The following is a 72,089-nucleotide window of genomic DNA, read 5'->3' as shown; positions in this document are numbered from 1 at the left end:
TAGATTACTATGAGATGAAAGGCTCATCAGTGTGGAATTATGTTTTCTCAACAAGGTCTTGGGTCTGCTGCTGTGCCTCTGGTGATGACAGAATTTGAACATTCTCAGCATTATGGAGTTCTCACTGCTTCAGTGGCTGTACCAACAGAGGGCAGTGGAAGCCAGGTGGAAGCCGATAGAAGCTTCTCTGACAAAACACTTGAGCTGGGTCCTGCAGGGTGAGCAGGAGCCTGGCAAGCCAAGAGGAGGGAGAGAGACTCGCGTTTTAGCATGAATGGCATATGGAACATGCCGTACGGCCCGGCAAGCCCCGTTTAGAAAATGGTGATCCGTTTGCTGCGCTACAGCAGTCGCCTTTGTCGTCTTACTCTATCTAGCTGGGGCTCTTTGTTTCTGGAGTTATGTGGAATTTGATGTGTCGCTTAATGATGATAGTTCTACAGTACTTATGGGAAGGTGCATATGGGACCGAGAGAGCCTGAGGCTTACAAAGAGCAAGAAGCGACTCCCATGTGAGGTTTGAGGTTGGGCATGAATTCTCTTCTTGCTCTGGGACTCCTTTTCCCCACTAATAACCCAAAAGCAACAACCGCCCTCTGTCGGAGGGTAATCACTGAGTGAAATGTGATGGACCCACAGTCGGTAGACTAACCCTCCTACCTGGCAGCTTGCCAGTGTTTCCGGGGGAAGAGGAGGCGGAGAGGTGACTGGGAGTCCTAGCTGCCGTGTCTCTGAGATGTACACACGATCTATGCGCGCTGGAGTGTACATTCACAGAAGAACCTCAAGGCTCTGGGAAAACAGACTGTACTTTTCCCCACAGTGTAGGGAACCCATGCATATGGGAAGTGCTTGGAAGCCCTTGAAAGTCTAGGGTGTCTATATTATCCTTCCACATGCAGTCACAGGAGATTTGGTGTCACTAATTTTAGGAAAGAAAACCATCAGGAAAAGACACCCACATGTCTTCCCAGTGTCTTACAAACAGATAATCTACGAGTTAGATGGAGTGAATTTTATGTTAAAGAATAAGTGATTCTCTTGAGGGGAGAGAAGAAGAAAAAGAACAAGAAAAGGAAGCTAGAGACCAAGTGAAATCATGAGCCCTTTCCAAGGCTTCTTTCTGCATTTTCTGGGACTCTGGCTAGAGGCTGATGTATTGCACCGTGGTTTTCTTGCTGTAAGTAACTGAGGTATTCCCAAAGGTCTGACAAAGTAACTCACGGAAGAATCCAAGGGTCCTATTCAACAACCGCCGGTGACAGGGGCTGGAAGGGAGCAGAGAGCCGGGCCCCTTCAGTCCGCGCGGCAGGCAGGATGCCATAGCCCTTCCTTCCTGCCGGCTTCCTTCACATCTCACAGTGCCCAGCTCTGCATTTCACACAGCAGAGGACCTTAGACTCAGCCCTCAGACAGAAGGTCCATTTCTCCCTCTGGCCATCCTGTGTATAGCCTTCAACCTGGAAGGAGAGACCCTGGAGTTTAGCACAGAACCAGCTCCTGGGTGAGGCCAGCCCCTTGGTTTCCACCAGCCTTTTCCATGCACAGAGAAGGCTGGGCCCCTTGAATGAGAGGCAACATAAATTGATCAGAAAATCATCGAAGAAGAAAAATTGTAAGAAAAAAAATAACTAATTTACCTGATTTATGAAGGTCATTATCAACCTACTAGAATGTTCTGATTCACTTGAGACAGTAAATTTTATGTGACAAAGATGACAATTGGGAAAAACTAAGTGGGAGAATGCAAAGGAACAAATGTTTTGTTTTCTCCTTGTCCTCACATTACACCTTCCCTGCTTCTTATGGTGGAAACGCCTACCCTTTTCTATGATGTATGCCTTGACTCTTTTCCAGGTTGAAATTGAGTCATACTGTCTTGCCCTTCATTTGGACTGAGGGGTGTGATTCAGTTCTCTTGATAGTCTTACAGTTTCAATTTTCTTGCTGTAGCTATTAATAATAGTTTCTATTATATGCTGGTCAAAGAACTGACTTTGATATTAGAGGAAACCTTCCATACTGGGAGATTAAAATTTATGTGGTTCTGGCTCCTCTAACAGAAAAGGAAGTCAGGAAGGGATTATACAGCTAAAGAGTCCTTATTTCATACTGTCTTTTGTTTATTTCTTTTTTTTCAGACATAGCTGAAATCTGTGAATTATAAGAAACCTCAGTGGTCACTGGGCTTCCCCAGTGGCTCAGACAGTAAAGAATCTGCCTGCAATGCAGGAGACCCTTGTTCGATCCCTGGGTCCGGAAGATCCCCTGGAGAAGGGAATGGCTACCCACTCTGGTATTCTTCCCTGGAGAATCCCATGGACAGAGGAGACTGGCGGGCTATATATAGTCCATGAGGTCACAGAGTCAGACATGACTCAGTGACTAACTCAGTGGTCATTTAGTCTACTGTTTCCCAAAGAGTACGCAGTATGATCCCAGCTTGTACAAGAAGGAATTGTTTTTAAATTGTTCACAAATTTTATTTTAATATGCACTAATAAAGTTTTAAATATGCACTAATAAAGTGCAAGGAAACCATGATTTCAAGGATACCTTTGTATAGAATGAATATGTATATGGATATATCAATAATTGTAAGGTTCTTGTGGATGACTAAAGTTTGGGAAACACTGACATGTCTATTCTTTCTTTCAATGGCTGGGGAAACTGAGACATTGAAGACAAGTGACTAGTCTAAGGTTGCACAGCTAATTCCTAGTAGACTCGGGCTTTTTTAAAATTAATTTTTGTTGAAGTATAGTTGCTTTACAATGTTGTAGTAGTTTCTGCTGTAGAAAAAAGTAACTCAGCTATACTTATGCATATATGCCCTGTTTTTTGGATATCCTCCCCATCTGGGCCACCACCGAGCACTGAGTTGAGTTCCCTGAGGTATACACTAGGTTTTCACTACCTGTCTGCTTTATGCCTAGTATCAATAGGGCATTCATGTCGGTCACAGTCTCCGAGTTCATCCTACCTGCTTATCCCTCTTGGTGTCCATACACTCATTCTCTATGTCTGTTAGACCTGGGGGTTAAACCCAGGATGTGAAACTCTTCATCTTTCACCGTTTTCTTCATTTTTATAAATGTGGTTATGTGTTCTTTGCTGTAACCACAAATTCAGTTTTTTTTTGTTTGTTTTACTAAAACATGTATCTAATTTCAATGCATCAGACGTAAAAATATAATCTGCAAAAATGTTCATCATAGTATCTAATGAATATTGAAAAGTGATTTTAACAATGTGGCTGTGAAGTCCAAGGGTCTTTGCTCCCTTCATGTCTTGTAGCACGTATAACCCTCTCTAGCATGCTTGTCAGTCTCTGGCTTTTAGTTCACAGTTAACTGAGGACAGAGAACTGTTATCAACTAATTTGGATACCACCATTTTCTATGAGACCATACCTGCCATCCCCTATTCTGATTATTCTGTCTTTTTCTTCCATAATTTTGAACCCCATGTCTCTGTTGCCGTGGACTATGAACAACAGTAATCACAGCTCATTAAGCCCTCACTCTGCACCAGGTAGTCTTGTAAGTGTTTTCTACTCAGGAGTAAAACATTTTTACTCAATGCAGACACACAAAGATCAAGCAACCTGCCCAGTATTAGAACGTGAGTAAAGATTGAAGGCAGGAGGAGACAGGGGTGACAGGGGATGAGATGGTTGGATGGCATCACTGATTCAATGGGCATGAGTTTGAGCAAACGCAGGGAGATAGTGAAGGATTGGGAAGACTGAAAGAGTGCAAGAGAAAGTTGCTCAGTTGTGTCCGACTCTTTGTGACCCCATAGACTATACAGTCCATGGAATTCTCCAGGCCAGAATACTGGAGTCGGTAGCCTTTCCCTTCTCCAGGGGATCTTCCCTACCCAGGGATTGAATCCAGGTCTCCTGTATTTCAGGCAGATTCTTTACCACCTGAGCCACAAGGGAAGCCCAAGAATACTGGAGTGGGTAGCCTATCCCTTCTCCAGCAGATAGATCTTCCTGACCCAGAAATCAAACCAGGGTCTCCTGTATTGCAGGTGGATTTTTTACCAACTGAGCTATCAGGGAAGCCCATAGGGTGCTGCATTCCATGGGGTTGCAAACAGTCAGATATGACTTACAGACTGAACAACCAAAGAGGTTTTGTCCCAGGTCACCTGTTCCAGTGTCCCCACTCTTGGTCTTGTATTCACAGCAAACCCAGTAATCTTGCCCCAAATCTTTAAATTTTCATTAGCTTTTAAACCATATGACAGTGAAAAACTCAGTATAGTCTGTGTATAATTGAATGGTAAAAGATTTTAAAAACAGCTTTGTTTCCAAACTGTCATGTTGTTTATAAAAATGGTATCACACATGATTTAACAAAATCCCTCAAAGAAGAGTATAGGGGGCTGGAAATTGTTAGGATAATTAAAATGTACTTTATGCAAACTAATTTCAAAATTATACAAAGCAGGATGGAAGAAGTGAGGAAGTGCAATGAGAAGGATGATTCAGAATGAAAACCACAATAACAATGGTGATAGTAATTATTGCATCTAAAATGTGCTGAGAACTTAATATGGCCTAGCATTATGTTGAATACTTATTTATATATTTAAATGCTCACAACAGTCTCTGAGGTATTTGTCATCATTCTAGTTTTACATAACTAGTTTTACATTCTAATTTTACAAAACAACAGCCTCCGGGAGGTTGTCCCTGTGACCGGCAGGTGGTAGCAGAGTTTGAACCCAGGTCCAATTGCCACATTTCCCCTCGTTTTATTCCCAGGAGCTCAAAAAACATCTTTGGTAGGAGACTCCATATTCTTTTGTTCTGTCTTGGTTTGAGTCATGAAAGAGGAACATACTGATTTGTTTTTTCTTCTGAGTAATAGCTGACCCACTATTCCCCAAGTTAGTCAGCAGGATTGGAGACCTTTGGGGGCCTCAGCAAGAATTCATTTTAGAAATATCCGACATGCCTCCATCTCAAATGTTAAAGTACCATTTTGATTTTGAAATTCCGATTCCTCAAAAGTCTCATCACCTGCATTGTTCACTTCATTTGTGGGAGAGATAAGGGTCAGAATACCTTTTGACCAATTCAGGAATCAACAGTGGTGGATTGGCCATCGCAAAGATGTTTCAGGAGAAAATGGTCCACAGTTCAAAGAGGTGTTCTGATCTCTTCCTGGTCAAGGGCAGCCTCTCTGGAATAACTTTGTAAATTTCCAATGTGGCCATTTTAAAAGCAACTTATTCAGGTGAATGCTTGATTTATTTGGTAAAAAAAGCCTCCAAATCTACAAAGTCAATGCTATAAAACTTTGTATATAACCAGTAAGAAAAATTCAACTTTCAAAGAACAGATTCCTCTTTTTTAAATTCCACTTTAGATTGGATTGAGACTTGTCTTCTTGTAATTCTGAGATTCTGACCTATGTTTTCGAACCTGATCTTTCAGAGCAAAAGTCAAGTTTGTTCCCTCTTCTAAATGACTGTCTTCACATATTCAGAAATAGCTCTCTTGTTCTCTCTGAATTGTCTCTTCTTCAGGTTAATCAAAGTTTCTTTAGAGCGTCTGTCCTCTGTGAAAGGCTAATAAGAAGATATTTCCTCCATAATGGTTTAGTGTCCTAGATAAAAACAGCCTAGTTCATTTTTGGTGTAAAAAAAATAAGAGATGCACAATGATAGAATGCCACTTGGCCTGTTTCCTCTTTGCAAGGCAGGCTTTAGGACGATGATAAATATTTGTCTAAACTGTGCAGCTGAGCCATATGTAAATTTGCATAATGGCACTCTAGGTGATGTGCTGCATGGTAATTACTTGTTCCTTGTAACTTGATAAAGCTGGATTTTAGCAACACAGTCCTGACTGAATGCTCTGTCAGCAAATCAGGAGCCCTCCTCATGTCTCCTTGTCACCTTAGATGACATTCAGGAAGAAGGGAGATGTGGCAAGAGACAGTGGGAGACTCATCCAAGGCCGTCAATATGCGTGATTTCAAGCTATTTGTTTATAGTGCAAATGTTTTGATGCAATCAGTCCAAAATTTCAGAATCTTTGCCAACACTGATTCAGCTGGCCAGCTGGGTGAAGAGGAATGTGTATCAGACACATGTTACAGGTCACGTCCTGCAGTGTTGCATGAAGTAGACATCCAGGCTCTGGAAACATGCTTCCTGCTCTTGTGAAGTGCATCAGTCTCTCTGGAAAAATACTTCCTGTTAGGCAAGGATTCTGTATTTTGCTGCAGACATCTAAGGAAGTCGATCAAATCAAATCAACAGATTCAACAATTCCAGGAAAAAGCATCACGTTAGGTTTTGGGAGAAGGAAATGAATAAGACATTCCCTATTACTGCTCCTTTTGAATACTCATTTGGGTTTTGAAATGGTTTATATTGTTATAAGTAAAAACTCCTTCTTTAAGGATAATGATACGGCAATGTTGATGATGTCAGGCATCATAGGAGCAGATTACAAAGATTTGAGAGGCTGTGTAGATCAGTGGATGAGAAAACACTGCTTTGGATTCTGAATTCTTACCCCACCACTTATCTTGGCACATTATATAACTTACCTGAACTTCAGTTCTCTTTTTTTTCAATGAGAAAAAGAATATAAAGTGCTTCAGAGAACACCTGGCCCATAGTTCAACATATATCAACTATTAGTGTGGTATCTGTACAGTAGACAATACATAACATTGTAAAGTTAGTAAAAAACTTGGAATGAAGCCAAAAAATCCAATGGAAAATAAGTAGCTGTTTAATTAATATGAAAGGATTGGAAGGGATCTTTCAATTTATCTTGAAGGAATGTGATAAGTATAGATTATAAAGTAAAAAAATAAAATTACTAAATAAAAATAATTTGAAACACAAACCAAAGACACAGTCTCCACCCTCAGGGACCTTATGACCTGGTGGAAGAGACATCATTATGGGAACAAAATGTAAGTGTAGTTAGCAAAACCCAGAACCAAGGATGGAAGGATGAATCCTGTTGGAGTAGGAAGGAAATGCCCTGAAATAGTCCCTAGACTCCATAATGTCTGAGATGTAGTCAGAGGAGCAATAACGGTTGTGGGGTTGCAGCTCAGGGAAGGAAGTCTCCACATAACTATGTAGTGAAACCCCTGTGCACAGGGCTACGAGGTATGTGTGTGACATTCAGCGTGACATGTGTTGGCACTGGATTGTGGAGCATCTTAAATATCGTATCACAAGTGAGGGCTTTGCTATTTAGTCTGTGAATTCATTCCTCCAAACACTACTTGGAAAATGTATATGTTGTGAGGATGTATTAGGTATCTTGACATTTTTCTCCAATGATTAGATTCTCAGTATATTTTTAAAAATGAGAATGGTAATGTTTTAAATAAGATGACTGTTGAGATAAAATAACAAACAAAAATATGCTAATCAGGAATGGTGGTGTTTGAGTCACTAAAAACATGTCTCTTTACCCATTTTAGAAGGACCTGTGACCTTCTGCATCATATGGCCAATAGCAGCCTCACATGGAAATTAGCATGACCAGTCAGTTTTCAAATTTCTGGGTAAAGCTGAAAAAAATGAATGACATTTTAAGGCACAGTAAAGTTTATCTTGACCTTGTGCAGGAGGCAGTAATCAAGACCATCTCCAAGAAAAAGAAAGGCAAAATGGTTGTCTGAGGAGGCCTTTACAAATAGCTATGAAAAGAAGAGAAGTGAAAGGCAAAGGAGAAAAGGAAAGATATTCCCATTTGAATGCAAAGTTCCAAAGAACAGCAAAGAGAGATAAGAAAGCCTTCCTCAATGATCAATGCAAAGAAATAGATGAAAACAATAGAATGGAAAGACTCTATGGGAAAGCAATAGAATGGGAAAGATCTCTTTAAAAAAAAAAAAAAAAAAACAGAGCTGCCAAGGGAACATTTTGTGCAAAGATGGACACAATAAAGGACAGAAATGGTATGGACCTAACAGACGCAGAAGATATTAAGAAGGGGTGGCAAGAATACATAGAACTATACAAAAAAGATTTGATGACCCAGATAACCACCAAGGTGTGATTATCGTGGAACCAGACATCTTGGAGTGTGAAGTCAAGTGGGTCTTAGAAAGCATCACTATGAACAAGGCTAGTGGAGGTGATGGAATTCCAGTTGAGCTGTTTCAAATCCTAAAAGATGATGCTGTGAAAGTGCTGCACTCAATATGCCAGCAAATTTGGAAAACTCAGCAGTGGCCACAGGACTGGAAAAGGTCAGTTTTCATTTCAATCCTAAAGAAACGCAATGCCAAAGAATGCTCAAACTACCACACAATTGCACTCATCTCACACGCTAGCAAAATAACACTCAAAATTCTCCAAGCAAGGCTTCAACAGTATGTGAACTGAGAACTTCCATATGTTCAAGCTGGATTTAGAAAAGGAAGAGGAACCAGAGATCAAATTGCCAGCATCTGTTGGATCATACAAAAAACAAGAGAGTTCCAGAAAAACAACTATTTCTGCTTTATTGACCATGCCAAAGACTTTGACTGTGTGAATCACAACAAACTGTGGACAATTCTTAAAGAGATGGGAATACCTGACTACCTTACCTGCCTTCTGGGAAATCTGTATGCAAGTCAAGAAGCAACAGTTAGAACCAGACATGGAACAAGAGACTGGTTCCAAATTGGGAAAGGAGTATGCCAAGGCTGTATATTGTCACCTGCTTATTTAACTTATATGCAGAGTACATCATGGGAAATGCTAGGCTAGATGAAGCACAAGCTTGAATAAAGATTGCCGGGAGAAATATCAATAACCTCAGATATGCAGAGGACATCACCCTTACAGCAGAAAGCGAAGAGGACTTAAGAGCCTCTTGATGAAAGTGAAAGAGGAAAGTTAAAAAGCTGGCTTAAAGCTCAACATTCAAAAAATGAATATCATGGCATCATCACTTCATTGCAACTTGATGGGGAAACAATGGAAACAGTGAGAGACTTTATTTTCTTGGGCTCCAAAATGACTTCAGGTGGTGACTGCAGCATGAAATTAAAAGACACTTGCTCCTTGGAAGGAAAGTTATGACAAACCTAGACAGCATATTAAAAAGCAGAGATATTATTTTTCCAAAAAGGTCTGTCTAGTCAAAGCTATGGTTTTTCCGGTAGTCATATATGGGTGTGAGTTGGACCATAAAGAAAGCTGAGTGCTGAAGAATTGACACTTTTGAACCGTGGTGTTGGAGAAGATCCTGAGAGTCCCTTGGACTGCAAAGAGATCAAACCAGTCAATCCTAAAGGAAATCAGACCTGACTATTCTTTGGAAGGACTGATGCTGAAGCTGAAACTCCAGTACTTTGGCCACCTGATGTGAAGAACTGACTCATTGGAAGAGACCTTGATGCTGGGAAAATTTGAAGGCAGGAGGAGAAGGGGATGACAGAGGATGAGATGGTTGGGTGGCATCACTGACTCAATGGACATGGGTTTGGGTGGACTCCGGGAGTTGGTGATGGACAGGGAGGCCTGGCATGCTGCGGTTCATGGGGTTGCAAAGAGTTGGACATGACTAAGAGACTGAACTGAACTGAAGTGAAAGTTTATCCTCCCCCCACAAAAATAAATCACTTCACCTTTAATTACTGACATAAAAATGGACTCAGGAACAAATAGCTTAAGGTATCCTGGGTACTTTAAGTGAACTAGAGTACTTCAAGTACTCTAGTACTTCACTAAGTACTTCAAGTGAACTAGAGTTCCAGGGACACAGAAGTTACCAAAGTTGATTTTAATGCCTTGAATTCATTTTCTCAAACATACCATGGAGGTGGTAGGACTTGAGACTGGGAGGTTTGGTGGGAGGAACCCTGGCTTTTGGAAGGAGTGGCCAGTTATAAGTCCTGAGTCTGCCATCACAGGTCTGTGTTACATTAGGTGGAGTCCTAGGGCAATCTGACCCTCAGGCTCCACAGATGTAAAAACAGGATTCAAACAATACCTCTTCAACAGGGTTCTTTTAGAGACTGATGGGGAAACTTCCCCCTGCTCCCTGCTTTTAGAAACTAATCTGGGATCATGCAGTGACATGAGACCACTCTACCTATACCATGTTACTGGCAGTCTTTTTACGTTGAACATCACCTAGGAAGATTCCTCAGTTATCTGAAGCAATATGCACCCTTTCATTTCCCATGAAGCACCAGTTGTTCTTGGTCCGTCTTTCATTTTCTCGCTAATAATGGGAAAATGACTGTATGGTACTTATAGCCTCCATGCCCCATTGCTCAGCCGGGTCTTACTGTTTGTGACCCCATGGACTGTTGTGCTCCAGGCTCCTCTGTCTGTGGGTTTTACAGGCCAGAATACTGGAGTGGGTTGCCATTTCTTTCTCCAGGGAAATGTCTCAATCCAGAGATTGAACCTGCATCCCTGTGTCTCCTGCACTGGCAGGCAGATTTTTTCTTTTACCACTGAGCCACCAGAAAAGGCCCTGACCTAATCTTGTCAGCACAAGTTTTCTGATTTTTCCAACAAAAGCTGGAACTCAAAATTTTAAATGTATTCTATTGATTTTCAGATGCTTCAAACTAACTACAAAATTTTAAGAACTCAAAACAAGCTACCAGAGATTCACAGAACAAGTTTGTGTTGTTGGTTGAGAGGTGTTAATTGCATTGTGGTTATAAGAAGTCTCTGCAACTAGACTTGGAGTTCAAAACCCATCTCATTTCTCATGAGGGAGTAAGTCGTTCATTTGCCTCAGTTTCTTTGCTTGTAAAACCAGGCTTATGAGATAAATGAGGATATGTGCCTCAACTTGGGCTTCTGGGGAGTGCTAGTTATAAGGAACCTGACTGCCAGCGCAGGAGATGTAAGAGAAGCAGATTTGTTCCCTAGGTCAGGAAGATCCCCTGGAGGAGGGCAGGGCAACCCACTCCAGTATTCTTGCCTGGAGAATCCCACGGATAGAGGAGCCTGGCGGATTACAGTCCACAGGGTCGCAAAGAGGTGGACACAACTGAAATGACTAGTATGCATGCATGTGCCTCAAATTATTTGAATGAAGATTGAATGAGTTAATATAAATAAAGCTCCTGAACATGTGCTCCCAGGGCATGGTAAGCACTAGATAGAACTTATTTTTAGTTCTTATTATCATTCTGCCCCATGACATGAAATCAACCATCCACAATGGATAAGAAACTTGCACAGATCTGGGTGGTAAGCAAAGAAGGAAATAAGTTAACCTTCCTTGGAGAAGAATGTTCTATGTGTCCATCAAATGACTAATGTTTACAAATTACCAAATTTCATGATGTTTTTACCTCTATTTCACTCCCAATCTAGATTCTACTTCAATTTCCATCAAGGATAGTCCAGAGAAAAATAAAACGAGTAACTGATTTCTCATTTGTATTTTTTATTTCTAGTTTTATCTTCATTTTTAATTACATTTCCACTTAGTGATTTTCAGGGAATAAAATTAGTAGAAGAGGGAACAACACAACCCTTTAAAATTACATTTATTGGATTCCCACAGTGCACAGAGAGAAGTGCTTAATCCTACAGGAAATAATAACATAATTAGATGACTCTTTCTGGAAAGAAAAATAGAAAAAAAGAAAAATAAAAATAAAAGAAGGAAAAGTTAATCAATTTCTGAATATGACAGTAATTAAACTCTGCTAAATATTTACCAAGAATAGTGTTCTGTACAGATGACATTAAAATATGAATTTTCATCAGATGAGGTCCCAAAGATTTTTGCAGTGGCTCTCAGTCTTTAATGTGCTAAAGAATCATCCAAGAGCTTGTTAAAATGCAAGTTCTTAGACTTTACTTTGGAGAGTCTGCTAATTTAGGTCTGAGTGAGGCCCAGGCGTGTGTATGTATTAATCAGAACACTAGATTTCTGGACTGATCTTGAGGGACACTGTTCTAAAATAAGAGCTTAGGCTATTGGAATACGTAGTTACCTATCGAACAACTCCCAGCTGCATTTTTAACTCAAAGATTCTTCAGTATTATAGGCCCTTCCTCAGTTCAAGGGGATGAATGTTGATTTGATCAAATCAGTAACTGTAATTTCATTCACTTGACAGGCATAGACATGAGATGTCACTCTGGTCAATATGATAAAATGGTAAGCCTTTTGGGAAAGACTTTCACTTTGATTGAAGAGAGAAATACCCCAATGCTTTTATTTTCTTTGCCTGTGGGATGAAGCCATGTGGGAGATAGAACGTGGAGCCCCTAAACATATGCAGAGTAGCTAGCACAGTGAGGATGATGGAGAAGAACTATGAGCTCTTGATAACATTGCTAATGATTACAATAACCTTTGAAATATCTTGTCTCTGGGTTTGTTGAGATAATAAGTCGCATATAATTTAAACTGCTTTTAATTAGATAGCCTGTTATTTAAAGCTTGGAGCAGACATATGACACAAACTGTGTTCTGCAGTGCTATAAGGAACAGACTATAAAATATAACCTTGCAGAGTGAAGTAGACAGAACAAGGACTGTGGTGGCTGGAGCGCTCCCATTTGGGAAGTAGGTAACACCCGGTATGCAGTTACAAAATACTTGATCCAACTACCAGTTGTTTCTGTGTTTCAGACTATATTCTGATCTAATTTAGAAGAAAGAGAAGGAAATTCAGTGCATGGAGATTTATTGGCCATCTATAGACTCCTTCACTAAGGTTCTGTAAGAAAGAGACAAAGTGTCTGCATGTGGCCTCTGTGAGAACAAGGAGAAAGAAAACAGGCTTTGCTAAGAGAGGCATTTTTTGCCCATAGGCTGAAAGTTGGGTTGACTGAGAGTCTTTTAATTTGAAGTCTTGCGTGCTGGAAAAGTCAGTTTCTGCCCTCCAAGCTAAAGCTAGTTTATAAAGCAGCAGGGAAACAGGGGATTTACCAGAAGATAAAATTAATAAGCTTGGTGCCTCGGGCCACTTGCAGATATCCCCCCACTGTTAATTATTTCTAAGTGAAAGAGAGGGAAGGCTGTATGCAAAGATTGATTAGAGGTGGCAACTTCTCCAACAAAGATTATACTTTTCAAAAGTCTTAAGATAGGGACCATTAACCTAAGGGAGAGGAATAAGGTCAGAGGGCAGAGGTCAAACGACAGACCTCTGCACTTGTTAAAATGCAAGTTTTGAAAAGGTGGGGTTAAAAAATACAGAATTAAAGACCATGTTGAATCAGACATTTTACCTGTAGTTACTAAACCATGAGAATGACTGGACGGGTGTGACAAGTTGGTGCATCACTGTGTTGCCAAGGAAACTCTGATCCTGGCCAATCACAGCTTCTGGAAGACTAAACCCAAAGGGAAACTGCAGGTTTCTACACCTGGACCAACAAGAATGGGGTGGCTAAATCAGTGTGTACTTCAGAAAAGCTGTTTCACACTGTCCATCTTAGATGTAGTCGGGGAGGATGAACTACCAGAGAGCAGCACTGGTTTTGTGGAGGACAAGAGACAAGGGAGGACCTCTCTGAGGCAGAAGCAGGTCTCTGGAGAATAGGGGACAAGGGCCAGTCCTCCCAGGGGCAGAAGCAGGTCAGCCCACTGGCAGCAAGCAAGGGCATCTTCCCAGGGGTAGAACCCAGACTTCTAGCTGGCCATCCTGGGGATGACCGTGCCACTGGAGCAGAGTCTTCACCTTCTTGTCCAGCTGAGTGAGGGGGAGTTTGCTCCTCTCTGCTTTGCCTCTTTTTCCACTCTGTCCACCCACATGTTGCTGCAGCACTAACCTTTTTCCTTTTCTTCCAGTGCACGTTGTCATGGTATGGGCAGGTAAATGGTCTTTAAACCATACTTTTCAAACATGGACCCAGTGAAGAAAACTGTGCCTCACCCAAGACCTGGAGCCAGAGACTGGATGATCCTTGAGGCTTGTTTTCTTTAGGAAATGAAAGAATGAGTACCGTGTAAGTGTGAGGCTGCTATTTTAGCATAAAGATGGCACATAGGGGTATCAGGTAAAAGGAGTGGAAGGTGTGAATTATCGTTAAATACCTAGCAGCTCTCTCTGCCTACTGTCTCCCACTACACACTGCCTTCTTTAGACTTCGATTTCTGTTGAGTATTAGGAATGTGTGTGGTTCATGGGGCTTCTCTTCAGCCTTCAAGGGGACTGACAAGACAAAGCCAATCAGTCGTTATCAGCAACAGTCATCAGTTGAAGCGCGGGCTGTGCCTACACTGTAGCCAATTAAACAGCAAGGAAACTCTCCTGAGAAGATACTTGAAAGGACTTTCCTTCCTGTAAAAATGAGAGTGGATGGAGAAACCCTTCTCCCGCCTCTTTCGGTGTCTGGAAGGCTCTGTGTGAGGACAGAGTCCGTGGCAGCCATCAGCCAGCAGCCCCATTGGATGACAAAGCAGAAAGATGGAGCGGGCCCGGGCCCCAGATGGCACTGCAGGGTCAATCCCAGGGTTGGGAAGACCTCCTGGAGAAGGAAATGGCAACCCACGCTGGTATTCTTGCCTGGGAAATCCCATGGACGGAGGAGCCTGGTAGACTACAGTCCATGGGGTCGCAAAGGGTCGGACACGACTGAGCGAATTCACTTTTACTTTACAAGTCTTGAGGGCAGGTGCTCCAGGTTACAGGGGTTCATTGCCCATGAGCAAGTAGAATCCTCGTGAAGAGTGAGGAGGGGCAGAACCTACCTTTGCACTACGATGGCCTTGGTTACAGAAGACAAGGTGTGGCATTCTTTCTGTCCCTTGTGTCCGGACTGAGTTTCTCTTGGCCTGTAATTAGAAAAAAATCCACTTACTTCTTTGGCCAGATTCTGCTTATCTTTCACATCTCAGCATAGGTGACACCCTGAGAAGGTTATCTTGACCCCGCTGCCCACTCCAGTTCTGGGCTAGGTGTTTCCTATCGTGTGAGCCCAAAGCACCCTGAACGTGCCCACCACTGAGCTCTTTATGCTCTTCTGTCATTGCCTCGCTCTCATCCCCATTCCTGCACAACGGTGAGCTTGTGACGTCAAGGGCCTTGGCCGGCCTCTTCCCTAGAACAGAGCCTGACGTGCAGGATGTGTGTGTCGGCAATAAGAAGTCATGTCTGAGTGTGTACCTAATCGTTACGACACTCTGAGGTCTCATCTCTGGAAAACACATTCACTTAAAAAATTTACTGTGACTTTAGGAAAAATACACAAGGTTATAAGGAAATCTCGTATAGTCATAACACATATTTAGCAATGATCAAGATCACCATTGCTTTATGTTTCCTCTTTTTCAGTTTTGTTGCAAATCCCAGAACTTATGATATTTTACCCCTGAATGTTTTACACAGTTCTAAAATCGTTATTATTTTCCTATGTAAGCACAATGCCATGATTTCTTTTAGTGTTGATTGCTTAGCCATTATTTGGATTTCCCCGATTGTCTTTATAATCAATTTGTTCCAGTTAGGGGAAAAAACCCCATGAATCATTGGGTAGTTGTTTTTATTTTATTTATTTATTTTAAATTAATTAATTTATTTTGATTGGAGGCTAATGGCTTTATAATATTGTGGTGGTTTTTTTCCAATACATTAACATGAATCAGCCACTGGTGTACATATGACCCCCATCCTGAAACCCCCTCCCACCTCCCTCCCCATCCCATCCCTCTGGTCATCCCAGTGCACCAGCCCTGAGTACCCTGTCTCCTGCATCGAACCTGGACTGGCAATCTATTTCACATATAATAATATACATATTTCAAGCTATTCTCTCAAATCATCCCACCCTCACCTTCTCCCACAGAGTGCAAAGTCTGTTCTTTATATGTGTCTTTTTTGCTGTTTCACATATAGAGTCATTGTTACCATCTTTCTAAATTCCATATATATATGTTAATATACTGTATTGATGTTTTTCTTTCTGACTTACTTCACTCTGTATAATAGGCTCCAGTTTCATCTACCTTATTAGAACTGATGCAAATGTGTTCTTTTTAATAGCTGAGTAATATTCCATTGTGTATATGTACCATAGCTTTCTTATCCATTCGTCTGCTGATGGTTGCTTCCATGTCCTGGCAATTATAAACAGTGCTGCGATGAACATTGGGGTGCACGTGTCTCTTTCAGTTCTGGTTTCCTCGGTGTGTATGCCCAGGAGTGGGATTACTGGGTCGTATGGCAGTTCTATTTCCAGTTTTTTAAGGAATCTCCACATTGTTCTCCACAGTGGCTGTACTAGTTTGCATTCCCATGAACAGTGTAAGAGGGTTCCCTTTTCTCCACATGCTCTCCAGCATTTATTGCTTGTAGACTTTTTGATGGTCAGTGTGAGATGGTACCTCATTGTGGTTTTGATTTGCATTTCTCTGATAATGAGTGATGTTGAGCATTTTTTCACGTGTTTGTTAGCCATCTGTATGTCTTCTTTGGATAAATGTCTGTTTAGTTCTTTGGCCCATTTTTTGATCAGGTTGTTTATTTTTCTGGTATTAAGCTGCATGAGTTATTTGTATATTTTTGAGATTCTTTGTCAGTTGCTTCATTTGCTATTATTTTCTCCCACTCTGAAGTCTGTCTTTTCACCTTGCTTGTAGTTTCCTTCATTATGCAAAAGCACTGGTTTTAATTCCCACCTACCATTTTTTTCATTTCATGCCATTGCCCTGTTAAGAGCTGAATTTATTGTCCTGGAGAATGTCCCACATTCTGGATTAGTCTGTTTTCTTGAAGTGCCATTTGTTTGTTCCTGTAGCCCCATATATCCTATAAATTGGAAGTTGATTCTACAGACTCCATAAGATCGAGGGTCAACTATTTTTGGCAAGGATATCTCACAGGTTGTGCTGTATACTTTGTGTTACATAATATTGAGAAGCATTCAGTGTCTGGATGTCCCAGGGTAGTGTCTGTGCAGGCACTGTGCTTCATTCAACTAGTTCTCTGTTGATAGACATTTGCAGTTTATTCTCTATTGTTTGCTGTCATACATCATGTCACAATGAATAACTTTGTGCATAAGCTATATCTTTCATACAGTGTATCTTTAACAGGGTTTCCTAAGAATGAGCTTATTGCTACTTTGTGCTAATTTATATTTTTACCATGACTGTTTTATGAATTATGTTTCTATTTTTGAGTTTCAATGGTTTTCCCACGTTGTACCACGATGTGTTTAATCCCACTTAGGTTTATCCTGCTTGGGGTTAAAATTCTTCTTGAATCTATGATTTGATGATTTTTGTCAGTTTGGAAAACTCTCAACATCACATTAAATATTGCTATGCTTATTCTCTCCTATCTGTCTAGAACTCCAAGTACCTTTATGTTAGATTTAACTGTATCCCCTTTATGTTCTTTCTGCATTTTACTCACTGATTTCTCTATACTTCTGTACTTAATATTTGGGATATTTACATCTGACTCATGTCCCAGTTCATTAAATCTTTATTCAGCTCTGTCTAACAATGCTTTTAAACTCATCCATTGTATCTCAGTTGATAAAGAATCTGCCTGCAATGCAGTTTGATTTCTGGGTCGGGAAGATCCACAGGAGAAGGAACAGGCTACCCACTCCAGTATTCTTGGGGTCTGCTTGTGGTTTAGCTGGTAAAGAATCCACCTGCCATGTAGGAGACCTGGGCTTGATCCCTGAGTTGGGAAGATCCCCTGGAGAAGGGAACAGCTACCCACTCCAGTATTTTGGCCTGGAGAATTCCATGGATTGTATAGTCCTTGGGGTCACAAAGAGTCAGACAGCTGAGTGACTTTCATTTTCACTTTTTTTCATTGTATTCTTTGGCTTTCCAGGTGGTGCAGGAGTTAAGAATCCACCTGCAATGTAGGAAGTGCCAGAGATACGGGTTTGATCCCTGGGTCAGAAGATTCCCTGGAGGAGGGCATGGCAACCCACTCCAGTATTCTTACCTATAAAATTCCATGGACAAAGGAGCCTGGTGGGCTATAGCCCATGGGATCACAAAGAGTCTGACATGACTGAGTGAGCGCAAGCTTCCAAGAGTAAGCATTGCATTCTTAATTTTAGTTATTGCATTTTTCTAAGGTGAAAAACATCCACTTGATTTAAAAAAAAAAAAAAATTCCTGATTTATTTCCCCAATTCTCATTTTTTCTTTTTCATTTCCTTGAAGGCATACTTGTTTTAAAAGCTATACTTAGTAACCCTTCTTCAGAGTCTTCTGATGTATTTCTGTTTTTTTTTAATTATTTCTCTTGTTTTTGTTTACAATTTCTTACCTTTTTGTGTGACTTGATATTTGATAGGGTACGATTCATAATTTAAGACACAATTTAAGGTTCTGAATGATATAGTTTTTCTCTATGTAGGATTTACATTTAGTTTGGTCAGGTAAGTTGGAGTAGATGTGAACCTGAGTCACCTTAATGCACTCTCAGGAATTTGAGATGGTTCAAACTGGGCTTCAGTCATAGCAGAGACATATGACTCCCCCTTATTTCTAGGTGGTGCCCTTCTTGGTCCCAACTTAAAGCCTGAGGAATGTACCAGAGTCCTTCCTGGATAGTGGACCAAGATATCAAATTTTCCTCACGCTCTGTTTGACCATCACAGGTATTACTTAGTTTCTCATCTTCTCAGCCCTGTGTTCCAGAACTGAGTCATCTCTGTGGGGAAAGCAGTCTCCACCATAGAGTTCTCCTCTCTTAGTTTCCTTCTTCTTCTTCTTCTTTTTTTTTTTAGTTAATTAGACAATCATTGTTTTACAATATTGTGTTGGTCTCTGACACACATCAACATGAATCAGTTATCAGTCCAGCTCAGTCACTCAGTCGTGTCTGACTCTTTGTGACCCCATGGACTGCAGCACGCCAGGCTTCCCTGTCCATCGCTGACTCTCAGAACCTACTCAAACTCATGTCCATTGAGCCGGTGATGCCGTCCAACCATCTCAACCTCTGTCATCCCCTTCTCCTACAGCCTTCAATCTTTCCCAGCATCAGGGTCTTTTCTAATGAATCAGTTTTTCACATCAGGTGGCCAGAGTATTGGGGTTTCAGCTTCAGCATCAGTCCTTCCAATGGATATTCAGGACTCATTTCCTTTAGGATTGATTGGTTTGATCTCCTTGCTGTCCAAGGGACTCTCAAGAGTCTTCTCCAACACCACAGTTCAAAAGCATCAATTCTTTGGTGCTCAGCTTTCTTTATGGTCTAACTCTCACATTCATAAATGAACACTGGAAAAAATCATAGCTTTGACTAGAAGGACCTTTGTTGGTAATGTCTCTGCTTTTTAGTATACTGTCTAGGTTTGTCATAGCCTTTCTTCCAAGGAGCAAGTGTCTTTTAAATTCATAGCTACAATCACCATCTGCAGTGATTTTGGAGCCCAAGAAAATAAAGTGTCTCACTAGTTCCACTGTTTCCCCATCTATTTGCCATGAAGTTATGGGACTGGATGTCGTGATCTTAGTGTTTTGAATGTTGAGTTTCAAGCCAACCTTTTCACTGTCCTCTTTCACTTTCATCAAGATGCTCTTTAGTTCTTCTTCGCTTTCTGCCATAAGGGTGGTGTCATCTGCATATCTGAGGTTATTGATATTTTTCCTGGCAATCTTGATTCCAGCCTGTGCTTCAGCTAGCCTGGCATTTCTCATGATGTACTCTGAATAAAAGTTAAATAGTAGCGTGACAATATAGAGCCTTGATGTACTCCTTTCCAATTTGAAACCAGTCTGTTGTTCCATGTCTGGTTCTAAATATTGCTCCTTGACCTGCATACAGATTTCTCAGGCAGTAAGTAAAGTAGTCTGGTAGTCTCTTGCTTTTTCTGTGATCCAACCGATTTTGGCAATTTGATCTCTGGTTCTTCTGCCTTTTCTAAATCCAGCTTGAACATCTGGAAGTTCACGGTTCACGTACTGCTGAAGCCTCGCTTGGAGAATTTTGAGCATTACTTTACTAGCATGTGAGATGAGTGCAATTGTGTGGTAGTTTGAATATATTTGGCATTGCCTTTCTTTGGGATTGGAATGAAAACTGACCTTTTCCAGTCCTGTGGCCACTGCTGAGTCTTCCAAATTTGCTGGCATATTGAGTGCAGCACTTTCACAGCATCATCTTTTAGGACTTGAAATAGCTCAGCTGGGATTCCATCACCGTTACCAGCTTTGTTCATAGTGATGCTTCCTAAGGCCCACTTGGTTTCCATTCCAGGATGTCTGGCTCTGGGTGAGTGATCACGCCATTGTGGTTATCTGGGTTATTAACATCTTTTTGTATGGTTTTTCTGTGTATTCTTGCCACTTCTTAATATGTTTTGCTTCTGCTAGTTCCATACCATTTCTGTCCTTTATTGAGCCCATCTTTGCATGAAATATTCCCTTGGTATCTCTACTTTTCTTGAAGAGATCTCTAGCCTTTCCCTTTCTATTGTTTTCCTCTATTTCTTTGCACTGAATACTGAGGAAGGCTTCCTTATCTCTCCTGGCTATTCTTTGGAGCTCTGCATTGAGATGGGTGTGTCTTTCCTTAGGTGTACATGTCCACTTCCTCTTCAACCTCCCTACCCCTTCCCACCCTATCCCACCCTTAGAGAGTGTCACGGATGACCAGGTTTGCGCTCACTCGTCATACGGCACATTCCCACTAGCTGTCTGTTTCACACATAGTAATGTATACATTCCAATGCTGTTCTCTCAAATTGTGCCAGCCTCTCCGTCCCCACTGTGTTCACAAGTCTGTGCTACGTTTGCATCTCCACTGCTGCCCTGCAAATATATTCCTCCATGCCCTCTCTCTAGATTCTTCTTTTTCCTAATTTGTCACTGTCAGATTTGTGTGCTCTGTTAATCCCACGTGTATTAAAATATTTAAAATGTTTTCTCCATAGTTTCCAGTTGTTTTGCTGGGAAAGTTGACTTAAATAATCTAGCCTGCTATTACTGAAAGAAGAAGTACCCTCATTAATTTTTAAAAGGAAAATTGTTCTAATATTTGAGATTCTATGTAATGTATTTTTCTAAATTAAGGTACAGTTGCTGTGCAGTTTTGCTAGTTTCTGCTGTATAACGAAGTGAATCAGCTGCACGTGTACACGTCCCCTCCCTCGAGGGCTGCCCTCGTGCCCCACCATCCCGTCCCTCGAGGTCACACAGAGTGCTGGGCTGAGCTCCCTCTGCTATGCAGCAGATTGCCGCTAGCTAGCTATTGTTTTACACATGGCAGCATGTCCATACTGATTTAATACCTAGTCCTTAAATTTAAAGTTTTGATTTCCTATGTATCTGTGCCATCCTCGCAGTGGAATCACTGACTTCTCATGCATAGATCATCGGTTCTAGGTGACTACCTGAGTCAAAAGCATTGGTATGTCCCTGAGGAGATGTTGGTTAAATGTCCTTCTCAGGTCTGTATATTTGGACAACTTTAGAATCCAGTGCCAAGCTGCATAGGTAAAAATTTCTCATCAGTGTAAGTAAATCTTCTCATAATCAACTTATTGAAGTTTTTTCCTTCCTTAAAACAAATTCAGATGAATCTGTCACTGTGACATCCTACTTGATTAATAGCTTTATGAAGATTAAAAATTGTGTGTGTTAAAGTTCCCCTAAAGGACATGCTCTTTACACTACTTGTGCCTCTGAGAAGGGAACTATGCCCTTTCCGTCTTTATCAAGTATTCTGTAATTGTTTGGACAGGGAGTTTCTGTATCTACTTCTGTGTTATGCCTAAATTATTCATTGTTGCTGTGCTTGAAGATATTGTATTGGGCCATGTTTTCATGTAACACTAGACAATGCTCAGAGCGCATTGCAGAGACATGTCACATTCTTCAGATTATAACACGGTAGCAAGGCCATGCCTGGAATGTGCTTCCAAAGTAGGATTAGTAACCTAAGTATTCCCACCATCTTGCTTCCTGTGTTCTTGGTTTCCTTTAACCTCCATTAATGCCTAGTGGAAAGCTCTTGAACTGTGAAGTCAGCATGGCATGAACTCCCCTCTCTACCTCTAGCAAATTGAAGATAGCATTGACTAAATCAGTTGTAAAGATTGGCCTACGCCAGGAAGCAGATCGTGGTATCTCATCACCACGCTGACAGACACTGGTACTACTTGAACAATGGGAAGAGACTTGGAGAAGGCTGTCAGAGTATGAAGTCAGGGCCTTGGTGGGGTGGTCTGCTTACCACCTCACCACCTCGTGTGTACACAGAGCACTTGAGATTCAGCTAGACACTATGGAATGCAGCTGATGAAGAGTCATTTTGCTTTTCAAGAGAGTCAGCCTTGCGGCAAGTCTTCTTGCTCCAGTGCCAAAAGGTCAAAGATTATACTCTGGAGGGATCAGGAAAAGAAGCTTGACAGAGGTCAGGCTGGAGTCACATCATATGCTTTTCTGTGTGTGACAGGGAGTTTGCTGAGGCACTTTTTCATAGCTACCCCTTTCCCTAGCCATGCCATTTGAATGCCTGCCACCAAGACGATATCCACAGTTAGTCAGTACCACCATGGAAACCAAAGCCACTCAAAACTAACAGAGAGGACTTTTAAAATGATGGACACCTGCCCTTGTTTTTAGTCACTGTTAAAATTATTTGTGAGACCAAGCACAAGCCCTGGTATGGATATTTTTTCAAAGGTCCTTGATGGTGCTAGTGAGAAACCAGAGTTAATAACTTCCGAAGTCCTTTAGGAGGGGACACAAGAGGTGTTTCAGGAGTAGACCAAAGTCCTTCTTCTACTTCAAGACAGGAAGAATCAAAAAGCAGACCCACACCCCACTACCAGGTCATGGTCCTCAAACCACATGTCTGGACACATAGGGGAAGGTTTGAATTAGTGGAATTTTAAATTAAGCCTAAAATAGCTTGGAAGTTGATATTTTCCACATAAGACATGCGGGGAAGTTAACAAGATGGCACCAGTGAGGCTCCCTCGCCCCATGCTCTCACGTCCCATGTTCTGTAAACACTTTGCACGGTTATGTGGTGGCTGAGATCACTTACAGCGCTGTGCATGCACGTCACAAAGTACTCGCTTGGTCACAGGCTACTTTGTGTGGTATGTCTGTAAGAGCTTCACCGTGAAAGCCCTGGCTGCTGCTGCACCGGGGCTACGCTGGAGTGATATCATGGTTATGTTGTATGCGGTTACGCTATGGCTGTGTTCTGGCTACATTATGACTATGTTGTGGCTGCTGCTACAGCGGCCGCACCAGCCAGGAGAGAATGAGCGTGTCTGCAGTTCCTACGGCTCCTTGAGTCTCCTTCTAGCCTCTGAGCTAGTGCCTTGCCTACTCTGGGTTCAGTGAACAGTGTAAATAGCAAGACAGTTGACCTCACGAACAGAATCAGGGATACAAGACATTATTGGGAGGTCTACAACCGTGACAAGAAAAAAAAAAAGATCAACACAGCATTTCTTGGGATGGTCATTAGAGAAAACTAAAACTGCTTCATGTTTGTGTACCACTGATAGTATACTAGATATAATAATAATCTCGAGCAGAGAAGAAAACTCCATAATGAAATTCTGATAAATTGTAATAGTAAAACTTAAGGAACTGTATGTCATTCTCTCTGGAGTAATTTCCTCCTGAGGCCCAAATTTTGAGCCAATGAGCAATAGAAAAAATTCAGGAATAGGATTCACTTTTTGTTTTGGGGATAATCTGTGTATTCAGCTGCCTCTTAAGAATGAGGTTAACTTTGCTGTTAGCTTTTCTTCACCTCAGTGCCTCATTTTACATTTGGAAAATAATTTACACACTATTACCCTTCCTAGTTACACTTCCATTTTCCTTTTTTTTTTTTTTTTTTTGCATTTCAGGTGAAGTATTTATAATTCCCAAGTTTCTTTTTCACGTTAAGAACAAAGCATCACCCCCCCCCCCCCCCGCCTCCCCACACTTCCAGAGATTCTTCTATCAGCAGGAAAGTTGGTACCCTTTTTCTAAGGCAAACCTATATTTCTGATGAGTAATATTTAATTATCCTTGCTCTAAGTCCTTCACTCTTTTAAGATTATTTCTTAAACCTCAACTGTCTTGTCTTGCATAGCCATCCATATTCAGAATGGAACTTATAACCTCTTGTGAATTTAAATTTCCCTTGCTAAACCTCAATTTTTGAAAGCAGATCTTCAGCTTTTACATCATTGTCAGCTTCTCTATAAGGGTAATACTTCATTTTAATAAACTTTAATTGCTACATTAATTCAATTCATTATCCATGTGGATTGCCATTTACTGCTCTTTTAAAAATCTTTCCATCTGACTCTGTTTACAAACCTGTAAACAAAGGCAGCTGCTGAGTTTCTTCAGACTATTACCATTTGGGATGTGCCCTCTACCTTTTGTTCCCAAACTAATTAGGGTAGATGAAACTGCTCACTTCATAACCGACGGAGCTGGTGTCTATGTAGGAGACATCTTACAGAAAGTTTATCATTTTACTCTCAGAATGGCCCATTTAACTCAGCATCATAACTATGTTTTCCAGGTCTGGCAGTGACTAATTATTCAGAGCCTAATGTTTTCAGTTGATGATAGATCAACTCCTGATGATTTTGCTCACATTATAGATTCTCTTTCTCTTCCATGGAGTAACTTTAATCAGACACTAGGGATGCAGGATGGCAGGCAATTCTATCTGATATGAAATATCAAAACTAAAAGCAGCTACACAGATGTCTACTGAAAGGATTGCAGATGTATATATTGAAGGTCACCAAGGACAAGAAACTCTCTTCAAAGAGATTGTAAATTGAATTTTGGACATCAATCATTATGGGAATATTCTGCTTAATGAAATTCATTAAAAATAAAGACAGACCGAATGGAGAGGGGTTAAAAACTCCATATCAACATTTTTTTTTTTCTCTGCAGAGATGTTCAAGTGATACTCTCAGTCAGAAACAATTAGTATCAGGGTTCAGGTAAAGTATTCCCCCTTACAGCCCAATAAATTTCCCCAACCATCAAGGAGCGCTATTATCACCCAGAGCTTTAGTAAAATGTAAGGGGATTCTAACCACAATTTCTTAAGTTACTCCTAAAGTGTGCATGAAAATATCATTTTATTGGGTTAGAATTTAGTTAAAGAGATTAAAAGCTAATTTTTTCCCTCTTTCCTTCACATCCCTATTTCTGTGGGACCTATCTTGATGGATGCTAATAGCAGGAAGACTCTCCACTTGTGGGAGGTTGAAAAACAGTAAAAAATGAAATCGTTGTTTAGTCCATAAGTTGTGTACGATTCTTTTGTGACCCCATGGACTGTAGCCTGCAAGGCTCCTCTGTCAATGGATAAGGGTAATAAAAAGAAACCTCAATCATTTTGCTAGTTTTATTGGACTGGTTGTGCCACTCAAAAATGGAAGTTTTCTCAATGGAGAAACACTGACATGTGATGGCCTGTTAGTGGCTGCATGTTAAGCTGGCAAGAAGGCTTCTTCCCTTTTCTCTTTCTAGGCCATTGGTCATGGCTGCTTGAGTCCTCTTTTAGGAAGCATGTTTATGGAAATCAGGGCTTAGCAGAAAATTATACCATAATATTTTAGTGATGTTTGTGATTAGATCAAGGATTAAATCATGAGCTGCTGCAGCTGCTGACCTTCAGTCCTCCCTAATAGGAGTTCAGGGTGGAGATCAGGAATGAGGCCCTCTGTTTTCTGGGAAAAACTAGCAGACCAGGTCTTCAGATAGTTAGACATTTTCAAGAGAACATCTTATGAGCCTAATTCTTGCATCTCCTCATATTTAGTGTGAAATGAAACGTTTTCTGCTCTACACTCTACCAGAAAACAAGCCTTTTCCAAATGCAAATTTCTGAGCCCAGGTGAAACAAAGCCATCAGCTAAGCCCAGTAAGCGCTGAGGACTAGAGGGATGTGAGAGGTGGCCATCCACTACGCCTGCCATCTCTTACAATAAAGAAGGAAGTAGGATGTCAACAATAAAGAAAGCAGGGGGGAGGAGCCAAGATGGTGGAGGAGTAGGACGGGGAGACCACTTTCTCTCCTACAAATTCATCAAAAGAATAACTGAACGCAGAGCAAACTTCGCAAAACAACTTCTGATAGCTAGCTGAGGTCATCAGGCGCCCAGAAAAGCAGCCCATTGTCTTCAAAAGGAGGTAGGACAAAATATAAAAGATAAAAAGTGAGACAAAAGAGCTAAGAATGGAGATCCGTCCCGGGAACTCTTAGGCGGCATTGCTTGGGGTAGAGTCCGGGCCTGAGTGCCCTGAGGACAATCGGAGGGAGCTTCTGTGAGTTGCCAACTTGAACTGTGGGAGACCAAAAGAGAGAGAGTAAATTAACCGGCCCGAACACACTGCCGGCCGTTCGCAGAACAAAGAGACCGAGAGGGTCCAGAGAAGAGCTCGCAGGCTGCGAGCCCCGCCGGAGGCAGGAGGCAGGGGGGAGGGGAAGGTCGCGGCGAGACACAGGGCGCAGGCACCCGACCGGCGCGGCGGGGACTGGGGCTGGGGACGCGGAGGGCAGAAGGCGCGCGCACCCGACTGGCGCCAGCGGAAACTGAGACTGGGTCCGCGGAAGGGAGGGGGCGCGCCACACCCGGGGAGAGTGCGCCCACCAAGCCGCTGGCTGCCTGGACCGCTGTGACGGGGAAGGCACAGAGAGCAGGCGCAGCTTTTCCTTCCACGCTTTTGTGGAACACCCGAGGGCTGGAACCTCGCGCAGCGCGGGGCGCGCTCCATATAGAGTGGCTGGGAGTCTGAGCAGCGCAGACGGAGAAAGCAGCGTCAGCCCCTCCCGGCAGCGCCAGCCCGTCCCCGCGGCGCCAGCCCCTCCCTGCAGCTCCAGCCTCTCCCCGCAGCGCCGGCCCCTCCCCGCAGAGCCACGGAACCAGCTACCTGAATAAGAGTCCACCTACGCCCGCCTGTGTCAGGGTGGAAATGAGGCTCTGAAGAGACCGGTAAACAGAAGCCAAATAAACAAAGGGAACCGCTTCAGAAGGGACTGGTGCAACAGATTAAAATCCCTCTAGAAAACACCGACTACACCGGAAGGGGCCTGTAGATATCGAGAAGCGTAAGCTGGAACGAGGAGCTATCTGAAACTGAGCCGAACCCACACTGACCGCAACAGCTCCAGAGAAACTCCTAGATATAATTTTACTTTTTTCTCTCTCTTTTTTCTTTTTTTCTTTTTTATTTTTTCTCTTTTATTTTCCTTTAAAATCCCCTATTACTCCCCCATTACTCCTTAACTTTCATTTCCATAGATTTTTACGATTTTTTTAATTAGGGGAAAAAAATTTTTTTTTCTTTCTTTCTTTTTTTTTTTTCTTTTTCTTTTTTCTTCTTTTTTTTCTTTCCTTTTTCTCTTCTATTTTCTATTTTTCTTTTTCTCTTATTTCTTTTAAAGTCCTCTAGTACTCCTCTACTACTCCTTAATTTTCATTTTCAATACACTATAACCTTACAAAAAAAAAAAAAAAAGAGAGAGAAGCCCTGTTTTTAAACCGAAGATTATTCTCTCCCAATCTTGACTCTCTGTTTTCTACCTCAGGACACCTCTATTTCCTCCTTTCCCCTTCTCTTCCCAATCCAATTCTGTGAATCTTTGTAGGTGACTGGGCTACGGAGAACACTCTGGGAACAGACAGCTGCGTAGATCTGTCTCTCTCCTCTTGAGTCCCCCCTTTTCTCCTCCTGCTCATCTCTATCTCCCTCCTCCCTCTCCTCTTCTTCATGTAACTCTGTGAACCTCTTTGGGTGTCCCTAACAGGGGAGAATCTTTTAGCCATTAACCTAGAAGTTTTCTTATCAGGGCTGTATAGTTGGAGAAGTCCTGAGACTACAGGAAGAATAAAACTGAAATCCAGAGGCAGGAGACTTAAGCCCAAAACCTGAGAACACCAGAAAACTCCTGACTACATGGAACTTTAAGTAATAAGTGACTGTCCAAAAGCCTTCATACCTACACTGAAACCAACCACCACCCAAGAGCCAATAAGTTTTAGAGCAAGACATACCACGCAAATTCTCCAGCAACACAGGAACATAGCCCTGAACATCAACATACAGGCTGCCCAAGGTCACACCTAACACATAGACCCATCTCAAAACTCATTACTGGGCACTCCATTGCTCTCCAAAGAGAAGAAATCAAGTTCCACGCACCAGAACACTGACGCAAGCTTCCCTAACCAGGAAACCTTGACAAGCCAATAGTCTAACCCCACCCACTGGGTTAATCCTCCACAATAAAAAGGAACCACAGACCTCCAGAATACAGAAAGCCCACTCCAGATACAGCAATCTAAACAAGATGAAAAGGCAAAGAAATACCCAACAGGTAAAGGAACATGAAAAATGCCCACCAAGTCAAAGAAAAGAGGAGGAGATAGGGAATCTACCTGAAAAAGAATTTAGAATAATGATAATAAAAATGATCCAAAATCTTGAAAACAAAATGGAATTACAGATAAATAGCCTGGAAACAAAGATTGAAAAGATACAAGAAATGTTTAATAAAGACCTAGAAGAAATAAAAAAGAGTCAATTAAAAATGAATAATGCAATGAATGAGATCAAAAACACTTTGGAGGGAACCAAGAGTAGAATAACGGAGGCAGAAGATAGGATAAGTGAGGTAGAAGATAAAATGGTGGAAATAAATGAAGCAGAGAGGAAAAAAGAAAAAAGGATCAAAAGAAATGAGGACAACCTCAGGGACCTCTGGGACACTGTGAAACGCCCCAACATTCGAATCATAGGAGTTCCAGAAGAAGAAGACAAAAAGAAAGGCCATGAGAAAATACTCAAGGAGATAATAGCTGAAAACTTCCCTAAAATGGGAAAGGAAATAGCCACCCAAGTCCAAGAAACCCAGAGAGTCCCAAACAGGATAAACCCAAGGCGAAACACCCCAAGACACATATTAATCAAATTAACAAAGATCAAACACAAAGAACAAACATTAAAAGCAGCAAGGGAAAAACAACAAATAACACACAAAGGGATTCCCATAAGGATAACAGCTGATCTATCAATAGAAACCCTCCAGGCCAGAAGGGAATGGCAGGACGTACTGAAAGTAATGAAAGAGAATAACCTACAACCTAGATTACTGTATCCAGCAAGGATCTCATTCAAATATGAAGGAGAATTCAAAAGCTTTACAGATAAGCAAAAGCTGAAAGAATTCTGCAGCACCAAACCAGCTCTTCAACAAATGCTAAAGGATCTTCTCTAGACAGGAAATGCAGAAAGGTTGTATAAACGTGAACCCAAAACAACAAAGTAAATGGCAACGGGACCACACCTATCAATAATTACCCTAAATGTAAATGGGTTGAATGCCCCAACCAAAAGACAAAGATTGGCTGAATGGATACAAAAACAAGACCCCTATATATGCTGTCTACAAGAGACCCACCTCAAAACAAGAGACACATACAGACTAAAAGTGAAGGGCTGGAAAAAAATATTTCATGCAAATGGAGACCAAAAGAAAGCAGGAGTCGCAATACTCATATCAGATAAAATAGACTTTCAAGTAAAGGATGTGAAAAGAGACAAAGAAGGACACTACATAATGATCAAAGGATCAATCGAAGAAGAAGATATAACAATTATAAATATATATGCACCCAACATAGGAGCACCACAATATGTACGGCAAACACTAACGAGTATGAAAGAGGAAATTAATAGTAACACAATAATAGTGGGAGATTTTAATACCCCACTCACAACTATGGATAGATCAACTAAACAGAAAATTAATAAGGAAACACAAACCTTAAATGACACAATGGACCAGCTAGACCTAATTGATATCTATAGGACATTTCACCCCAAAACAATCAACTTCACCTTTTTCTCAAGTGCACACGGAATCTTCTCCAGAATAGATCACATCCTGGGCCATAAATCGGGTCTTGGAAAATTCAAAAAAATTGAAATCATGCCAGTCATCTTTTCTGACCACAGTGCAGTAAGATTAGATCTCAATTACAGGAAAAAAATTGTTAAAAATTCAAACATATGGAGGCTAAATAACACGCTTCTGAATAACCAACAAATCATAGAAGAAATAAAAAAAGAAATCAAAATATGTATAGAAATGAATGAAAATGAAAACACAACAACCCAAAACCTATGGGACACTGTAAAAGCAGTGCTAAGGGGAAGGTTCATAGCATTACAGGCTTACATCAAGAAACAAGAAAAAAACCAAATAAATAACCTAACTCTACACCTAAAGCAATTAGAGAAGGAAGAAATGAAGAACCCCAGGGTTAGCAGAAGGAAAGAAATCTTAAAAATCAGGGCAGAAATAAATGCAAAAGAAACTAAAGAGACCATAACAAAAATCAACAAAGCTAAAAGCTGGTTTTTTGAAAAAATAAACAAAATTGACAAACCATTAGCAAGACTCATTAAGAAACAAAGAGAGAAGAACCAAAGTAACAAAATTAGAAATGAAAATGGAGAGATCACAACAGACAACACTGAAATACAAAGGATCATAAGAGACTACTACCAGCAGCTCTATGCCAATAAAATGGACAACTTGGATGAAATGGACAAATTCTTAGAAAAGTATAACTGTCCAAAACTGAACCAGGAAGAAATAGAAGATCTTAACAGAGCCATCACAAGCAAGGAAATCGAAACTGTAATAAAAAATCTTCCAGCAAACAAAAGCCCAGGACCAGATGGCTTCACAGCTGAATTCTACCAAAAATTTAGAGAAGAGCTAACATCTATCTTACTCAAACTGTTCCAGAAAATTGCAGATGAAGGTAAGCTTCCAAACTCATTCTATGAGGCCACCATCACCCTAATTCCAAAACCAGAGAAAGATGCCACAAAAAAAAGAAAACTACAGGCCAATATCACTGATGAACATAGATGCAAAAATCCTTAACAAAATTCTAGCAAACAGAATCCAACAACATATTAAAAAAATCATACACCATGACCAAGTGGGCTTTATCCCAGGAATGCAAGGATTCTTTAATATCTGCAAATCAATCAATGTAATACACCACATTAACAAATTGAAAGATAAAAACCATATGATTATCTCAATAGATGCAGAGAAAGCCTTTGACAAAATTCAACACTCATTTATGATTAAAACTCTCCAAAAAGCAGGAATAGAAGGAACATACCTCAACATAATAAAAGCTATATATGACAAACCCACAGCAAGCATCACCCTCAATGGTGAAAAATTGAAAGCTTTTCCCCTGAAATCAGGAACAAGACAAGGGTGCCCACTCTCACCACTACTATTCAACATAGTGTTGGAAGTTCTGGCCACAGCAATCAGAGCAGAAAAAGAAGTAAAAGGAATCCAGATAGGAAAAGAAGAAGTGAAACTCTCACTGTTTGCAGATGACATGATCCTCTACATAGAAAACCCTAAAGACTCTACCAGAAAATTACTAGAGCTAATCAATGAATATAGTAAAGTTGCAGGATATAAAATTAACACACAGAAATCCCTTGCATTCCTATATACTAACAATGAAAAAACAGAAAGAGAAATTAAGGAAACAATACCATTCACCATTGCAACAAAAAGAATAAAATACTTAGGAGTATATCTACCTAAAGAAACAAAAGATCTATACATAGAAAACTATAAAACACTGATGAAAGAAATCAAAGAGGACACAAACAGATGGAGAAACATACCGTGTTCATGGATTGGAAGAATCAATATTGTCAAAATGGCTATTCTACCCAAAGCAATCTATAGATTCAATGCAATCCCTATCAAGCTACCAACAGTATTTTTCACAGAACTAGACCAAAGAATTTCACAATTTGTATGGAAATACAAAAAACCTCAAATAGCCAAAGTCATCTTGAGAAAGAAGAATGGAACTGGTGAAATCAACCTGCCTGACTTCAGACTCTACTACAAAGCCACAGTCATCAAGACAGTATGGTACTGGCACAAGGATAGAAATATAGATCAATGGAACAGAATAGAAAGCCCAGAGATAAATCCACGAACCTATGGACACCTTATCTTTGACAAAGGAGGCAAGGATATACAATGGAAAAAAAGACAACCTCTTTAACAAGTGGTGCTGGGAAAACTGGTCAACCACTTGTAAAAGAATGAAACTAGAACACTTTCTAACACCATACACAAAAATAAACTCAAAATGGATTAAAGATCTAAATGTAAGACCAGAAACTATAAAACTCCTAGAGGAGAACATAGGCAAAACACTCTCCGACATAAATCACAGCAAGATCCTCTATGACCCACCTCCCAGAATATTGGAAATAAAAGCAAAACTAAACAAATGGGACCTAATGAAACTTAAAAGCTTTTGCACTACAAAGGAAACTATAAGTAAGGTGAAAAGACAGCCCTCAGATTGGGAGAAAATAATAGCAAATGAAGAAACAGACAAAGGATTAATCTCAAAAATATACAAGCAACTCCTGCAGCTCAATTCCAGAAAAATAAATGACCCAATCAAAAAATGGGCCAAAGAACTAAACAGACATTTCTCCAAAGAAGACATACAGATGGCTAACAAACACATGAAAAGATGCTCAACATCACTCATCATCAGAGAAATGCAAATCAAAACCACAATGAGGTACCATTACACGCCAGTCAGGATGGCTGCTATCCAAAAGTCTACAAGCAATAAATGCTGGAGAGGGTGTGGAGAAAAGGGAACCCTCTTACATTGTTGGTGGGAATGCAAACTAGTACAGCCGCTATGGAAAACAGTGTGGAGATTTCTTAAAAAACTGGAAATAGAACTGCCATATGACCCAGCAATCCCACTTCTGGGCATACACACTGAGGAAACCAGATCTGAAAGAGACACGTGCACCCCAATGTTCATCGCAGCACTGTTTATAATAGCCAGGACATGGAAGCAACCTAGATGCCCATCAGCAGATGAATGGATAAGGAAGCTGTGGTACATATACACCATGGAATATTACTCAGCCATTAAAAAGAATTCATTTGAACCAGTCCTAATGAGATGGATGAAGCTGGAGCCCATTATACAGAGTGAAGTAAGCCAGAAAGATAAAGAACATTACAGCATACTAACACATATATATGGAATTTAGAAAGATGGTAACGATAACCCTACATGCAAAACAGAAAAAGAGACACAGAAATACAGAACAGACTTTTGAACTCTGTGGGAGAATGTGAGGGTGGGATATTTCAAAAGAACAGCGTGTATACTATCTATGGTGAAACAGATCACCAGCCCAGGTGGGATGCATGAGACAAGTGCTCGGGCCTGGTGCACTGGGAAGACCCAGAGGAATCGGGTGGAGAGGGAGGCGGGAGCAGGGATTGGGATGGGGAATACGTGTAAATCCATGGCTGATTCATATCAATATATGACAAAAGCCACTGGGGGAAAAAAAATAAAATAAACACTGAGTTTCTTAAAAAAAAAAAAAAAAAGAAAGCAGGATTGGTCCCAGATAGCTAGATGTATATGCAAGAAATGATTTCAGCAAGCCCAGATGCTTACATATTCCCATACATAGAAGATCACCACATCTTTTCATGTGAGAGATTTATTTTTCTTAATTATGAGTAATCTTTTAATATTCAGATTACCTGCCCTTGCTGCAAAGTTGTGTATAGCCTGGCTCCTCCCCCGCCTCCTTGGAGTCAGCTCTCTTGCAATCACTTGAGATACTGTCTCCCAGGCTCTAGTCCTAACATTCCCATCAAATAAAACCTAACTCTCAACTTTTGTGTTGAGCGTATGTTTTTTAGTCAACACTGGAAAAGCACTAAACTCCTTCATTGTGATGTCTGTTCCTCATCACTAGGAGAAACCGCCATGAGACTAGCAGCATGTTTCTGCAAAAAATATGTGCTTTATTGTATGTACTCCTCTTTCACCAAAATCATAAACATACTGACCTTCCCCTCAACCTGTTTGGAGTAGTATCTCAGAGCTATCTGAAATTCTGTCTCCCATACTATAGTCCTCATTTTGCCCCAAATAAAACTTAACTCACAATTTTCATGTTGTGCTCTTTTTTTTTTTTTTCCCCCGTTGACACCATTCACATAGCCTTTTCTTTTATTGTTTACCCTTTACTCTTTGGTGGCTCAGCTGGTAAAGAATCTGCCTGCAGTGCAGGAGACCTGGGTTCAATCCCTGGGTTGGGAAAATACCTAGAGAAGGGAAAGGCTACCCACTCCAGTAGTCTGGCCTGGAGAATTCCACGGACTGTATAGTCCATGGGGTCACAAAGAGTCAGACATGACTGAGCAACTTTCACTTTACCCTTTAGCCAATTTCATATTTCATAATTCCAGCTCCTAGTGAGAGCAGAATGAGTCTCTTAGAGGTCTTAAGTCTCCCTGAAACTCAACAAAGCCTAAACATTTTAAATACTGCAAAGAGGATGTTCTGGAGCATTGATAATAGGATTTGAAAGACAGACCAAGGTTAAATCTTTTGGACAGGTGTAATCAGTCCAGGGAAACTGCACAACACTTGGGAGATGAGACGAAATGCAGAAGATGGCACCAAGGGGAATGGCATGTACTAAAGTGGAGTATGGGGGTTAGAAATGGGTAAAGAATTTTACCTGGGATTAATACTGATTAAAACAAACAGGAGGGACAAATAATAAAAAAGAAAAATCTCTAGGCTAAAGTTGCTTTCTGCTGTGAGAACAAGAAAAAGAATTAAATGGAAATACTTGAAAGATGGTTGGTTTGTTGAAAATTCACAGTTGAGTGTTGGGAATAAAAGATCTTGTTAGGTAGCTGTAGAGCACATTTCTCCCTGAACTCTTCCACATCAGGGATCAGATAAGTCTTGTAGGTTATTTAGTAAATTCTCAGTGGCTTCCATGTATCCTACCATTCTTTTTTTTTTTAGAAGATGACAAAAATGCTAGGAGTCTTTAGTATTTTTAAAAACATTCAGTTTCTTCTATTTTTTTAAATTTAAATCAATTATAGAATGTATTCTCTCACAGTATTAGTTTATACTTTTTATATTCATAGCTACATGAATATCTGTATGATATCTGTATATCATATATATCATTACAGATACCTGTAATCATATAGATCATTTATCATATATATCATATATCATATATATCATTTATATTCATAGCTACATGAATATCTGTATGAAGAGTAAGATCACTGCAAAAGGAAAGAATGTGTTCTTTCAGAACCATCATTTGTCTAAGGTTTACTCAACTACTTTTGAATGAAAAATGAGTTCTATTGCCCTAAGGTATCCATTAGATGCATTTCAATACATCTTGAATGGTATTTGTTCTGGTTATCATTGTTATAGGGTAAACCACTTGACCGTTTGTTGGCTTTAAACAAGGACACGCATTTCACTCACAGATTTGCACTGAGGCAGGGCTCAGAGGGAACCGTCTGTCCTTACTCCACTCAGCCTTAGCTGGAACAGCTCAAAGTTTGGAATTTGGAACTTCCTAAGCCCTCCTGTGTCTGGGGCTCAGAGCTGACTGTTGGCCAGAGTCTCAGCTGCAAACTCAGTTGAGACTATGACCAGAACAGCTACCTGTGATCTTTCCATGGTTGCTTGGCTTCCTCACTACATGGTGACTGAGTTCCAAGGGCAAGCTTCCAAGAGGACAGGGAAGTTAGCTGAGAAGGTGAAGAATGGTTTTATGACTTAGCCATGTCACATTATCAAAAATGCATATAGGATAGGATATATTTTTCTATCCCTGGAAAATAAAATAATCTGCTATACTACTAATTATGTACCACCTTTTGGAAGGTGGAAATAATAAGGACTCCAATAGTTTCCTGCATTTTGTGGCTTAGATGAGGAATCTACAATAGGAAAGGTTAAGACAAATGCCTTAGACTTAACTAAAGTAATGACACAATGCCTAATATTCAGCAGGTACTCACTAGATTCCTCCTCTGCCAATGATTAAGTCCTGTCGTTTCTATGGTGTTATCAACGGCTTTGTTAAATTACACCGAAGAACTAAAATTAAATTTTACTTCTGTTCCAGATTTAAATTACTTAAAAATATTTTTTAAAGTACTAACCTTAATAAGTCTGAAATAATTTTATCAGTTAAAGAAACTAATTTAATGGAATATGAAGTAGCACAGAGAGATTTGTTTGTGGTTTTTAACTAACAATAAATATAATGACTGTAAAATGGTTAAAGCATATAGTATTAGTTGTGTTTCAAAATAAGATAGAGAGATGGATAGTAATTTAAGAATACTTTTCCAATTCCTCAGGGTTTATCAAGATGGTTTAATTGAGTCTATGGGGTTTATAATAAAAATTACATAGGTTCTAAATTTGACTGACATTTTGTTGTTATGACATTAAAATTAATCACAGTAATGATTGTAATAGCTACCATTTATAGAATATTTATTCTGGGCTAGATATTTTGCTAGGGAATTTGGATGCATGCTTTAGTTTTTTCCAGTGGTCTTAAGGCAGACACTCTGCTGTTGTTGTTCAGTCCCTCAGTCGTGTCTGAGTCTTTGCAACCCCATGGACTGCAGCACTCCTGGCTTCCCTGTATCTTACTATCTCCAGGAGTTTGCTCAGACTCATATTCATTGAGTTGGTGATGCCATCTAACCATCTCATCCTTTGCTGCCCTCTTCTTCTGCCCTCAACATAATAGGCATTAAATCCTAATTTCTCTTTAGGGATCAAGAGCTCAAGTCATAACCTGGATGGCCTAGGCACTAACTATTGCTGTCTGATTTAAGCAATGTCTGTATCTTCAATAGCTATTGATGGTCAGGCTTGGAAGGGGCCTTATAGCTAGTTCTCCTCTTTGTTTTGCTTCTGAACAAACCCAAGACGTAGAAGCTTCCGTGGTGGCTCAGATGGTAAAGAATCTGCCTGCAATGCAGGAGGCGTGGGTTCAGTCTCAGGTGGGAAAGATCTCCTGGAGAAGGAAATGGCAACCCACTCCAGTATTCTTGCTTAGGAAAATCCCATGGATAGAACAGCCTGATGGGCTAAAGTCCGTGGGGTCACAGAGTCAGACATGGCTGAGTGACTAACACTTAGAAAGTTAAATGACGTACCTAGTGTCATGGACACAGTAAAATGCAGAGCGAGGGGCAAACTCCAAGACCAGTGCTCTGCTAGTGTATCATGCTGCCTATCATGGTTATCATTTTTTAAAAGTTTTTAATATTTGAAGAACATGAAAAAATAAGCTAATGATTATATAAAGTTTGCTGATACATCATGGTTTATATTGATAATTTTATAATTAAATTTAGTGTTTTATTAAATAATTATTAGTAATCCACATTTATATATATTCATAAATGTTTAGAACTGAAACTCAGTGATTGCTAAGTTGCTAGTTAGTAGCTCACCCCACTAGGGTTAATTATTACACCTAATAACACTCATGCTGGAAACTTCTTCTTAGACTAATTACTCTCATAAATCTCTTTAGAGAAGTGTAAAATTCTCATTACTTAAATGATAAACCAACTAATCTTTGCACCTTGTCCCTCTGAGATAATAAGATTGCCAAGACTGCCACAGTTGAGTGATGCTTTAAGGTAATTAACAACACGACAAGAACCGAGGTCCTAAAGGACTCACAAGGATGCCTGCAAACAGACAGAGAAGGGACTGCGGAGAACCCATCCTTAACATTTTTAAAGGGTTTATTGTTCACTTTACTGTAGAGGAATATCCTTTAACTTGTTAAATCTGCTGTCACCTAAAATTGCACTGTGTTTAATTTCCATCCATTCATTTATTCAGCACTGGGGATAAAACACATGAATGGACAGACACCATGCCTGCCCTCATAAAACCTCATCCCAGAATACAGGCAACTCACTAGACGATTCAACAGCACATGGCCTGGGAAGCTTTTGCCCGACTTTTTGGCTTGACTGCATTTTACCATGAAATTCTTTAGGTACTGCACTGCTGGTGACTCACAGGCATGCATTGCCTAGTAAATCGCCACGTTTGTAGCTACAAAAAGTGTGTCAACAACTTTTGGTACATCCTATGCCTTTATTTGTGCATTGTCATAACCACTTCTTAAGTATGCCAATCAAGAGACAGAAACCAGTTATTTGAACAAGAGAGAATTTAACATAAAGAATGGTTAACTGATTTAAAGTTGTTAATGGGCAACTAAAGGAATGAAAAGAAAACTCGGGTGTCGTGGAAATGACAACTGCAAGAAGCAACCCTTAGCATTGTAGGAACAGAAAGGTTGTAATTATTAGAACTTAGAAACTTAGAAGTGCAGTTCTATGGACCTGAGTTCCAGATCTTCAGCTCAGCTAGTGTTCTTTTCTCTAGGCAGAGGGAGAGCATGGTGAAGCTGATCCTGAGAATTTGGAAAAACCCCAAACGGATTCAGTTGCTGCTAGGAACTGCTGCTATGCTGAAGAACATTCCTGAGGTGACTCTAATAGTAACAGGAAGGTCAAAGAAGCTGAAAGCAGCTGCAAGCTGCAAGCAGCATGTCTTCCCTTCCACCAGCACTTGCTGAAGCTGTCTAGCGGGCATCAGCTGGCAAAGCAGAAATATGGCTTTCTGATCTCAGCTCCAGCATCAAAACTGGAGAATTCAAACTGGACAACTACATGTAAAATGATGAAATTAGAACATTTTCTTGTGCCATGTATAAAAATAAACTCTTAATGGATTAAAGACCTAAATGCCTAAATATAAGACTGAAAACTATAAGACTCCAAGAAGAAAACATAGGCAGAACACCGTGACATAAATCGTAGCAATACTTTTTTGAATCAGTCTCCTAAGGCAAAAGTAACAAAAGCAAAAATAAACAAATAGGACCTAATTAAATTTGAAAGTTTTGCATAGCAAAGAAAACCATCAACAAAATAAAAAGACAATCTACTGAATGGGAGAAAATATTTGCAAATAATGTGACCAATAAGAGGTTAATACCCCAAATATTTAAACACTTCATGCAACTCAATGTCAAGTCTCTCCCGCAAAACAAATAAAAAAGTGGATTGGAAAAAAAAAAGTGGATAGAAAAATTGACAAACATTTTTCTAAAGAGAAAATGCAGATGGTCAAGGGGCACATGAAAAGATGCTCGATATCACTAATCATCAGAGAAATGCAAATCAAAGCCACAATGAAATATCACCTCATGCTTGTCAGAATCAGTTCAGTTCAGTCGCGTCTGACTCTTTGTGACCCCATGAACTGCAGCATGCCAGGCCTCCCTGTCCATCACCAACTCCCGGAGCTTGCTCAGACTCATGTCCTTCAAGCCAGTGATGCCATCCAACCATCTCATCCTTTGTCATCCCCATCTCCTCCTGCCTTCAATATTTCCCAGCATCAGGGTCTTTTCAAATGAGTCAGTTCTTCACATCAGGTGGCCAAAGTAATGAGTTTCAGCTTCATCATCAGTCCTTCCAATGAATATTCAGTACTGATTTTCTTTACAATAGATTGTTTTGATCTTCTTGCAGTCCAAGGGACCCTCAAGAGTCTTCTCCAACACCACAGTTCAAAAGCATCTATTCTTCAGTCCTCAGTTTTCTTTATAGTTCAACTCTCACATCCATACATGACTATTGGAAAAACCATAGCCTTGACTAGATGGACCTTTGTTGGCAAAATAATGTCTCTGCTTTTTAATATGCTATCTAGGTATCTAAGTTGGTCATAGCTTTTCTTCCAAGGGGCAAACGTCTTCTAATTTTGTGGCTGTAGTCACCATCTGCAGTGATTTTGGAGCCCAAGAAAATAGTGCCTCACTGGTTGCGTTGTGTCCCCATCTATTTGCCATAAAGGGATGGGACCAGATGCCATGCTACTTGTCAAAATGGCTATCATCAAAAAGACTACAAACAGCAGATGTTGAGGAATGTTGAGAAAGGGGAACACTAGCACACTGTGGAAAACAGTATGGTGGTTCCTCAATAAACTAAAAATAAAGCTACCATATGATGCAGCAATTCCACTTCTTGATATACATTCAAAGAAAACAAAAACACTGATTTGAAAAGATACATTAATGTTCATAACAGAATTGTTTATAATAACAAAACTATGGAAGCAACTTCAGTGTCCCTTAATGGATGAATGGATAAAGAAGATGTGATATAGCTATATAATGGAATATTACTAAGGTATAAAAAGAACGAAATTGTGCCATTTGAAACAACATGGATAGACTTAGAGGGAATTATGCTTAGTGAAATGTCAGACAGAGAAAGACAAGTATTCTATGTTATCACTTATATGTGAAATCTAAAAGTAAAGAGGCATGAATATAACAAAACAGAAATAGAGTCACAGAAATAGAGTCACAGATACGGACGACAAACTAGTGGTTAACACTGGGGAGAAGAAGGGGAGGGGTAAAAAAGGGTAGAGGTTTAAGAGGTACAAAGTACTATGTTTAAAATACATAAGCTATAGGGATATATCGGGGCTTCCCTGGTAGCTCAGCTGGTAAAGAATCCACCTGCAATGAAGGAGACCCTGGTTTGATTTCTGGGGTGGGAAGATACCCTGGAAAAGGGATAAGCTACCCACTCCCTTGGGCTTCTTGGTAGCTCAGACAGTAAAGAATCCGCCTGCAATGCGGGAGACCTGGGCTTGATCCCTAGGTTGGGGAGATCGCCTGGAGGAGGGCATGGCAACCCACTCCAGTATTCTTGCCTGGAGAATCCCCGTGGACAGAGGAGCCTGGCAGGCTACAGTCTGTGCAGTCACAGAGAGTTGGACAAGACTGAGCGACTAAACACAGCGCAGGAATATATCGTACAGCACAAGGAGTAGAGCCAATATTTTATAAAACCTTAAAGGGAGCATAATTATAGATACTGAATTATTACGCTGTATACCTGAAACTATATTATTTAAATTAATGTGTAGCTATTTCAGAAACCTCCCCAGAGTATTCAAAGGTGAGTTAGGAGTAACTAACTAGACATGAGAAGCCAGCAGAGTGTGCAGCCCTATTGTCCTGAAAACCTCTAATCCAACGCCTGATAAATATTCCTTGCATTCCTGTTGTGTAGTTCTGTGTGGACAGACTTTTCTCCTGTCTGGGAAAGCAGGTCACTGGGAGGGAGCATGCCTGGGCATGGTTATCCTGAAGGCTGGTTACTCACTGTCCTCTTACTCACTGTCCTCCTTACAGGATGATACACACAGTCATCTTAATAACCACACAGATATTTGTAATATCCTTTCTTAGTAGCTTTTTGGCCCATGTGTCTTTACAGGGAAATGGTTTTCCAGACCCACACTGGCTCATTCTGTTTTACAAACATCATGGGCTGAGTCATGATGGGAAGACAGAGTTCCTTTTCTTTCTACTCAGGGGCTTTCTACTACTCAGGGGCTTTTTCTACTCAGGGCTTTTCACTCAGGATTGACTGAGAAATTGGTTACTGGTCCAGCTGCTGGCTGCCTTGCTTTGGGAGAGAAATGAGAGGTGCAGCTCGGGGAATGACCTGGGGTGGTTGAGGACGGATTTTTCTTTAGAAGGGAGGATGAAAATAATGGATTGGTTCACAGAATGACTCTTTGGACTGAATACAGACATTATAGGGAATAATTTGATGTATTTTTTGTACACACATTAAAAAAAATTGAATATAGTTGATTTACAATACTATATTGGTTTCAGGCATACAACAAATGATTCAATATTTTTATAGGTTATACTCCATTAAAAGTTATTACAAAATAATGGCTATGTATCCTTGGGCTGTACAACATACCCTTATGACTTATTTATTTGATACACACTAGTTTGTATTTCTCAGTCTCCTCTCCCTATGATGCCCATCCCCTCTCCCTGCCGGTAACCACTAGTTGGTTCTCCACACCTGTGTACAGTTCAGCTCGGTTCAGTCCAGTCCCTCAGTCGTCTCTCACTCTTTGCGACCCCGTGAACCCCAGCACGTCAGGCCTCCCTGTCCATCACCACCTCCTGGAGTCCACCCAAACCATGTCCATTGAGTCGCTGATGCCATCCAACCATCTCATCCTCTGTCGTCCCCTTCTCCTCCTGCCCTCAATGTTTCCCAGCATCAGGGTCTTTTCAAATGAGTCAGCTCTTCACATCAGGTGGCCAAAGTATTGGAGTTTCAGCCTCAGCATCAGTCTTTCCAATGAATATTCAGGACTGATCTCCATTAGGATGGATTGAATGGATCTCGTTGCAGTTCAAGGGACTCTCAAGAGTCTTCTCCAACACCACAGTTCAAAAGCATCCATTCTTCGGCGCTCAGCTTTCTTCACAGTCCAACTCTCACATCCATACATGACCACTGGGAAAACCATAGCCTTGACTAGATGGACCTTTGTTGGCAAAGTAATGTCTGCTTTTTAATATGCTATCTAGGTTAGTCATAACTTTCCTTAGAAGGAGCAAGTGTCTTTTAATTTCATGGCTGCAATCACCATCTGCAGTGATTTTGGAGCCCCCAAAAATAAAGTCTGACACTGTTTCCATTGTTTCCCTATCTATTTGCCATGAAGTGATGGCAATGGATGCCATGATATTAGTTTTCTGAATGTTGAGCTTTAAGCCAACTTTTTCACTCTCCTCTTTCACTTTCATCAGGAGGCTCTTTAGTTCTTCTTCACTTTCTGCCATGAGGGTGGTGTCATCTGCATATCTGAGGTTATTGATATTTCTCTCAGCAATCTTGATTCCAGCCTGTGCTTCCTCCAGTCCAGCGTTTCTCATGATGTATTCTGCACATAATTAAGCAGGGTGACAATATACAGCCTTGATGTACTCCTTTTCCTATTTGGAACCAGTCTGTTGTTCCATGTCCAGTTCTAACTGTTGCTTCCTGACTTGCATATAGGTTTCTCAAGAGGCAGGTCAGGTAGTCTGGTATTCCCATCTCCTTCAGAATTTTCCAGAATTTATTGTGATCCACACAGTCGAAGGCTTTGGCGTAGTCAATAAAGCAGAAATAGATGTTTTTCTGGAAATCTCTTGCTTTTTGGATGATCCAGCGGATATTGGCAATTTGATCTCTGGTTCCTCTGCCTTTTCTAAAGCCAGCTTCAACATCTGGAAGTTCTCGGTTCACTGAAGTCTGAAGCCTGGCTTGGAGAATTTTGAGCATTACCTTACTAGCGTGTGAGATAAGTGCAATTGTGCAGTAGTTTGAGCATTCTTTGGGGTTGCCTTTCTTAGGTACATTTTACATATCAACAAAAATTTCAGTGCATTCTCGTGTGTTCACTTTAACAGTGTGATGATGGGTAGCTAAGGCATTTGTCCCAAAATAGTGCCTGACCTTGTAATCACTATATATGTGTCAATTTAAGAAAATATTAAGATAGTGAGTTATGGTTAGGGAACAATGGTCGTAGTTGTGGTGTATCAAGAAAAGGGAGAAAGGTAAGGGCAAGAATTTATTTTTCCAACTCAGTCACTTGGATTTAAGTATACCTTACTTCTACAGTAAACACTCTCATATGATAAGTGAAAATGAAACTTAATTCTAGTAAGTTTGGTTCTGAGATATTGATACATCAGTGTCAAATCTTGTAAACATGGCAAAATGACATGATCCTGTTTGGGATATTTCTGCTTAGAAATGTGGTGGTTGTATTGAACAATAACCAAATTTTGTCTGCAAAACCTTGAGGTCTAGAGCAATTTAGTAGATAAAAATAGAAGCAATACATGAATTCTTTCCCAGCATCAATAGTCTTTCTTTGCTTTAGGGTTTCAATCTTTAAGGCAAACCTCATCTACAGTGCAGACCCAGACTGTCCAATAGAGTAGACACCAATTACACATGGCTAGTAGCTACCACACGGGACAGTACAGATATTAGAACAGTCCATCACTGCAGAAAATTCTATTATACCTGTAGTCAAGAGCACCATTCATTAGAGCTCAATGCTAGGTGGATCTAATTATTTCCAGAATTTCTCTAACAGAGGCATTATAAAGATCAAAGAAAATAAGAAGGAGAGGTAGTGATTTTAATTTATTTTCTTTGCCTATTGTTACATTTAAAAGAAAAGTCTTCACAATGATGTATCTGTTTCTCCATTATTTTTAGTTACACTTTGACAGGTAGGTGTTGGAGGAGGTCATGGAGAGGACATGACTGCTGATTGACTTGCGAGCTGGACCTGGGCAGTCAGGGGCTTCTGTCTCCTCTGTCCTTGAAATATTCTGCCCTTTGCTCCTACAACTGAGCTGTTTTCAAGGGTGCAGCATTGAGAGAACAATGAGTTGAGACTATCGAAACTGAATGTGTGGCTGAACCCAGTTAAGGCTTGTGTCCAGACTCTTAAGATTTTGGCAGCAGTTACAGAGAGCTCCTCATCTTGTACCACCAACACAAGCATTGTGTGTAAGTTCCCGTGCTTATTAGAACTGCCACCTGCTAATCTGGAGTGGTCTCCTCTTTCTTCTCTCTCTCTCCTATCCTCTGTAGATGGGGCCAGTTTTGAATTTCATCTGGGGAACTGCCAAGACTGGACACCAACCAAAGTTTCATCCTGAGGTACCTCCAGGGTACCTAAGACAAGATGATGATGGATCCCAAGAGTTTCACATAGAATCTCCTCTGAAGATGAGTACAGTTTCAAAGAAGGGTACAGAGAATGGGCTACAAAGATTGTCCAGGATTCAACTCTCATCTCGCAGGAGTTAGATATTCATTAGGTCAATAATCAGCACTGTATTTCCAGGCCCACGGGGAAGAGTTAGCTTGCCCTGCTACAGAAGGACTAGACAGAATGACCAGCAGATGCCTCTGTTTCCACATACAAGAGCTGATTATTTGGTCCTGATGGTATCTGGAACAAGAAGGCAACAATTACTTTTAGTATCTATCAAATGTTACAACATCTTAGAAAGGTAACTCATTTCATTTCCATTTTACACATTGGAAACAGGCTCATCAGGTTAAGATGACTTGCCTAAGGTCTCATAACCAGTAAACAGATCTAAGTTTTGTTAAAAAAAAAAAAAAAATAAGGAGGAGGTGGGTACTTTTTCTCTCCATACCACACAACCTCCCAAACATCCCAAGTGATTTTTCCATAGGGATTCAGACCTTGCTGTTCTGCTGCCAGTTATGTTATTTTGAGACATCTTGCATCAGTAAATTAGGATAAGTACCTCTTTCATGAGCTGAAGAGATCATACACACGAGAACTATTTTCCTGCACCATCCTGCTCCCACCAGCGCTTAGCTGTAAGCCACAGGGAGTGCCAAAAGAGGCAGCTATGTTGCTGATATCTGTTGTGTTAATGGACACCTGCATAAAAAGAGAATTCAGAGAAGCATTGTTACTTCTCACTCTGTCTGCCGTTCCTAACCCACCTTCCTTTTCTAGGTTGCATAGGAGTCATCCAAGTCCAGTGCTCAGAAAGCAGCCTTGCTGCCCTTCCCTGGAGGTGGCAGACCACATCTACGGCTGAGTGGGAGCAACAGCAGAGTAGGACAGCACAAAATCATGAGACATTGCAAACCAAGGTCCCGTGGCTCTCACTTATCGGGCTCACAAGTTCCACGAATGCTCATGTAGGGCAGAGTGACTACAGACGTTACAGGGATGGAAGCTGCCTCCTCTTCGAAGCTTATTTTTGAATCTGCTGTGGTGAGGACAACTTGGCAGGCCTAACACCAAGCACCAGCTCCTTTGAGTACTGCTGCATTCGTTTGCAGCTCCCGTTCTGGTTTCGCACACTGAGATTATTTTACTTGAACCAGAATAAGACACCAGTTTTTTCTTAGGCATGAGAATGTCATAATCATCAAAGTAAGTTAAAGATCCTTGGAAAATTTTCTTACAAGCCTAAGATTCAGGGGTTTTTTTCCCTCCTAGATTTTGAGCCCAGAACTCTACATGTATATTTCATAAAACATGATTTTCCTTTCTGACTGCTTCTGAAAGTTTGACTTCAATGAACTCCTGTAAAATCGCATAGCTCAGTATTACCCATGCAGCATGTGTCTGAAGAATTTCTACTGAGCTGTAACAAGAGAAGATGTTGTATTATTCAGCAGCCACCAGTTATAAATCACGTGGCTTTGTGCAGTTGAAGAGAGAGAGACAGACAGAAAGGGTATGAAGTGCGTAAGTAAAACAAGAACTTATGATGTGTGTGAAAGCTAATTTGCTATATAATAAATGCAATATGTTTTGATTCTATTGAAGCCAATTATGCAGTGTTTTGTGAAATCTTATTTGCAAAATGAATTTAAATTGTCTTAAAAGAGGGCTGACTGGAGGACTGTAAGTGGGGGTGGCAATACTTGACAGAATCCCAAGGAGCAGCCTGCAGTCAGCCAGGGTGAAGGCCACTGGTCCTGACAGACTGGAGAAGGCAGTAGTTCACAAAAACATGAAGGGAGGCAGGGTGCTTGACTTATTTAAAGGTCAGAATGAAGCTGATGGTAGAGTAGATTGTCAATATTTCATTCTCTCCCATCCCTAACCATGACCAGCATCATTTTTGTTTGCTTTTTGGAAGAGAGAATGGAAGCCATTCTCTCTGCCTTTGTCACAGCCTGCTGTGGAATTCTTCCTCACACTCTTCAGATGTCCTCCTAAGAGGTGAGGACCCCAGATCCCTCCTACCTGTCCTGACCTGGTGGTTACATATGTGACAGTCTAGCACTGCTGAGTCTGTCAGAGGACATCAGTGACATATGCTGGAGCAGCAGGCATAGGAAGATAAGAAATTTCAGACCTCTGAACAGCATATAAATTGAGAACACATTTGTATCAACCACTATTTAGTTTCATTAGAAAATGACTATTTCCAGCGCACTCTGTTCCAGTCATCTTGTGGCTCATCAAAGCCTCACATGTTGTGAAAGTTTGCCCAGAGAAACATTCCACTGGACACTATTTTGAGTTAAAGTACTAGAGGTCACACAGCTCTGATTCACCATAAACCATATGCCCTCCTTGCAAGAATTTTACATGGTAAGGATTTAGGTTTACCATTTACAAAAACAGTTTATGGATTTTTACCCAATTGACTTATTCAGGCTCAGCTATGCTGCAATCTGCATTTTAACTTTCTGTGATTAAAGCTAGTAAACAACTCAAATAGCCAAGGTCAGGTTAAGAACAACTGTTAAGTGTATAACTAAATCCATCAATTTCCTAGCAAGTGCTTAAGGAGTTTTAGCTGAAAGTGAAAGTGAAAGTCGCTCAGTCATGTCCAGCTCTTTGCAACCCCATGGATTATACAGTTCATGGCATTCTCCAGGCCAGAATACTGGAGTGGATAGTCTATTCTTTCTCCAGAGGATCTTCCCAACCTAGGGATTGAACCCAGGTCTCTTACATTGCAGGTGGATTCTCTACCAACTGAGCTATCAAGTAGTTCACATAGCACCTCCTTCAAGAGATGCTTCTTCAAGGACTTGTCCAAGTAGTAGGACCCAGTTCTCTCCTGGTTCCTCATTGGTGATCTGAAAGGTAGAGGCTTTCATTAAAGGTTTGCCTAATGAATATATTGGGATTCCCCGGTGGCTCAGTGGTAAAGAATCTGCCTGCCAATGTAGGAGATGCAGGAAACATGGGTTTGATCCTGGGGTTGGGAAGATTCCCTGGAGGAGGAAATGGCAACCCACTCCAGTATTCTTGCCTAGAAAATTCCATGGACAGAACAGCCTGGCAGGCTACAGTCCATGGGGTCGCAAAGAGGTGGACATGAGTGAGTGACTGAACACACACCAATGAGTGTCTTCCCCAGCCTTGTCCTGAGAACTCCTCAGCAGCTACTAAACCACCAATACTTACAACCAGGATTTCCTGAAGGGAGAAGCTTGAGCTGGTCACTGCCTGAACCAGAATCTCCATCAGTGTTCTTCTCACTCTGGCATCACCTCTCCCAAACACCTCTTTACCTGGGACCACAGCCCCAGAGAAACCTGTACCACCTGGAGAATAGGCATCTCCGTGGGTAAAGCAGTGACTGCTCTGTTTCTGGACTTGCTGAGCAAGAAGGTGAGCTTGGAGCTCTTCCATTTCCCACCTAACCAATGAGGGAATATTTCCAACTCCCTCCAGCTTTTGTGTCTCACAGATCCTTCTGTTGGGAGAGGGTTGTGGAGACACAGTCAAAAGAGGCAAGTCTTCAAGGAAGTAGTTTGGGAATCCTGCAGACAAGGAGGGTAGTAGAGAGATGGGTGGGGAGAGCTGTTCCACTGGACGAGAATGAAAGTTCTTTGGAGGCCACAGCCCGGAGATGGGCCCACTGGAAAGCTGAGACTTACTCAAAAGCTGATAGAATACTCCCTCTCCTTCATACTCTACCATCACACCATGTTGGTCCCTGTATAATAACAGTGGATTTAAGCTGAGAGGGCTGCAGGACAGAGTTCCTCTGAGTGGAGTACATGGGAAGGACCGAGAACCTAGAGATGAGACAGAAAGAAGGCCACTAGAGGGATTTAGAGCTTTTAACACAGCTGCAATAAATATCAAACCCAGCCACACTCCTCATCAGACTAACACAAATTCTCGTACTAGGTCTATTTTCCTCAGCGTCTATTACATAAATAGCATGTCTAGCTTGCAAGAATACATGACAAGTCTTGCCAAAGGCCAAAAAAGGCAGTCTGAAAAGACAAAACAATTGTCAAAACCAGTAGTAGATGTGACTGCAATTACCAGATTTATGAGATATTTATTAGCATTTTTAGATGTTATTGTTAACAGACCATTCAAGATACTGAATTTAAAATAATTATGATTACTATGTTAAAGATTCTAATGGAAAAAATAACATGAAAAAACTGATGTATAATATAAGCAGAGAGATGGAAACACTAAGATAGAATTAAAAGGAAATGTTAGGAATAAAAAGAACAGTAACAAGCAAAGAATGCCTTTGATGGGCTCTTCAGTAGACCTGACATTGCTGAGGAAAGAATAAGTCAACTTGAAACGGGTCAATAGAAATACCCCTAATTGTAAGGCAAAGAGAAAAAATAATGAAAATACAGAGCACTAAGAACTGTGCAACATCATCAAAAGGTGGGCCATACATGCAATTTTAATATTAAGAGGAAAAAAAGAACAGAACAGGAGAGATATTTGAAGTAATAGTGGCCAGAAACCTTCCAAAATTAATAACAGACAACACAAGACAGACCTGGGAAGCTCAGGATAAATACCCCAAACAAACATGAACACCTATGAAAAGAACCAAATAACCAAACAAAAACAAACCCACACTTAGGTACATCATATTCAAACTGCAGAAAATCCGACAAAGAAAACACCTTAAAAGAAGTAGGAGTAGGTGGGGGGGAGGGATAAAACACATGTAGACAAAGATGAGAATTACAGTGTAACTTTTCCAGGGATCATGCAAATAAGGAGTGTGGTGAAAGGAAGTTTGGACTACCAGATTCTATGCTCATTTCCCCAAAATTCCAACTTCATGTATACCTACTTTTAAGAAATATTTCTCATACAAAAAGGTCTTGATCAATAATTTGAAAACCTAAAATTTGCTGTTACTATTAGTTTGTGATAGTCATGGATGCTATTTGTTGTCTATAAAGTGAAAACAAAAATAACCCTCCTCATTCACAGAAAGTTGTTACTTTCTGTGAAATAAAGTAATCACACATATGAATCCATTGTCATTTGGTTAAATAGAACCTGCCATTTTGTGATGGCTATAATTAATTGAGGCATTTTTCTTATGAATAGCATGTGCCTTGGTTGCAAGTAAAATGTGTTTTTGAAAACTAACAAAATTTTTGAAAAGAGATATACCAGTTCATAAAAGAAAAGAAATCACATTTAGTTCAGGCATCAGGCATGGTTTGATACCAGCTCTATTTGCGGGTAGTGATTCTCAGCTCTGCCCACCGTAATTCTCAAGCCAGTTCTCTCAAGACAGCAAAGTGGCTATTGTAGTTTCAGGATTTGCATTCACATGATGTGTAAACCAGAAGGAGAGAGGTTGTCTCCTCTACTGATATTCTCAGAAGAGGAAAGCATTTTCTTTCTCATATTCCCCTCAGAAAACTTCCCTTACATTTTATGGAATAAATTGGTGATATGCCCTTTTGTGAATCAATTATTCTACCCCGAGGGATGCCATGCATTGATTTACTTAAGTCTGGGCTTCTGGTGACAAGGAGAATAGATCACCTTCATTAGGTTACAACTATCAAGGCCATTCCTAAAGCTAGATAAGGAGTCAACTGCATGTCAAGTATATTGTATTTTGTGTGTGTGTGTGTGCGTGCTCAGTTGCACAGTCATGTCTGGTCACAAAAAGTGACCCCATGGGCTGTAGCCCACGAGACTCCTCAGTCCAGGGGATTTTCCAGCAAGATTACGAGAGTGGGTTGCCACTTCCTACTCCAGGGGAGCTTCCTGTCCCTGCATTTCTTACGTCTCCTGCATTGCAGGCAGATTTTTTACTGCTGAGTCACTGTATGTTGAGGGATACCGAAATAAAGACCTCAGTGCTCTTATGAAAGGAGATGAGCAAAACCGATGGAGGAAAGTTCAGCTCAGTTCAGCCGCTCAGTTGTGTCTGCCCCTTTGTGATCCCATGGATTGCAGGACTTCAGGCTTCCCTGTCCATCACCAGCTCCCAGAGCTTGTTCAAACTAATGTCCATCGAGCTGGTGATGCCATCCAACCATCTCGTCCTCTGTTGTCCCCTTCTCCTCCCGCGTTCAATCTTTCCAAACAGCAGGGTCTTTTTTGATGAGTCAGTTCTTCACATCAGGTGGCCAACGTATTGGGGTTTCAGCTTCCACATCAGTCTTTCCAAAGAATATTCAGGTTTGATTTCTTTTAGGATCGACTGGTTGATCTCCTCATAGTCCAAGGGACTCTCAAGGGTCTTCTCCAACATCACAGTTCAAAAGCATCAATTCTTCAGCACTCAGCTTTCCTTATGGTCCAACTCTCACATCCACACATGATTACTGGAAAAATCTTACATTTGATTAGAGGGATCTTTGTCAACAAAGTAATGTCTCTGCTTTTTAATGCTCTGTCTAGGTTTGTCATAGCTTTTCTTCCAAGGAGTAAACGTCTTTTAATTTTGTGACTGCAGTCACCATTTGCAGTGATTTTGGAGCCCAAGAAAATAAAGTCTCTCACTGTTTCCATTGTTTCCTATCCATTTGCCATGAAGTGATGGGCCTGGATGCCATGATCTTCATTTTTTTTGAATGTTGAATTTCAAGTCAGCTTTTTCACTCTCCTCTTTCACTTTCATCAAGATGCACTTCAGTTCTTCTTCACTTTCTGCCATAAGGGTGGTGTCATTTGCATATCTGAGGTTATTGATATTTCTCCTGGCAATCTTGATTCCAGCTTGTGCTTCATTCAGCCCATCATTTCACATAATGTACTCTGCATAGAAGTTAAATAAGCAGGGTGACAATATGCAGCCTTGATGTACTCCTTTGCCAATTTTGAACCAGTCTGTTGCTCCATGTTTGGTTTTAACTTTGCTTTTTGATCTGCATATAAGTTTCTCATGAGGCAGGTAAGGTGGTCTGGTATTCCCATCTCTTAAAGAATTTTCCACAGTTTGTTGTGATCCACACAGTCAAAGGATAGAGGAAAGCAAACCAACAAATGTCCACTACACTCGTAAAAACACAGTTTAGTATTTCAAAAATTCTGCCACAGATTACACTGGATATGAGTATATACTAAATTACTTTAGATAAGCCCAACTTCAGAACAAACGACTCTACAGAATTTCAAGAATTCAGTCTCAAATGTTACATTGCACAGAAAATAGATGTATATATAAAGACTTATGGCCCAATGAAGAGAATTATGAATTTTGTTGTTAAAAATATATAAGCACCTAAAGATCCTTGGATAATTAGTACCAGAATTAAGTTTCCTATTGCAGACACAAGTCCCTCAGGAAAGAAATGTCAAGCCATTGCTGTAACCCTAAATAGCACTCACAAGGTTAGAGCAGATCAAGTATGCATATTCCAGTTACAAAAAAATTTCTCTGAAGGATTTTAATGTATATGCAATAGAAAAAGTCCATAAACACCTTATATAGAAATTTGCTTTCTTCCATAATCGGTTTAGAAAAAGACTGCATGGAGCAGTGAAGGAGAGGACGGGAAGGGGACAAAATAGGAGGAAAATCTGCAAAGCTGTATTTTCTCCATGCTCAAATGGGAGTAACCCACAAACAGGCTCATCCCCTTCTTTATAAGAGCTTTGGGCATCCTGCAAGATCAGCCGGCACTCAGGCCTGTGGCAGAGCAGGCACTGCTACAGAGCACTTTGCATCAGGGAGCTCCGTGGCCTTTGCTCGGAGTCTGTCCTCTCTGCCCTGAAGGAAACCCGCCCCCCCCTGGTGTCGCCTCTGCCTGGCTCTCCTTGGCTCCTTCACCACAGTCTCAAAGTCTTGGCTCAGGGATAGGCTTCTTCAGGGAGATCTCCAGAGGCCAGGAGCTTTCATCTGCCCCTTCTCTTTTCAGTCCCTTCATCACAGGACTCGCAGAGTGCCATTTGGTCTATTCATCCCTTTCCCTTTCTGGAGACTGAGATTCTCTGTGCTCCCAAATCAGCAGCACTTATTCGCTTAATAATACTCAATTAGCATTTGTTGAAGTGAATTGGTGAAATGAAACAACTTTAGTTTTAATGGCTGCTGCTTAGCTTGAGGCTTCTTATTGTGTCAGATAGGAGGCAGCTTTTGGAAGAGTTATGTTGAGATTATGAATCTTCTTTGTTCTCTCTTCCCTCCCTTTCTCTTCCCCTTCCTCCTTCTCTGTTACACAAAACGACCATCAGAAAATTCCAAGTATACCTGAATACTGATATTTTACATGATTTGACCTTAGAGGTTTGGAAATAAATTGTTTCATTTGAGGCTCATATTAACTTAAAGCCTGAGAATTTTTGGCTGCATATTTTGGGGCTGGCACCTACTCATTAACAGCTGTGCATTTTCTGAAGCACTTGAAATTTCTTAATGAATACATGATTCACATGCATTTGAATTGCAACTAGTGCCTAAGAGCCCAGTCTGCTTTGATCCAACTCCCAACTCAGCCTCTAACCAGTTGTATGACCTTGAGCAATTTACTTAACTTCTTGATGCTATTTCCTCATTTGAAACAGAGTTGTTGTGAAGATTTAATGAGATAATAAATACAGAGAATTTGGAATGCTTCTATGTGTGATAAGTACTCAATAAACATGAACTTATATTTCTATTATAAAGTAAAATAACTGACTCTACATAACACTCAAAGTGTCACAATTTTGAAATGATGCTTGCATATTATATTGTTATTTTTGCTGAAACTTGAGTCATTTGCATCTTCAGGCTTTTTCATATTCATATGTATTTCATCTTGCTCTTTCCTCTATGCATGCCCTTATTAGACGGTTGATTAATTTTATTCATTCCTTCATGGCAAGGCTACATATCAAAATCTTTGTTGTAAGTTTTCTTTAGAGTGTAATCTCTCCCATATCTGCTTTCTCACTAGTACTTTGAGAGGTATTTTTACTAGCACTTTTCCAGCCCCTACCAAAACACAGATAAAGATTCAAAGAAGCCCTTGGTCAGAAAGGGAGACAGAGGGATTTGAAGGCATGCCTGCAAAGTCAGTCAGTGTCAGTCACTCAGTCATGTCTGACTCTTTGCAACCCCATGGACTGTCGCCTACCAGAGTCCTCCATCCATGGGATTCTTTCTCCAAACAAGAATACTGGATGGATAGCTATTCCCTTCTGCAAGGGAACTACCTGACCCAGGGACCAAACCCAGGTCTCCTGCCTTGGTGGCTCAGATGGTAAAGAAGCTGCAAGCAATGCAGGAGACCTACGTTTGATCCCTGGAGAAGGGAATGGCTACTCATTCCCGTATCCTTGCTTGGAGAATCCCATGGACAGAGGAGCCTGCGTGGCTACAGTCCATGGGGTAGCAAAGTGTTGGACACTGAGTGACTGACACTTCCACTTTTCAGCAAAGTCAGATACATTCTGGCTCATTTAATCCATATAATAATCCTATGAGTTAGGCACTGTTATTAGTCCCATTTCACAAATGATGAAATTGAGGCAAAGAAGGATTAGGTAAGTTGACTGAAGTCAACCAGTTAGAAAATGGAAGAATTAGAAATCAAATCCGAGTGTTCAGACTGAGTCATATAAAAATCATCTAATTCCTTTCCTGGAAGAACTCATGACATGGGCAGGAAGACAGACTTACCATGCATAAGTATTAAAATACAGACTAAAAAGTGTGCTGAGTGGAGGGCATGGCCAACTAACAGGCTGAAGGAGCAAAGAAATGTCATTGGGCAGAGGCAGCCAGTCCCACTTTGAAGGATGAATGTATTTCCCAAGTGGAGAAGGCTATGAGACTCTGAGCTACAGAAGCAAAGTGTGCAAAAAGTTGCAGGGATGGAAGTGCAGCTCTGTCTGAGGAGTTGCCTGCTTGGTTACATAGAAGGAGACATTCAAAGGATGTCACTTGGTGCAAAACTGGAATGATAGATTAGACTAAACAGCCTTGTGCAAATAAGCTTCAGATTTTAGCCTGTAGGAAATGGTGGGATACTGGAAGTTTTGAAAGTATGAGAGAAGCGTAATCAGATTTGTATTAAAAACAACAACACAAAACTTTCTGGGATTGCAGCAGAGTAAGGTATAAAGGTATAAGCCATAGGTAAGGATGGAGTGAGATTATGAAACTGAGCATGGGCCTGCATGGCCTTCCCAGGGACAGACCCCATCTATGCCCCTTAAAGCTATAATCTCTAAGGCCTTCTCTGAGTTCCAAAGGGTGGACTGAAGCCATTAATAATTAGAGTGGTAGAAAATGCTGAAATAAAGGAAAGTGGTCAAACAAGAAAGATAATAATAGATTGAACAATAGTTCAGCCATAAAACGGGGTCAGAGGCCCCCCAGTTCTTCCTCAACAGATGCAGATAATGGTCTGAGGCCTATCTTTGACTTGTTTTACAGAAACCAGGACCCCACCTGATAGAAACTGCTGACTGCAAGCACATAGACTCCAGGCTGATTGGAACCAGAGGCTGATGATTAAGATACCCAAAACCTATTAAGATACCCTATCACCTCAACAACCAACCTGAAAATGTCAATGAACTGATCATGTGCTCTTCAACCTCACATTTAATGTTGCTTTTAAAAGTCTTTTCCCAGAGAAAAACAAATATCATATATTAATGTATGTATATGGAATCTAGAGAAATGGTACCAATGAACCTATTTGCAAGGTAGGAATGTACGTTCTGTATGAAGATGTACAGAATAGACTTGTGGACAAAGCAGGGAGAAGAGAGCATGGGAAAAATTGAGAGAGTAGCTTTGACGTAGATACATTACCAAGTGTAAAATAGATAGCTAGTGGGAAGCAGCTGTATATCACAGGGAGCTCAGCTCGGGGCTCTGTGATGACCTAGAGGGTGGGATTGGAGGAGGACAGGGCAGGAACCTCGAGAGAGAGGGCATATATGTATACTTTCAGCTGATTCATGTTGTATAGCAGAAATCAACACAACATTGTAAAGCAATTATCCCCCAATTAAAAATAAAGAAATGGAATTAAAAAATAAAAACCTCTTCCCAAAAGCCATGAAGAAGTTCAGATCTTTTTATCATTAGCTACCCACTCTCCTTGCTTTGCACCCTGCAGATAAATATGTAATTTCCTTCACCATAACCTGGTGTCTGTAGACTGGCTTTGTTTCATATCAGGTGAGCAAATCTGAAATTGGTTCATTAACGATGAGAGGCTGCAGTCATCCAAATGAGAGATGATGTGGGTATTATTTAGGGTAATGTCAATGGGCAATGGATTTTAAATGTCATCTTGTTGATTAAGGCTTCTAATACTGACTTGTCAGTTTGAATTCTAATTCTGTCCTATGAAATGCTGACAGATATCAGCTATATGTCATCTACAAACTTCATATGTTGTCTCTGATGACTTCATTTGGATCAGTAACCAAAATATGTAACAAAAGGAACAAGGTGACCTGTGTATAGAAATCGTTTTCGAATTTAGCATCAAACTCCTTTTCTCTTCATTGGGATACTTTGGAAAATGGACACAGAATCAACCAAATATAGGGTTTCAAATTCACCCTGAAATGCTGCCTTTTTAGAGTCTCGGACCACAAGCGCATGTCCAGTTTTTTTTCTGAAATGTCTGCAAACTCCTTTCCTGCAGCCAAGTGTAAGGGTCAGGCTATGCCCAAGGTTCTTCTTCTTGCTCCAGGGTTGCTGAAATGATGCTTCTGGGGATGGCAATAATAAACTGGTCTGCAATTACTTTCAGGGTCCTAATGTGTATTCTGTCAGGATCTGGATTCCTATCCTTAGATAAAGAAATTAAGTGCTGTCTCATTATCACCTCACTGTTTTGAATTTTAAATACTTCTGATGAAATCTAGAAAGCTGGTACTGGTGACCCTGTTTGCAGGGCAGCAGAGGAGATGCAGACATAGAGAACAGACTTGTGGACGTGGTAAGGGGAGGAGAGGGTAGGACAAACTGTGAAAGTAGCATCAAAACATATATATTACCATATGCAAAATAGATAGCCAGTGGAAATATGCTGTATGATGTGGGTAGCTGGAGCTTACTGCTCTGTGACAAGCTAGAGGGGTAGGATGGGGTGGCAGGTGGGAGGGAGGTTCATGAGGGAGGGGGTATATGTATCTCTATGGCTGATTCATGTTGATGTGTGGCAGAATCCAACACAATACTGTAAAACTATTATCCTCCAATTAAAAATAAATCAACTAAAAACATAGTCTTGGATCATGCTAATTTGAAGGTCATTTTTGTCTAATGGACAATTCAAAAGTAAAGTGGTAATGAGTAATTTCTTTTTATCTTTGCAAAGTAATACAAAATTATTTTTCATCCATCAATTTTCTTTCAAGATTTCTGTTATCTCTTGAATTAGTTAAAGACTCTTTTGGTTTGCAAGTGACAGAAATTCAACTTGAACTAGCTTAAGCCATTAGGGAGATAGCCTGTATTACCTGGAATGGCAAGGATAAAACTTATTAATATCCATGGTAACTGGACACACACAAAGCTAGGAACTAATGAAAAGCAATAGCTCTGACACTTCCATTTTACCAAGTGCCTCCTTTTAGGCAGCTAGAATTAGGAAAAGATAAAAATTTATCTCTGCTTTCATCTATCTTTTGAAAATGAATTGCCAGCAAGTCATTGTGAACTATGGGCTTCTCTCATAGCTCAGTTGGTAAAGAATCTGCCTGCAATGCAGGAGACACCAGTTCGATTCCTAGGTTAGGAAGATCTGCTGGAGAAGGGACAGGCTACCCACTCCTGTATTCTTGGGCTTCTCTGTGACTCAGTTGTTAAAGATTCTGCCTGCAATGCAGGAGACCTGGGGTTGATCCCTGGGTTGGGAAGATCCCCTGGAGAAGGGAAAGACTCCCCACTGCAGTATTCTGCCCTGGAGAATTCCATGGACTGTATAGTCCATGGTGTCACAGAGAGTTGAACACGACTGAGCAGCTTTCACTTTCACTTCATGTGGACTACTGTTAGGTGGCCTATTCTAGATGGCTAGGTTATCACTGTCTCCACCGTCTTTATGGAGTCCTGCACCTTATCCATCCTCTTTTCTAACTCTAATCTCCAGTGAGATTTTTCTCAGTGTCAGAAGTTATTGTGTAAGAAAATACAAGCGTAGTTCCCTATGGCAGAGAGCTAAGGGTGCACTGAGATTTGGCAAGTACATCTTAAGGGTTAAAAAACCGGAATTCGGAGCCATATTAGCCTGAGCTTGAGGCAGGATTTATCATTTAGCGGGTATGTGACTATATTCATTCCTAATGAATCTCTGACTCAGCTTTCATATCTTTAAAATGAGGATAGTAATAATATTTTCTTCATAGGATTTGTTAACTGCTAACTCTCTAAAAATACCACCAAAATAACCCACAGATTAAGCAGAGTCAAGTGATGTACCCACTGCAAGGGGAAAGAATACCACTTTGACTCAGTGGTCAACATCTGGGGAAGGACAAAGATGGATATTTATGTCTAGGGGTTAGTTATGTTGGTATTTCAATACCTAGGACCTGAGATTAGGTAAAGTTCAAAGTATAGTTTCGAATTGGTGGACATAGGGAAGGGAAGGTTTTGAAGTGCATTTTCTTTTCTTTCTTTTTTTTTTTCATTTATTTTTATTAGTTGGAGGCTAATTACTGTACAATATTGTAGTGGTTTTGCCATACATTGACATGAATCAGCCATGGATTTACATGTGTTCCCAATCCTGATCCCCCCTCCCACCTCCCTCCCCATCCCATCCCTCTGGGTCTTCCCAGTGCACCAGCCCTGAGCACTTGTCTCATGCATCCAACCTGGACTGGTGATCTGTTTCACACTTGATAATATGCATGTTTCAATGTTATTCTCTCAGATCATCCCACCCAGACTTTTGGAGTCTGTGAAGTGCATTTTCATGAATAAACAGTAGTTTGGCAAGTAAGTCATTTGCCCAATTGAGCAATCTATTGTTCTGAGATGAGAGCTCCATTCTAACAAGAATTCTTTGACACTTAGCCCTGTGTCCTACGATTCAATTAAATTCTGACCTTACCTGGAGTCATCACAGGCCCTACAGTTTAAAGGTCACAACACTTCTCCCATTTCAGACACCAGCTGCAAGTCTCTGGTATCCCCAATCTGCTTGTGCCTCTTCTGGGCTGACTACAAATTTGGGATTCCCTGATGGCTCAGTGGGTAAAGAATGACTACCATGCAAGAGACAGGGAATGCAGGTTCAATCCCTGGGTTGGGAAGCTCCCCCGAAGGAGGTAATGGAAACCCATTCCAGTATTGCCTAAAAGATCCCACGGAGAGGAGCCTAATGGGCTACAGTCCATAGGGTTGCAAAGAGTTGGACATGACTCAGCGACTAAGCACAGCACACAAATTTAAGAGTTTCTCCAACTCTACCTCCGGTTTGATAATGCACTAGAATGACTCACAAGATGAAGAAAAGCACTATACTTATTAATTGCCAGTATATTATAAAAGGAATGACTAAATAGCCATATGAAGAAATGCATATGGCAAGTTCTGGGGGAAGAAGACAGAATTTCCATGCCTCTCTGGGTACTCCACATCCCAACACATCAATGTGTTCACCAACAAGGAATTTCTCTTAACCTCATTGTTCCTGGATTTTTATATGGAGTTTCATGACATGGGTATGACTGACCAAATCTTTGGCCAGGTTATTGCATTCAATTTCCAGTCCCTATTCCTCCCATAGAAGAAGTCTGGGGACAGAGCTGAAAATTCTGACCATTTCATCATGTGGTTGGTTTCTCTGGTGACCAGTCCCCATCCTGAAGTTATTTTGAGCACCCCATAACCTCCTTAGTGCAAACTTTAGTATAGTTGAAAAGGACTCATTATGGATAACAAAAGACACTCTTATCACTCAGGGAATTAGGAGCTCCTGAGGGATTTAGGTTCGGAGAAGGCAATGGCACCCCACTCCAGTACTCTTGCCTGGAAAATCCCACGGATGGAGGAGCCTGGTAGGCTGAAGTCCATGGGGTCGCTAAGAGTCGGACATGACTAGCAACTTCACTTTCACTTTTCACTTTCATGCATTGGAGAAGGAAATGGCAACCCATTCCAGTGTTCTTGCCTGGAGAATCCCAGGGACGGGGGAGCCTGGTGGGCTGCCGTCTATGGGGTCGCACAGAGTCGGACACGACTGAAGCGACTTAGCAGCAGCAGCAGCAAGGGATTTAGGAGCTCTTTGGACTTCCTAGGTAGCTCAGATGGTAAAGCGTCTGCCTGCAATGCAGGAGAACTGGGTTCAATCCCTGGGTCGGGAAGATCCTCTGGAGAAGGAAATGGCAACCTACTCCAGTACTTTTGCCTGGAAAATTCCATGGATGGAGGAGCCTGGTAGGCTACAGTCCATGGAGTCGCAAAGAGTTGGATATGACTGAGCAGCTTCACTAGTTGCAAGAAAGTGAGACTAAAGACTAGATATACTTTTTATTATACCATAAGGACTATGGAACCTGAGTAGGACCCTGTGGGGCTCCTGGGTACAAAAATTTTTCTGTATACCCTGAATACAGAAATGTTATATACAGTAACATTAATGTTATATACAGTTAACATTATATACAGTATATATACAGTTAATGTTATACACAGTAATGTTAATGTAAGTATTCCAAGATCTTGATCCTATTAAACCATGTGGTTGATTAATATCGATTATTATAAGAAGGGGTTTTTCTTCTAGATTTTATTGATTTCACTGTGAAAATAGTTTTCAGTGTTTGGTAAAAAGTAGATTCTCAAAAAATTACCAGTGTGAATTTATATAAGCTAACAATAGGTAAAGGTAGAACAATTGCAATACAGTTCTTATAGTTTAGGAGACAGTTTGTACATAGAAGAACATGGTTCATGGCCATGGGGATGGATAGGAGAGATGTACCAAAGAGATATTAGAGTTTATACCTCAGAGAGTTTTGTAGCAGACTGAGTGAGGAGAGTGAGGAGAGAGAGAAAGTAGCTCCTATGGGTGCCTGATGTAACAACAGGGCAGATTTGGAGGAGTGAGTTTAATGTTGGACACATTATTATTGTCTGAAGCAGACAGGAATGAGAAGGAACCTATATTTTTAAATTAATAAATAATTGGATAAGATCTTTGCTGGTGACATCTAACTCAGGAAACAGGATGGGAACGCATGTCTGGAGCTTGGGATGGTAGTGGAGACTGAAGGTCAATGCAGAATAAAGATCAAGCCGACAGGCATAATGGATTACAGCATCTGACCTTGTGCAGACTGTACATGGTGTCTGAATATTCAAGCTTTCAGGGCACTGAGACTTGTTCATCTTATTAATTCAATAAAATTTAATCAGGCATCACCATGGTAAGCAACCCTCCTCATAAACACAGACAGGGAATTTCCTCATTCCAGGCAGAACACAGTAGCCATAAATTTGCACCATGAATTATAGAAGAATGCAGAAACTCTAAACCAGCCCTTCACTGAACAGCCACAGGAGGCCTATTTGTCTGCAAATATCTTTCTTCCTTATGCTCAAGGTCTGGAACTAATTTCAGTTGCTGATTAAAATGATTTTGTATTTGAGTGCTAATGATAACATCCCTAGAATTCCACAAATTCCATGAAGTGCTGGGAGTGATGGAGCTGGATAATCAGGAAAAGCCTCTCAATCAGTACTGAATGACACAAAGCTAAGGATGGACAGAAAAAGATGCAAGAAGCATGCTGAAAAATTACATGCTAGAACAACTAGATGAGTTTTACCACAATATATTAACTGACACTCCAGCCCAAGGAGAAAGTTCGTCCATTTTTAAACACTTGCTTTAAGATAAAAGCCAGGAAGTTTCAAATACATTTATGAGCCTTTGGAATACAGTTCAAAGAGGGTCTTAAATATGTTAAAAGATTCCTGAGAACCTGGTGTTAAGTATAGATGACTTATTTAACTCAGAGTCTTGAATAAAGCAGATAGTGGCAACCTTCAAAATTCACTGTCTTTCTGAATATTCCCACAGATTCCAGGTCAAAGCAAAGGGATTTTTTTTTTTAACAGATTCTCTAGACCTACAAAGCCTTGATAATGAGAGAGAGGAGAAAATTAAATACAGCCAAGCCAAAATGAGGTTTTGTTTGCTTCTATGAGTCTTGATTGCTCACCTATGATTAAAGTTAAAGAGATATTCACATGTAAAGGCCTAAATGCCCTCTAGAAAGACTAGCTGCAAAAATTTTATTTAACTTATTTATTATTGCTGAAGTAGCAGAAAGACGAGAAGGCAATGACAACCCACTCCAGTACTCTTGCCTGGAAAATCCCATGGACGGAGGAGCCTGGTGGCTGCCATCTGTGGGGTCGCACAGAGTCGGACATGACTGAAGTGACTTAGCAGCAGCAGCAGCAACAGCAGAAAGATTAGTTTCAAAGGCAGGTAATATGAATTTAACGTTAGCATTTAGTCCTTCAGTCAACCAACATGTTTTGCAAATCTGTGTGATACTGGGCTTAACTTCTGTGAGCCCCAGTTCTTTCTGTGTAAAAGGAGTGAGTTAGACTAGATGACATTGAGGAGCAGAATATGCCACCACAAAATGTGCCACTTTGACACGTGGATTGCTTTGAGCTGAAGGCATTTAAGACTCAGCCGACTTAGGAAAAGCTTTTTACCTCTCCCTTGACTACCTAAAAGAATCTGTATAGCTGACCTATCCCAGGAAGAAAGGTATTACCAGAGATGACTTTCTATATTTAGAAAGACTTATCTATCTGCACAGCATGGCAAACGTGTATTTACCAAACACTCGTTCTTTTCATCTATGAATTGTCTTCCTCTCCATCAAAGTTATAAATCTCTACTTCTTCCTTCTTAGCTCAGGATGGCAGATAAGCCTCAATCACCTGCCTGCCTTGGAGTATGCATATCTTTGTGGGGCTCCCATACAGACATAATTAAATTTGTTCTCCTGCTAGTCTATATTATATCTATTTGATTATTAGATCAACCAAAGAAACTAGAAGGGAAGAAGGAAAAAGCTTTCTGCCCTGACAATGTCTGAGTGCATTTTAGCTTTAATATTCTTTTATAAAATTGAAGATAAGTTCTATAAGGAAGAAATATGCCTACTGGATTGTATTTACCCTGCAAAAATTAAATGTCACATACATAAAGAAAAATGGTGCAGTGATGAAATATTAAAAATACCAAGGCAGGGAGAAGTAGGTATAATGATAGATGCTACAAATGCAAGTTGGTGCCATGAAAATTCCAATTCTTCTAATCTTAGTGATGCCATTCTTATATCTGAAATGGTGACTGACTTAACTTATATGGTTCTTATAGTTGGAATTATATTAAAGGGATAGTGGGGATTTTTGATCTCTAAAGTCTTGATGATGAGACAGGGGAGAAAATTAAATAGAGCCAGAGCCAAAATGAATATTAGGAATAATGTTTTGCTTAAACATATATCTTCTTTTAACAACCATTTTTCTACTTCACTGCAAGTTGTATAGCCATCTAAGTCCTAACAACAATAAAAATTACAACTGCTTACTGAGCACAAACACTGTGTTAAGTACCTTAAACAGTTTCACATGCTGAATCCTCACACTAATTCTATAAGATAAACACTATCATCACTCTTATTTTGTGAGGAAGAAACTGAGATTTTAGGTATTCTTTATTAACTTGTGTAGGGATACACCATGCACTGAGTGATGTCAGAACTAGAATTCAAATCCAAATCTATCTGTGTCTAAAATCAGAGTCCTTGATCCTGAAGGGTAGCAGAATACATTACCCCCAAATCTGCTACTTTTGTGTATTAAGTTTTTGTGCTATAGGCACTTGAAAAACAGCTGATGCTGAAGTCTTCTATCTGCCTAGAGAAAGATCCTCCAAAGGAACTCATTGTCTTACAATCATGCCACATGAATTTCCTCAATCAGGAAAGATTCACTCATCACAAGAGAGTACACTGGATTACACCCAGGCAAATTTTGTCACAAATTATTACTCATTGTTGTTCAACCACTAAGGTGTCCAACTCTTTGTGACCTCACTGACTGCAGCACTGCAGACTCCTCTGCCCTTCACTGTCTCCTCCCATCCATGCGTTAAGGACCCAGTAATCTTTTCTAAAACTCCTTTTTTTCTCCCCTGAGACTCTTACATTTCCTCTCTACTTCTTTGTTAAGATACCATTTAATCCTGAATTATAAGCCACCTTGAGGATTTACTCATTTTTTGATGGGTATTTCCCATGTAAACATGAGGTATACATGTTAATAAACTTCTGTTTTTCTCTTGTTGTCTTTTATTACAGGGATCTCAGCCAAGAACCCGCGAGGGTGGAGAGAAAATTATTTTTTCTCCCCTATCACTTCTATGCAATATTTCCTACTCTCTCTTCCTTGTCTCTCCATGGTATTAATAGTTGGTGTTGTACTGATTAGAGATGACTGAAAAGCAGGGAGGGAAGACATCTAGGTGTAAATTTAGGTACATAGAACTCTTAAGAAGCCCTATATCTGTTGACTGACGTGTATGATTTGACGTCACCATAAAGTTATTCCTGAGAGGAATTTACTAGCTAGAATTTTACTGGTGATTTAACCCAATAGCAAATGTTAGAATTATTTCACAGAATGAACATGTAGGCTTCAGTCCTAGACTGTAGTTTGAGTCTGCTAAAGTTCCTACGTGCATCTCTTCTTCCTATGTGTTTACCACTCACCTTTCTGATGTACTGACCCAATGTCTAAGTTCACGAACCACCTCCCGCCCTTATTGTGGATGCCTCAGCCCTGGTCAGACCCCCTCAGTCCTCTGAAGCCCTGTGGAACGTGTGGTCCATATTTTATTGAGCATATATTGTGTGCTGCTTTAGGTGTGTGTGTATATATATTGACTCTATGATCCAGTGTCCCACTTTAATGATATCCCTTGATGCCAAGAGCCAACATTTCTGATATGTATTTTCTGCAACCCTTAGAAAAAGTCTGACTCAAACTAGGCTCTCAGTTCAGTTCAGTTCAGTTCAGTCACTCAGTTGTGTCTGACTCTTTGTGACCCCATGAACTGCAGCATGCCAAGCCTCCCTGTCCATCACCAACTGCCAGAGTCTACCAAAACCCATGTCCATTGAGTCAGTGAATCATCCTCTGTCGTCCCCTGCTCCTCCTGCCCTCAATCTTTCCCAACATCAGGGTCTTTTCAAATGAGTCAGCTCTTTGAATCATGTGGCCAAAGTATTGGAGTTTCAGCTTCAACATCAGTCCTTCCAATGAATACCCAGGCTCTCAACGAATGTTTAATGATAGCAATAAACTTATGTGAGTTAAAGCCAATCTCTGCTTTCCTCTCATGTATCTTGAAACAGAATTTCAGAATAAAGCATCTTCTGTGTTATATGTAATTTAGAAATTAAAAGACAGTGCAAACTAAATCTCTCACATCCGTCCATGACTACTGAAAAAAACACAGCTTTGACAATACAGACCTTTGTCAGCAAAGTGATGTCTTCACTTTTTAAAAAGCTATCTAGGTTTCTAACAACTTTCTTTCCAAGGAGCAAGGGTCTTTTTAGTTTCATGGCTGCAGTCACTGTCTGCAGTGATTTTGGAGACCAAGAAAATGAAATCTGTCACTGCTTCCACTTTTTCTCCTTCTTTGGGTGTGAGAGTTGGACCATTAAAAAACAGAGAGATCTCTTTGCTGACAAAGGTCCATATAGTCAAAGCTGTGGGTTTTCCAGTAGTCATGTATGGGTGTGAGAGTTGGACTGTAAAGAAGGCTGAGCACCAAAGAACTGATGCATTTGAACTGTAGTGCTGGAGAAGACTCTTGAGAGTCCCTTGGACAGCAAGGAAATCAAACCAGTCAACCCTAGAGGAAATCAACCCTGAATACTCATTGGAGGGACTGATGCTGAAGCTGAAGTTTCAATACTTTGGCTACCTGATGCTGAGCCAACTTATTGGAAAAGACCCCAGTGCTGGGAAAGATTGAGGGCAAAAGGAAAAGGTTGCAGCAGAGGAAGAGACTATTAGACAGCATCACCGATACAATGGACATGAATTTCAGCAAACTCCAGGAGACGGTGAAGGACAGGGAAGCCTGGCATGCTGTAGTCCATGGGGTCACAAAGAATCAGACCCGAGTTAGTGCCTGAACAGCAGCAACAGCAAAAACCTAAGTGCTGTCATTTGAGAATATGCAAAACAAGGAGTTCTATATAGTCTCAATCTACAGATGAAAAGACTCACTTTTCCCCACCCAAGCAGGTTCTTACACTGATTTCTCTCTCTCTCTCTAATACTTTTAAACAATTCTGAAAGGTCTTAAGCAAAATAGTCTGTTACAAACTTAATTAATTTGCATCATCATCAAAGTGTGTTAGAAGCTATGCAGAATAGAAGGCACTCATTCATTTACTCATTGATTTATTCAATAAGTATTTATTAACTAATTATTACATTCAAGTATTATGCTAAATGGGATTCCCTAATGGCTCAAGGTAAAGAATCCACATGCCAAGCAGGAGATGTGGTTTCAATCCCTGAGTCAGGAAGATCCCCTGGAGAAGGAAATAGCAACGCACTCCAGTATTCTTGCCTGGGAGATCCCGTGGACGGAGAAGCCTGGCAGACTACAATCCATGGGGTCACAAAAACTTGGACACAACTTTGTGACTAAAGAACAACAACTAAATGTGCTAAATCATGCTAAATGCTAGGATTACAGACAGAAAATTTTAATGCTCTGTCTAAGAAGTTTATGCTGTGGAGGCACATGAACATAATATGTGATAAGTGCTTATAGGTGGACAGGATGCAGTGAGGGAATAGCTAATGGGAGTCAGTATTGACTGAATCATCAGAAAGTTTTTGATGAAATTGTTAGAAGGGCAAATAAAAGAACAAAGATCATTCTTATCAGAATAATATAAATAAAATTTGACCCAATCTTCACATTTTCTGCAGTCAAATGCTGTGTGTTTGTAAATGCTTGACATCAAAATTAGAACCTTAAAGAGTTAGGTACTGAGAGACACTGAATATCTCAAACTCCTTTTTCAAAAGGGATGGAAACTGATGAACAGAGAAGCTTCGTATGTGAATCTGCAGAGACAAGGCAGAAATCTGGTTCAGCACAAGGCCGCCTGGCCTTTTAGATTTAGAAGGTGATTCATCGTCCAGCCACTGTTCTCCTTACATGTGGATTAGGGAATATTTGTAGTTGGTGAGTACAGGTGGTGAGGAGCAGATTGTTAAGATGTAAACGTTGATTCTAGGCTTCCGTGATACACGGTGGATAGAAATTCACCTGCCAGTGCAGGGGACATGGGTTCGATCCCTGGTCTGGGAGATTCCACATGCCATGGGGCAACTAAGCCTACGGGTCATGACTACTGAAGCCTGGGTGCCTGGAGCCTGTGTGCCACAGTCAGAGAAGCTGCTGCAGGAGAAGTCCATGCACCACCCTGAAGAGCAGACCCCTGCTCATGGCAGCTAGAGAAGGCCCGTGTGCAGCAACAAAGACCCAGCACAATGATAAATAAATGATTGATTCCGTGCATATCTCACATGTTAGCTGTCTTTCCTGACCTTTGAGATTTAGATAAGCTTTCCATAAACAACCATTTAATGAAATAATCCCAACCCTTGCTCCTCAAAAAATATGAAAAATCTTGAAGTGCTCATAGCTTCACGACTTCCTATGGCTGTGAGCTTCAGAATTTGTGTCATCCCAACACAAATTTTGACTGTCCTAGCTTTACTCCACATCACACTGAAACAAAATATAAAATTTAAACCTTTTATCAATTTCTATTTCTAAAAGAAGACTCACTCACAAGGGTGAGTAAAGCATATTTAACAGAAAATTTGGAAATGGGCTGGAGGCAGAATAAAGGTGTACAGCTGGGCAACATAAACAACCATAAATTGAACATTAGACATCTCTATTCATAAAGATCCACAAGTCATTTTGCTGCTAAGGGTGTTAATTTGCTGTTTCAAAGATGTCATTTGTGCTTGTATTGTTTCTTCACTCCAGTTTTACCTCCCTGTCTCCTCTGATCCTGATATATGTATTCTTTTCTCATGTAAACACTGCATCAGTGTATGCAGGCCTGAAAACCAATAGAAGGCACCTGTTTCTCTTTGCCTGAGGGTTTTCTCTGATTTCTGGGGCCCGATCCATCCATGCACTTGTGCTCCATCAAGCCAGGAGTGTTGGGAAATATCTCCTCCTCAGCCAATCCTCAACCAGTGACTGATGGACGTCAGTATTTAAACACCCTAAGTATCTCACCTCTTGGTGGGATGACTGTCAGTGTGTGTTCGACAGAGACTCTTACGAATCCCCAGCAGGTTGAAGCTCCGATTGGTGACACACAGTTGGTTGGTTCCATCGACTTATCTTCTGGTCCCACGCCTCTACCAGTGCTCTATGAGTCCACCTCTCAAATAAATCACTTGCTCTCAAAAATCTCTGTTTCCGGGTCTACTCTTATAAGAATCCAAAATAAGACACCTAAAGAGATTTATAAATCTCTACCCAAAAGATTTATAAGTTATTTTCTGAAACATAATTTTATCTCTTCTTATGAATATTTGTTAGAAAGTTTTTTTCCTTTAGTATACACTTAGCAGGAAACTCCCCTAAGATTTTGCCTATTACTTGGGAGTAGGGTATAAAAATAACAATAACTCTGAAAGTGTTAAGTAACCAAAACATGCTGATTTATCCTGATCTTTTAACATAGATGGCATCTTATTTACAGCTTTACTATTCTTAAGATAGGCATTAAATGTCTGGCAAGAGATATCAAAAATTAAATTGACAATGTCACTAGGAATTCACTTTGAACTCTGCTTCTCAAGAAAGTCCATTTAAAAAAAAAAACTTATTTATTTATTTATTTTTTAAATTAATTTATTTTTAATTGAAAGATAATTGCTTTACAGAATTTTGCTGTTTTCTGTCAAAACACAACGTGAATCAGCCACAGGTACACATACATCCCCTCCCTTGTGACCCCCCCTCCCGTCTCCCTCCCTCTGGGTTGATACAGAGCCCTGTTTGAGTTTCCTGAGCCAGACAGCAAATTCCTGTTGGCTATTTATTTTACATATGGTAATGTAAGTTTCCATGTTACTCTGTCCATACATCTCACCCTTTCCTCCCCTCTCTCCATGTCCATATACCTATTCTCTATGTCTGTTTCTCAACTGTTGCCTTGCAAATAAATTATTCAGTACCATTTTTCTAGATTCCATATATATGCATTAGTATTTGATATTTATCTTGCTCTTTCTGACTTACTTCACTCTGTATAATATGGTCTAGGTTCATAGACCTCATTAGAACTGACTCAAATGAGTTCCTTTTTATGGCTGAATAATATTCTGTTGTGTACTTGTACCACAACTTCTTTATCCATTCATTTGGTGATGGACATCTACATTGCTTCCATGTTCTAGCTATTATAAATAGTGCTGCAATAAACAGTGGGATACATGTGTCTTTTCCAATTTTGGTTTCCTTAGGGTATATGTTCAGGAGTGAGATTTATGGGTCATATGGTGGTTTTATTCCTAGTTTTTTAAGGAAACGTCATACCATCTTCCATAGTGGCTGTATCAATTTATTTTCCCATCAACAGTGCACGAGGTTTCCCTTTTCTCCACACCCTCTAGAGCATTTGTTGTTTGTAGACTTTTTGTTGAGGGCCAGTCTGACCGGTGTGAGGTGATATCTCATCGTAGTTTTGACTTGCATTTCTCTGATAATGAGCAATGTTGAGCATCTTTTCATGTGTTTGTTGGCCATCTGTAGGTCTTCTTTGGAGAGATATGTTTAGGTCTTTCCCCCACTTTTTGAAGAAAGCCCATTTTAATCACAAGGTGAATTTTAGAGTCATGATTTTTCTGTCCTCAACTTTACGGTAGTTTAGAAAACAGGAACTTAGCATTAACACTGATCGACACTATGTGAAACCCATGGACTATTGAGATAGAATAAACAACTTAGATGTTCACATTTTGATGGAACAACATACTTCGACCAGATATTTTGATTCAGTGTGGTGTGAACTCTGCTAGAAGGATGCTTAAGCACTATGATAGCTGGCAAGATGTCCAGTTTTTCATGGAATGAATATTTAACAGCACTTGTTATGACTATACAGTGGAAGTGAGAAATAGATTTAAGGGACAAGATCTGATAGACAGAGTGCCTGATGAACTATGGATGGAAGTTCATGACATTGTACAGGAGACAGGAATCAAGACCATCCCCAAGAAAAAGAACTGCAAAAAAGCAAAATGGCTGTCTGAGGAGGCCTTACAAATAGCTGTGAAAAGAAGAGAAGTGAAAAGCAAAGGAGAAAAAGGAAGATATACCCTTTTGAATGCAGAGTTCCAAAGAAGAGCAAGGAGAGATAAGAAAGCCTTCCTCGGCGATCAATGCAAAGAAACAGAGGAAAATGACAGAGTGGGAAACACTAGAGATCTCTTCAAGAAAATTAGAGATACCAAGGGAACATTTCATGCAAAAATGAGCTCAATAAAGGACAGAAATGGTATGGACCTAACAGAAGCATAAGATATTAAGAAGAGGTGGCAAGAATACACAGAAGAACTGTACAAAAAAGATCTTCATGATCCAGATAATCACAATGGTGTGATCACTCACCTAGAGCCAGACATCCTAAAATGTGAAGTCAAGTGAGCCTTAGGGAGGATCACTACAAGCAAAGCTAGTGGAGGTGATGGAATTCCAGTTGAGCTATTTCAAATCATGAAAGATGACACTGTGAAAGTGCTGCACTCAATATGTCAGCAAATTTGGAAGACTCAGCAGTGGCCACAGGACTGGAAAAGGTCAGTTTTCATTCCAATCCCTAAGAAAGGAAATGCCAAAGAATGCTCAACCTACCACACAATTGCACTCATCTCACATGCTAGCAAAGTAATGCTTGAAATTCTCCAAGCCAGGCTTCAGCAATACGTGAACCATGAACTTCCAGATGTTCAAGCTGGTTTTAGAAAAGGCAGAGGAACCAGAGATCAAATTGCCAACATCCATTGGATCATTGAAAAAGCAAGAGAGCTCCAGAAAAACATCTATTTCTGCTTTATTGACTATGCCAAAGCCTTTGACTGTGTGGATCACAATAAACTGTGGGAAAGTCTGAAAGAGATAGGAATAATAGACCACCTGAACTGCCTCTTAAGAAACCTGTATGCTGGTCAGGAAGCAACAGTTAGAACTGGACATGGAACAACAGACTGATTCCAAATAGGAAAAGGAGTACGTCAAGGCTGTATATTGTCACCCTGCTTAATTATGTGCAGAGTACATCATGAGAAACGCTGGGCAGGAAGAAGCACAGGCTGTAATCAAGATTGCCGGGAGAAATATCAATAACCTCAGCTATGCAGATGACACCACCCTCATGGCAGAAAGTGAAGAGAAACTAAAAAGCCTCTTGATGAAAGTGAAAGAGGAGAGTGAAAAAGTTGGCTTAAAGTTCAACATTCAGAAAACTAAGATCATGGCATCATCTGGTTCCATCACTTCATGACAAATAGATGGGGAAACAGTGGCTAACTTTATTTTTCTGGGCTCCAAAATCACTGCAGAAGGTGATTGCAGCCATGAAATTAAAAGACGCTTACTCCTTGGAAGAAAATTTATGACCAACCTAGACAGCATATTAAAAAGCAGAGACATTACTTTGCCAACAAAGGTCCATCTAGTCAAGGCTATAATTTTTCCAGTGGCCATATATGGATGTGAGAGTTGGACTGTAAAGAAAGCTGAGCGCTGAAGAATTGATGCTTTTAAACTGTGGTGTTGGAGAAGACTCTTGTGAGTCCCTTAGACTACAAGGAGATCCAACCAGTCCATCCTAAAGCAGATCAGGCCTGGGTGTTCATTGGAAGGACTGATGCTGAAGCTGAAACTCCAATACTTTGGCCACCTGATGTGAAGAGCTGACTCATTTGAAAAGACCCTGATGTTGGGAAAATTGAGGGCAGGAGGAGAAGGGGATGACAGTGGATGAGATGGTTAGATGGCATCACCGACTTGACACACATGGGTTTGGGTGGAATCCGGGAGTTGGTGATGGACAGGGAGGCCTGGTGTGCTGCGGTTCATGGGGTTGCAAAGAGTCAGACAGGACTGAGCGACTGAACTGACTGTGTAAATGGAAGAGCAAAATAGAGGCCTTGTTAGGAGATGGATGATATTTCTGGACTCTCCTAGATGTTTTTGAAATTGTCCTGAGAAGCTTGTGTCCATACTCTCTGCGAACAGAAGTCAAAATGAAGGACTCAAGTTCCGTTTTGTACCTTTAATTTTTTAAATTAAAGTATAATTTATTTACAGTATAAGTTTCAGGTGTACAACATAGTGATTCAATATTTTTATAGAATGGCTATATTTCCTTGTGCTGTATAATATATTCTTGTTGTTTATTTATTTTATAAATGTTAGTCTGTGTCTCTTAATTCCATAGTCATATTTTACCCCTTCCCCCTTCCC

The sequence above is a fragment of the Dama dama genome, chromosome 1 (genome assembly GCF_033118175.1).
Source record: "Dama dama isolate Ldn47 chromosome 1, ASM3311817v1, whole genome shotgun sequence".
In the NCBI taxonomy this organism is placed as follows: domain Eukaryota; kingdom Metazoa; phylum Chordata; class Mammalia; order Artiodactyla; family Cervidae; genus Dama; species Dama dama.
The sequence above is the reverse complement of the archived record's forward strand: the minus strand, read 5'-3'. Positions refer to the sequence as shown.